General features: G+C 44.5%; 1 long non-coding RNA gene across 1 annotated transcript; it reads left to right on the plus strand.

Annotated features, from left to right (window-relative positions):
- Positions 1-28922: 28922 nt before the first annotated feature.
- LOC308523059 lies at positions 28923-42955 on the plus strand. The gene is made up of 3 exons (XR_013996286.1): positions 28923-30272; positions 30998-31270; positions 42792-42955. It is a non-coding gene; the product is annotated as an uncharacterized lncRNA (long non-coding RNA).
- Positions 42956-72089: the final 29134 nt, after the last annotated feature.

Raw genomic sequence — 72089 nt, forward strand, 5'->3', positions numbered from 1 at the left:
ATTTTTTTCTTGATCTTTGTTTTCAGCATTTTACGTGAGATATGTTTTTGTGTGTATTCTGAGGGTTCTTAGAGCTTCTTGAATTTGTAGTTGGATGTTTTTATAATTTTGGAAATTTTTGGCCAATATCTTTTTAAGTAGTGTTTCTGCCCTCACTGAAAACTAAAATTCTGGCTTTATCTATTTCTTCCTGATGCTCTATTACTGTTACCTGATATAGTTTGAGGGTACATTTAAGGTATGTGTGTATATGAGTGTTACGTCTTCTTGTTCTATTGTTTCACTTACCAGACAAATCTTTGGATATTTTTTATTTATATTTCCTATTGTCTGATAGTTAATACTTTTTTTTACTTCAAATTTACCTGTTTCAACATTTTTTGAAGCATTTTATGATTTATTTTGAAGTAGGTAGTCTATTCAGTATGAAAAATGTAGGGGGGAGGGAGAGAGGAAGTCTTTCCATCATTTTTCTGTGTCTCTTGTTTTAAGTGTCCTCTTGCAGACAATGCACTGTTTTGTTTCTGTTAAATTTCAACCTGAAAACTTCTGTTCTTTAATATGTAAGTCTAACCTATTTATATTTATTGATTACTATAATATTAGGAAGTATTTCTGCCATTCTACTTCATGTACTCCATTTTCTCTCTCTCTCTCTCCCTCTCTCTCTCTCTCTCTCTCTCTCTCTCTCTCTCTCTCTTCTTGGTTTTGTTTTCTCCTTTCCTGTTTTCATTTAGGCAGATTGTGTTTTCTTTTGATTGTTTAAAAGCTAAACATTCTATTTTTCTCCTTATGTGTCTTTAATCTAAAAGGGTTCATAATTATTAACCCCTACTGATTTTTTTAAAACTTAACAATATCTTTATATTGTTAGTGAGAATTGTAAATTCTCACTAACTAGTAAGTATTTCTGCATGTTCTTGTATCCACCTGGTCCCCTCATTCCTCCAGTCCTCTCTCCCATCATGTTACTATTGTCTAGAATTCTAGTTGTGGATTATAATGGACATTGTCTTTTTCTATGTTTTCTCTTTTTTATCAACTTGTCTCCATGCCCTGTTGATGCCAGTGACCTCGACTGTTGCTGCTGACTTGTTGGAGGACAGGCAAGGACTGCCTGAGGACATCTCAAGGAAGAAGTGAGAGTAGAACCTAATTCTTCCTTAAGCGCATTGCCTCACTGCTCCCTCCAGTTACCTGCCCTCCATATACATCAGTTTAAAATAATCTTCAGTTACCTCAGGGATTTTTTCTCACTTTTTAAAAGTTCCTGGAGTCCATACTTTCCTCTAGCTTCTCCTGTTTCTCTAGCAGTGACCCCGGGAAGAAAGCCTGCCTCAGATGCTTTATGAGTACAGAATCTGATGGTCCCCATTTCTTAACAGAGCAGCGCACGCCTCCTCTGGAGGAGGAAGGCCCGGATAGAGCAGAGCCTTCCTTGGCTATTTTATGGCTTTGAGGGCATCAGAGGGAATTCCCTGGGCAGTGCAGAATACTTGTCATGGAGGCTGCCATGCCCAGGGCAATGGGAAAGTAGCTGCTGAACTAATTTAGGGAGTGAGGAGAACAATAAAAACATAAGAATGGAAAGGTATTGACCTTTTTTTTTTCTGAATATCTTAGAATCCTCCTGGGAATTCCCTTCCAAAAACCCGAGAGAATTCTGGAAGTATGATGAGGGTGAATGCTGGTGGCTGTGGATGGACATCCCCCCTGGATTTCTGCAGCTGTGCAGCTGGGGGCTATCAAACATGTAAAATTTGAATATTGTTATGTCATTAGTACTAGTCCAACAAGGGGAACGCCTGCTTTACCCGCCTTTTAGGGCAGATTTGCTTAGGTATTCCTCTTCGTGTGTGCGGCTGCTTCCAGTTCTCAAGGCCACAACAGTTGCATGTCAATTGTTTTCTAAATGTCTTGTCTGAAAGACACATTCCTGGCTGCAGACACTGGGTAAAACATAGCATCTGAGCAAAGTGACTCAGAATGTACAACAGCGAGTGGGTGACAGTTCGTGTGAAAAGGTTGTAATTATGGGCAGGTTCCCGCAGCCCTGCCCTGGACCTGCTCTGAAGGCAAAGGGACACGGGAGGCTCAAGTGGCTCGGGCTGCCCTTGACCCTGCAGAGTAGACACACCTTCAGTTAACACAGAGCAGTGGAGAGTCCAAAGGCCTCCAAAGCTGTTGCGCCTGCAGATCACAGAGTTGGGAGGGACTGGAAAGAAGACACAGAGGTCGCATCTGAGGATTTTGGTGGCCTCCCTGGCAACCTGACAAAAGCCAGGAGAGTGACATGCTTCCACTTAACCATCCTGGACCTCCCTCCTGCAATAGGCCCGGGAACCAGGCAACTCTTGGAAACCATATACAAGGAGTATTAGCAGTGCTCGCTTTGCTGGCAAAGAGGCCAGGTACGAGGCTGCCTGTCCCATGTGTTTTGCAGCCATTACCCAAGAGGTGGCCTTCCATTAGCGTGGTGGTTGGGCCAGCTTTCAGATGTGGGACTCTGTAGTTGGAAGGCCAAAGGGAAAGTGCTCCCTCCCATCAGCCCATTAGCACGGGCCAGGGTTTGTTCATCACTGACCTCCTGGTCCCAGGGGGAGCGGTGTTTGGATGAGCAGCTATCCCCTGGGCGGATCGTGTCACTAATGAGCCCTGATGGCTATGAGACACCTGAGACCCGGGATCAGGAGGTCATCCCAGAAGGATGGCGCTCAGAACTCGGTCCGAGGCCAGTGGAGATCAAAGCAGAGCAGTGTGACAGAGAAAGAGAACTGCAGCCACAGTGCCTGGCTCTCTAACTGGCCAAGGGCTGCTGGCCTCGACCTCTGCAACCGGGAGTTCTCCCGCCCTGTCGCCTTAGGAAGCAGGCCCTGTGGTAGAGATGGTGGCAGTGAAAAATCATAGATCTGAAAGAACATGCTGATAACTGCTGGTCCCAACGCCGAGGTCCAGAGAGGAAAGTGCCGTGCCCAACATCGCCCAGCCGTGAGTGTTCCATTCGGCCAGCCACTCAAACATGGTGATGCTGGGGGCAGTGAGCACAGCTGTACCCACTAGAGCTGAGAAAGCTCTCTGTGGGTTCCATTGATTTTTCCCTTTTAGAACAGCACCCTTTAAGAGGGATCCACTACTTGTGTGAGAACAAAGCTTGGCAGTTAATCCCAGTGTTCATGGGGTAGCTTTGCTACCTACTGGCATCCCTGTGGCCTCACCTCTTTCTCAAACATCTCAGTCACTTCTGGACTCTTCTTTCAGCCCTCCTCAGCCTCTGAAACCTGCCCTGACCATCTGTTCTGACGCCTTCTTCCTGCTGCGAGGGGATGATCTGAGGCAGGGAAGGAGGGAGCGGGTGGGAAGTGGGCAGCGGGAACCTCAGGAGTGCCGCCAGGAGGCTGGGGCTCAGTACAGTCCTCAGCACTTGGTCTCCCTCAGCCACAGGGGCCTGCTGCCTCACAGAGGGGCCTCTGTTTGGATCACTTCTAATATCAAGCACTGAGTCATGCCTGATGGTGGGCAGGGTCATCATTGTTTAGAACGGAAAGATCTTGGTACCTAGGAAGGGTAACTGTAAACAACATGGCTTCACCTCTCGGCTATTTAATCCTAAGCAAAGACAAAACCTTGTTAAATCAAGTGCAGTATTTGGAGAGACTTTCTACTTCAGTGCACTGTCTAAAATTGTCGTTCCACCCTCGCCGGTGCAGCTCTGTTGTTTGGGCATCATCACATGCACCGCGAGATTGCCAGTTCGATTCCCGGTCAGGGCACATGCCCGGGTTTCATGCTCCAACCCTGGTAGGAGGTGTAAGTCTTTAAAAATAAAAAGTAAAATTGATGTTCCACTGCCTGCCTAGAGTCAGCCAAGTCAGGGGAAAAGCTTTTACCTGAGGCAGGTTTCAGACTTTCCCAGGAAGCTCCTGAGGTGCAGCCCTTACTCGGACTGGTCAGTGACTAAGGCACAGTCTCCTTCCTGTGCTTCATTTTCTCCCAACTGGGGGACCTGGGTGTCCCCCTGTCAGCCGTTGTCTGTAGGCTTTACTTGCCCAGCACTGGGGTCCAGGCAGGCAGGCGTGGGTCAGAGGACAGCAGCAAAGGTCAAGAGTTGGTGCCCGGGTGTGGTCAGAGGAGCCTTGAACCAGTAGGGCCTTGGGCAGGTCACTGACAGGCATTACCACACAGGCCTGCTAGTAATATATCCCATTTGGGGAAATAACTTATGTACACAATAATTTCAGACAGAATATTAAAATTTCAGAACGGATAGCCATGTTAAAAATTTCCTGTGTGGTTGGGAACATAGGGCCAGGTTTTGATTTTGTGCCCAAGCACTTTAATTCTCTAGGAAAGAAAGCCACCTTCAGGCTCTAGACTTTTCCATTAGCGACTGGCCACCATGGAAACAGGACACCTGTTTCCAAAATTAGGACAGAAACCATGGAGCCCTCCCAACACGCTTCCCCCCATGCACATCACCACCTCCACAGTCATTACCACAACACAACGTGTGAACACATGTACACACACACACATGGGCACCCACACAGGTACTGGGCTTGCTGAGCTACCCCTTTTCTCTTTCTCCAGTGCCCGGCTCCATGGCTGGTCAGATTCTTCCAGCCAGGGCTGTGCCCTCACCCAGGGAAAGTGGCCTCCCTGCAGTCCCAGCTCGCTCCTCTTCCCTGTCGCCCACCTTGGCGCACACCTAGTCTGAGTGGGCTGAGGCACTCAGAAGACGGTCATAGACTGAACTCAATGTGATCAGGCTTCTGAGCTGAAGGCTGTGTGCCTTCAGACAAGTTGCATGGTCTCTTAAACCTCAAATTTCTCATCAGTAAAAGTGTGTGAATACTCGTTCCTTCTTCATGGAATTGTTGCAAGAATTAAATGCCTTAGACGTCCTAAGTGTTCACCAAATATTAGTTCCTAAAACAGTGAGTTGGATTTCACAGGGTTGTTGTAAGGATTAAATAAAACCATATGTCTATAAAGTGACCAGTGCAATTCTCAGCGTCCAGTAGGCCCTTCGGAAGCAGTAGACGTTATAAATAATCACTACCCGGTGGGCATAGCTGTGAAATGAGTATCTGCCCACACGTTGTGCTAAATTCAATGCTGGAGGATTCTGATCCTAAAAGTGCCTGCCCTCTTAGAGCTTACCCAGTCCTCCAAGCCAGGGATTGTTCTGCCCGTCGCCCAGAGCACATGGACAGTAGTAGGGGGCCTCATGGTGGTGGGCAGGGGCCCCCCAGCACCCTCTTCACTGCCACCATCTGCCTGAAGATAGTAATTCCTTGCTCCTAGTAAATATGCTTTGCTTTATGAACACACATTATAGCACGCCGTACTGAATTAAATAAACATTTCACTGTCTTTGCAGACCATGAAATTACTCAAATTTTAATCTGTTATATAACAAAAGGAGACTTTTAATTTAATAGGTTCCACAGAAATAAGTAATTTATAAACATGTTTTCAAACTTTTTGAAGGCAAATGAAAGAGTAAAATGACGGGTTAGGAAAGAAAACTTGCCCAAGTCCCAGTTTGGGGACCCAGGGCAGGAGGACTCGCAGCCCTCCCCGCAGGTTGGGTCTGGAATTAGACTCCCCTGGGGGTGGCAGCTTCCTGGCCCGAGTGACACAAGGAGAATTCCTCCTGTGTCCGTAAAAGGCCAGCTGCACCAAAATAGGCACCTACAAATATGTATTTCTAATCCCTTTCCCAACTCCAAATTAGGACTTCCTGTAACCATATTATAAAATCCAGAAGGAAAAGAGGTTATTGTTTTCCTTCTGCATCTCACCATGTGGCAAAAACATGACCAGTATCGGCTGAATTGCTAGAGATACGTGATGTTAGGCATGAAGTGCCTACACGTGTGTCTACAGAGAAGCCATGGAGGGGATGCGGGAGGTATTTAGGCGTCTCTGACTCCTGGAAATTACCGTGCTGATGGCTTGACAGTGCTTGTTCAAGGTATTCATTGCCAAAGGGAATCAAATCTATTTTAAGGTGTGATTTACAAATATGGCCTATCATATCTTAATACTGCTTGATGATTTTGTACCTATCTGTGTAGTCATCAACCCAATCAATATTTAAGATATATCCACCATCTCAGATAATTCTTTTAGGTCTCCTTCCTGTCAATACCACCACTCCACCCTCCCAAGTAACCATTATTTTGCCATCTATCAGCAACATTATTGAGCTTTGAGATTATCCTATATAATAAAGAGCCAATATGCTAATTAGACCAAACAGCAGAACGACCATCCAGATGACTGTCCAGATGACCTTCTGGACAAAGCCGGGGCTGCAAGGGCTGAGCCCCTTGTATGGATTTTGTGCATCGGGCCTCTAGTACAGTATATATTATTGTGTGTCTGGCTTCTTCTGTTTAACACAACATTTTTCAGATTCATTCATATTGTTGCATGTATCAATAATTCCTTCTTTTTTATAGTAGAGTAGTATTCCATTGTACGGATATACCATAATTTGTTTATCCATTCACAACTAGATAAACATTTCGTCTTTAAGTTTTGGCTATTATGAATAAAACAGATGTGAACCTTCTTGTACAAGTGTTTTTTGGGGACATATACCCTCCTTTCTCTTGAATACATACCTAGGAGTGTTTGGGTCATATGGGTAAGTGTGCAATTAACTTTATTAGAAACTGCCAAAGAGTTTTCGAGAATGGTATTACCATTCTACATGCCACCAGCAATGCATGGTAATTCCAGTTGTTCCACATCCTTGTCAAGTCCAGCTTTTAAAAGTCAGTTAATATTCTGTTTCCTGTGTCTACTCCCTGTGCTTGCAGAAAATGCTTGCCATTTCTGGAAGGCCTCCTATATGCCTATTAAACATACTTACTTTAACTATTGCAAAAACTTTACCAAGTAGGTATTTTTATTTTCCATTCACAGATGAAAAGAGTGAAATAAATACATTCTCACAGCTAAGATGGTGCCACACCAGGATTCAGCTTGTGCTCTTAGCTCTGGGGACCGCCGAGGGGAGAGGCAGCAGGAGCCTCAAAGAGCACCTCTACCTTCCTGCTGAACTTGGGGCTCGGGGTGAGGGCTGAGGCCCAAGGCCTCATGTTTACAAAGCGGTATGGCCTCATGTCTCTTTGTAGTCAGATATCAACTCAGCCTGATGGTAAGTTAACTTGTCTTGAAGACCTGCAAGAAAAATGCCACCACTGTGTTGCTTATGTATTTTTAACGTGTGCGAACACAGATTTCAGTTTCTAATATCACACTGAAATTGGTTTTGCCACTGTGGGAGATAACTAAAAAAAAAAAAAAAGTGAGATTACTGTGTGAAATTACCTTGAAAACTCCCACACTGGACAATCTGAAGCAGTGGTCTCCCCTTTGCTTAAAAGAACCAGGGTAAGGGCTGTGAACAGGGTTGGGGGGCGGGGGGGCGGGGCGGGGGCGGTATGGAAGGCTAACACTTTCTGAAACCAGTAGTTCTAATCCAGATCAGTTGGTGGAGTTTGCTTCTCTAAATGGGGTATTAGTCAGGGTTCTCCAGAGAAACAGAACCAACAGGAGATATATATGGAGATTTATTATAAGGAATTGCCTCATGGGAATATGGGGGCTGATACTCTGCTCCCACATCTGCTGGCTGCAAACTGGAGCCCAGGAGAGCCATGTAGTTCAGTCTGAATCTGAAGGCCTGAGAACCAGGGGAGCTGACGGTGTATATTCCTGTCCAAGGACAGGAGAAGACCTATGCCCCAGCTCAACAGGCAGGCAGAGAAGGGATTAATTCTCCCTCTTCCACCTTTTGTTCTGTTCTGGGACAGGATGATGCCCACCCACCCTGGGGATAGCAATCTGCCCCATTGAGTCCTCGATTCAAATGCTAATCTCAACCAGAAACACCCTCCCAGACACACCTAGAAATAATGTTTAACTATATCTAGGCATCCCTTGGTCCAATTGAGGTGACACATACAATTAACCATCACAAATAGAATCTGCAGCAGGTATGGCCTGAGCAAGCAATGTCACAGTTCTAGGACAAATAGAAAGGTCATTTGGTTTTTGTCAATACAATATACATACAATTCATTTTTCATTGGGGGAGATCTGACTTTTGTTCATCAACTTCTAGGCACCAGGTGCTGACACATATTCTCTTATTTAATCTCCACCCTGCCCTGTAAGGGAGGGATTTTTGTCTTCATTTTTCAGATGAGGAAGTTGAGGCTCAGAGAGGTTAAGTAGCTTTTCCATGGTCACACAGCAGGGGCAGAGCTGCAATTTCATTCAGACATGACTTAATCCATTATATGATGCTGTCTCTCCCAAACAGAAGTTTTTGTTACACACTCAATAAATTAAGGTTATTTGCTTTTTAAAAATGCATGCATGTTTAACAAGCCAGAATGTCCCCTGATGTACAATATGAATCAATGTTGCACAAAAATTATACTTAATACTCCCTGGATGACATTTATTATTTTTATGAGGTACTTTCATCTACAAAAGAGCATGAATCTATGGACTCAAAAACCTGAACAACAGTCCAAGTTTAACTAGAAAATTAACAGCTTTTCACTAAGATTCTAAGTGGAAAGCAAAAGCTCCAATTGCCTGGGCTCCAACTAATAAGACCCTCAGACTGCTTTTATGCCTGCAACAGCAATCTATGAAAAGGAAACAGACATTTCTAAATCTCAGCTCCAGGAGTGGGTCAGGGTTTGTTCCCACCCAGTCCAGCCCCTATATCTACTACCTCTCTGTGAATAATCTTTTAATGGGCATTCAGGAATGAGAGCCAAAAGTTACTGTTGAACTTTCTCTCCTCAGAGAGAGATTCCACTGTGTTACTCTTCTGTACGTTAAAGACAGGAGAATGGAGTCGTTCGTTTTAGAAATGTTTCAATCACAGTGATCGAAGCAAAGGGACTTCTTAGCCCTCAGTTACCTAGAACATGGAATTAATGGAAATTCCCCGTTGCCCAAACATTTATCTTAATCAAGGTTTTGCTGTGCTCCCAGACTTGTTGGTTGTTTTTTAAAATTAAATGCATCCTTCTGGTGACACTGACAAGAACAGCAGATGAGGGTGAGAGGGAGGTGGTGGCCTGAGCAGGCCTGAGCCCATGCACCAAAGGCTCTGCCGGTCAGAGTAGAGTAGAAGTTGGAAGGACGCCAAACGCAGCCCAGTCAGCTTCCCAGAATTAGTCGCCGGCCTCCGCTGGTTATTTTTGAGCTGGAGAGACACACATCCTCACATTTACTTGTGAGAGCCATCATGAATGCACCAGTGCCCACAGAGGAGGCGGCGGAGCGGGGCTGCCCCTCCCCCTGCGATGGCCTACCCTCCGGGGAGCTCAGAAGTCTAATATTTGGCTCCTGAGAGATTGGCTTTGTGGTTTTGCTGTGGCCATTTGTTTTACCATCTGAAGTGCTAAATTTACTCAATCCCAGTTTGAAAAGTGAAGGAGGCATTTTGGTTTAAGTCCCCGGAGGAATGAAAGCAGAAAGAAGGAAATGGGAAACGCATTAATCTCACACACCAAAAACAAACAGAACCGAGAGAATCCAGGCTGGGCCACGTGCGTGGTTCTGAGAGCCACTGACCGCGCAGTGCCCTTGGAATAATTAAAATGTCTGACTCACTCATTAGACTTCTTGTGGAAGAGAATTCGCTCAGGGACTCAGGCATCTTGGGAAATTCCATCCTGTCTTTCAGGCTACAGTAAGTAATTTAGAAGGGTCCTGAACGGTAAGTTACTGAATCTTTATGGCAAATGCAACAAAACCTTGTCTTCAATATCCACATAACCAGATCTAATCACTCTTCAAGGTCAATTCAAATGCACTTTCTCCTCTCCCCCACCTCTTGTTAAAAGCAGTTTTTCCACCTCTGCACTCACAGTATAATTTAGCTAGCCCGAGGATTTGCATCCTTTGGCCTGGAGAAACACTTCCCCAGTGGCTCAATGATTTCAATTCTAGAAAACAAAATGAGTATTATTAAAAGATAGATGCATGGCCGAACGGGTTTGGCTCAGTGGATAGAGCGTCGGCCTGCGGACTGAAGGGTCCCAGGTTCGATTCCGGTCAAGGGCATGTACCTGGGTTGCGGGCACATCCCCAGTAGGGGGCATGCAGGAGGCAGCTGATTGATCTCTCATTGATGTTTCTAACTCTCTATCCCTCTCCCTTCTTCTCTTTAAAAAAATCAATAAAATATATATTAAAAAAAGATAGCCGCACGTTAGGTGTTTCTTTAGTAGTAGTCGTAAAAGCAGTAATAGCTACATATAACTTTATTCTAAAGTCAGAAAAGACCAGCTTCAGAAAAACCAGAAAGAAATATTTCTAGAAAACAAAACAGGGTATTCAGTGTATTCAGTACAAAGACCTGGACCCCCAACATTACCTGGTCTGGAAAATTCTTTTAAAAAATGGTTCAGCCAGACCCCTTGTCAAATTCTCCGCAAGCCTTTATCCTTTTGTATGTTTCTGCATATTCAGTTGAGTAATTAGGCTTAGCTAAGAAAATAACAGCTGCATGTTTTCTAATGACTTTCCTTTATGGCTGTCTGCATTAAGAGTTCTTTTCCAAACACAAAGAAAATAAAACAAAGCAAAGAGAAGCTTGTAAAATTAAATCATGCTGGACATTTCTAGGCCTGAATGTAAAAGATTGTTTCGTGTTTTGTTTTGTTTTAAAATATAGTTCACTAGGTTTCTAATCTTAATGAATGATTGTAGAAAGCTTCCGAATTTGTTGTTTAGTTTTTCTGGTCACATTGTGCGTGGGGCTTGATTCTCTTACTCAAGCACATAGTTGTTACTATTTATTAATTTTTACTGAACGTCGACAGTGCACTTAGGTGCCACTGGGAAACAGAATCAGCTATGACCGCTCCCCAGTGAATTCGACCTCTGAATCCGAGAGAATTCAACCCAAAGGAGGAGCCTGTCTCCAGAAAGCAGGGATGGCATCATGGCGTGGGCTTAGGATGGCACAGTGTGCCACACTGGCTTCGTGGGTCTCAGGGTATTTCCAGGTAAGCCATTTGCTTTTGGTTTCAGAGGAAGGTGTGAAGTCGTGAGTTGCAGGGAGGGTTGGTGGTGTGTGAATCACTGGAGGCACATGCCCTTGGGCTGCAGAAGGCATGTTCTCCAACCTTGCTGGGAAATAAGATTGAATCTATGAATTTAGTTGTACTGTACCTTGACCCCGGGTGTGAATGAGTGAATAAGAGAATGAATGCAAAGGGCAAAGGAAAGGGAATGAGGGCTGACCCTTTGGCAGCACTCAGAATGGGGGGAGGGGAGGGGAACAAGAAGAGGAGCCCTCAGTGGGAGGTTACAATTTGAAGAGCTATTTAGACAATAGCAAAATGTCTGGGAAGGAGAACTGCTCATTCTTAAAAAGATTCTTTTTATTGAATTATGATTTTCAGTGAAATTTACAGATCTCAAGTATACAAGCTCAATGAGTTTTGACAAATGCATGCATGCATGGTGACCCACATTCCTGTCAAGATGTAGAATGCTTCCACCACCCAGAAAGTTCCTCTCTGTCCCTCACTAGCCACTTGCTACTCCCTACACTCTTACCCACCTTGGGACACCACTGTTCTGATTTCTATCTCTATACCTTAGCTTTCCTTGTTCTTGAGCTTTCTTCACATAGATGCAGTCACACCCTACCTACCCTTTGATGTTTGTCTTCTTCCACTCAGCATGTTTTTTAGTGCCATTGGTGTCATTGTATGTATTGGTCTTTTATAGTCTGAGTAGTATTCCACTGTATTGCTTTACTGCACTTTTAAAATCCATTCTCCTTGTGATGGCCATTTTTTTCCTTCAGTTTTGGCTACTATTAATAAAGCAGCTGTGAACATACTTAACATACCATTTTATTTCTGTTGGGCAACAGCTAGGAGCAAAATTGCTGGGTATAATATAGTTATATTTTTAATGTTTATAAGACACTGCCAGAGAGTTTTCCAAACTGGTTGTACCATTTCACATCCTGCGGGCAATGGAGAGTTCTAGCTGTTTTGCATCTCATCTCTCCAGCTTTCATATTGTCAGTCTTTTACATTTTCATTCCTACTGGTGTTGAATGTTTTTTTCATGTGCTTATTGGCCATTTCTCTGTCCATGTACTTTTTGTGTGACATTGGTGGGTTTTATTGGTGGCTTTTCATCATAGTATTAAGTTGCAAGAGTTCTCTATGTATTCAGTGTACGAGTTTTTTAGTCAGAAATACCTAATAGCAATATTTCCTGGTAGCTTATGCTTTGTCAATTTATTATCTTCATGATTGTTGAGCAGAAGTTTCTAATTTTGATGAAGTCCAATTTATCACTTTTTTTCTTTGGTAGTTAATACTTTTTAGGTCCTGTCTAAGAAATCTTTGCTTTCTTCAAGGTCACAAAAATTCTCTAATATGTTTTATTGTAGGGATCTGTAGACTTATCTTTTATGTATAGGTCTAATTATTTTCAGGGTAATAGTTACAATTGTGAAGGGTTAAAGTCTACTTCTTTCCCATATTGATTTCTAGCTGTTTTGACACAACTTGTAAAAAGACTTTCTCCACTGGATTTCTTTGCAGCCTGGTAAGTCCAGCATTTGACTAAGAAGTCATTGGTAACCTAAAAGGGAAAAAAAATATGGGGGAGTCTGGAGAGATGCCAAGAAAAGGAGTTGGAAGAACCTTAATGAGACAGAGCACCAGAAGCCAGGATATAGAGTCTGAAGAATAGGAAGCAGATACAATGGAGAGATTACAGAGGTATAGATCACATATCTAAAGAACTTGACTATAAAAAGAAAGGTTAAAATAGGACAATGATTCAAATAATCACATCTAGGTCAAGATACCAGATGGACGGTTATTGTCAGGCAATGGGTTAGGTTAGGGCAGCGGTCGGCAAACTGCGGCTCGAGAGCCACATATGGCTCTTTGGCCCCTTGAGTGTGGTCACAAAGTTTTAATCGCACTGTGCGTGCGCGCCCACATGTGGTATTTTGTGGAAGAGCCACACTCAAGGGACCGCATTTTGCCGACCACTGGGTTAGGGAAACAATAAGGTTAAGGTGGGACTTTAAAGGGCTTTGGCTGGAAAATGGCTCAGATGACCTCACTTGTCCAAAGGCCTTGCCACTTGCATGGAACGTTTTCTGCCATTACACCAAACCCAGGAAGTACACATTTATTGTGCAAACATCTGTCCAAAATACAAGGCTTTCTTGGCAAAAATATGTATGTATAAGTGGCCGGGAGCAGAGCCCCTGGGAGAGGATGTGTCTGTGTCATGTGAAGACACGGCACACCTCCTTGCACCTAAAGGAATGCTTGGATGACTTAGTGCCCGCACACAGTTCACACGATGGGCAGAAGAGATGCCACCTGCTCTTCTATAGGCAAGTTTTCCTGAAACATTTGCATGGCCGAGGAGGACAGTGCAACTATTTTCTTCAAACCTTTAACTGTGTGCTGTAGACCCTAGCTGCTTCCCTGATCCCACAAGGGACACTTTAAGGTCCTATTACAATTTGTTCCCCCAAACAGCCACTAGCAAGAAGGAAAGGAATAGTTATATTTACTGATTATGAATTGTATGTTAGGCAGAACTGTCACATACAGTTGAACAGGCTATGCACTGTACAACTGCATAGCACGCCATTCCCACCCTAGCTCGGTGCTGTGCAATGTGGTGGCCTTGCTTTCAAGTGTTGCTCTGTCTTTTGCAAAAGCAAGTTCACTAAACCCATGCAACCACCCTACGAGATTGGCATGACAATGTCCGTTCTGCCGATGAGAAGCCTGAAGCTCAGAGGGGTAAAGCCACTTAGCCAAGGTCACTTGGATGGAAAATAGCAGAACGATAATTTATAGATCTGTTGGTTCCAAAACTTTATATATCAATGGCCTTAAACTGTTGGACTGACAAGGTTCATCTTTAGAAGGTGGGGACGTAGACTATTTGGGATGGACAAGTAGACTTCAGGAAGCATATGGAATGAAACAGGCCATTGGACTGGAAGACAAAAGGGATAGAGGAATAGGAGCTGCCAGGGTGGCTGGAGGGAGATGGAGCGAGATCCTGGGTTGGCAGAGGCTGGAGGAGCAGATGGCCCCGCAGCCCGAGCACACCCACCATGTGGGAGAGAACGGAGCCAGCTACAAAGTGCTGCCACTGGCCCTGCCATGACTGGCTTGGGAAACCCCAGATGGGCTGGGCTGCTGACCTAGGGAATCTGAGGTAGGGGCTAAAGGGGAGTGTCCCATTGCTCAGAAACTGGGGCAGAAATGCTCAGGGGTTCTAGGAAACCTACTGTGTCTTCTTGGGAAGGCAACCCTGGCTCAGAGGAAAGAAAAAAGGCTTACAGTTTAGAGGTCAAATCCTGATTTACTAGAGGTGAGACTCCAGGGAAATTATTGAATCTGTTTTCATCTGTAAAATAGAATTATAGTATCAACCTGAAAAATTATTCCAGCGATTCAATGAAGCAATAAACTGCAGTTACTTCGTGGCTTAGGGCACATATGATGAGGCCTGGTGATAACAGTCCACTTACCAACTCTTTGAAGCTCTTGGCTTACAGGTCACTGTGTTGGCTTGGGCCATGCTTTAGGTCTAGCACTGGGGAAGCCTTATTCCACAGCAGGCTCTTACTCTCCTTTACATTTTTGTCTGTTCACTTGACCTCTTTTTTCAGGATACCATGCACGTCAGAACAGCATCTTACAGTGGCCCCAGGGACAAGCAGAGCGGTGTCACCTGAATTCCTGGTCCGAGAGATTCCAACCATGAGCCCCTGGAAGGGAGAAGTTAGAGCTTATTCACCTTTGCATCTTTAAAACCTTGGAAGCGAGAAGCCCCTCCATAAATGTTGACTGGATGGATGGCCAGTTAGCAGACCTACTGGCTTGGCCCCTGCACTTGAGACCTAAGGCTGGCGAGTTCCTGAGGATGGGATTGAGGAGGCATTGCTGGCCAGAGTGCTCCAGTGGGTGGGAAACCTGCATTAGTGACAGGCTTCAGGACCAGACTGTCATTGCGAGGCCTCCCTGGTGGGTGCTCTATGTGCTCATTGAAACCATAACCTGGATGAGCAGATGCCTGGCAGGAGCAGGCTGCCTGTTTTCAGATGGCAGCCGTACCCATTGGGCGCCTGGAGCGCACATCCCCATTGCACATGAGTTGCTCTGTTGGGCACATGAACAAACCGTCCCTTTTCCTGGGCAGTGAAAGAACAGAGCTAGTGAAAGCGATGGAAAAACAAACAGTGCTGCCCTGTGGTAAATCCACTCTCCTCCCTCCTCCGGAAACAGAACGAGTCTGGCTCTGCTCTTTCATCTGGATTTAATCACTGGTCAGTGCCAAGGTGATTAGTTAAACACTTGAGGGAAGAGGTCAGGTCCACAAGGTGAAACAGTAAAACTTAGGGCATGTCTTCTAAGCAGAAAGGAAGTGAAGAATGTGTTCAGATTTCCAGTAAATGTAATGCTAAAATATTCAGCCATTTGGATATTGCCATGTCATCAATCCAATTAACCTTGCTTCCAGCTACCAATGGTGTTCAGTGATACTGATGTGTTACAAAGCAATATGAAATATCCCACTGCTGATTATGGCCCCAGATAACAGAGAAAATATAACAGGGTTGTGAAAAGAAGTGAAATAATTCAACTCTCAAGTTCGGAGAACAGCGATAACCTGTAATTTGGTGCAAACAAATATGATTTTATTTTTTCAGCAACATAAATTTGCCAAAATCATCAGTATGTGGGACTCATATACCAATTAGCAGTGATAATAGCAAATGAGTTTTAATGTTCTGCAGTTGAAATGACCCCATTAGTATAGAAATAAAATTGGTACACTAAAATGGTTTATTGAAAAAGGGTTATTTTTTTAAAAATAACATTCATTGAATTTTATCATGATTTTTCTCAATTGCTTTATATAAACAGTTGTTTCTCTTACAGCAACTCTGTTTTCCAAAAATTACATTTTCTGCTAAAGGAAGAAGTGTAAAGAAAGATTGTATCAAGTACAAGTATTATCAGTTCTACTTTTGCTGTATTTGAACATTTCCAGATGTTGATTTTATAAACATTTTATTATAAAAAAAAGACACATGGGAGGGAAATTGCCAAAATATCCTGATAACTTTTAGGTGTTTGGTTTTACTTCAACTTGATGTATCTATGTAGTCATCTATCCTATCTAATAAAAGAGAAACATGGTAATTAGCGTACGACTGCTACCCTTCCCATTGGCTAATCAGGGCGATATGCAAATTAACTGCCAGCCAAGATGGCGGCGGGCAGCCAGGCAGCTTGAAACTAACATGAGGCTTGCTTGCTTCAGTGACTGAGGAAACCAACGTTCCCCTCCTGCCTTGCTGGCCTCTGAGCCTGCAGTTTGAAACATTGTAACAAATATAGAAGCTAAACAAAACCCCAGAAACCTGCTTTCAGCGAGCAGAGATCTCAGAGCTGGAGTTATACATTGTTTTGATTATAGAGACGAAACAAAGTAGATACCTGCTTTCAGCAGCAGAGGCCTAAGAGCTGGAGCCTCAGAGCTAAAGCTGGCCCAGAATAAAAAAAGAAAAAAAGAAAAAAAGGAGCGGTTGGGAGCTTCCGTCACCCACCAGCCTGAAAACAGCCCTCAGCCCCTCACCCAGACTGGCCAGGCACCCGAGTGGGGACCCCCACCCTGAACCAGGACACCCTTCAGGGCAAACCAGCCGGCCCCCACCTGTGCACCAGGCCTCTATCCTATATAGTAAAAGGGTAATATGCCTCCCAGCCCCGGGATCAGCGGAGCCACGAGGCCTCCCGGCACCAGGATCAGCATGACAGGGTGCAGCGCCCAAACCCCCTGATGGCCCTGTGGCTCTGTGTGTGACAGGGGGCGGGGCCACAACCTCCCTATCCGCCCTGCTCTGTTTGTGACGGGGAAGGCGCCCCAACCCCCTGATCAGCCCTGCTCTGTGCCTGATGAGGGGAGCTCCCCAACCCCCTGTTCACCCTGCGGCTCTGTGTGTGACAGGGTGCGGTGCTCCCCCCCCCCCCCCCCCACGGGCCCTGCTCTGTGTGTGACGGGGTAGAGCCATAACCTCCCCATCAGCCCTGCCTTGAGTGTGATAGGGTGTGGCACCCCAACCCCCTGATCTGCCCTGCTCTGTGTGTGACAGGGGGCGGTGCCCCAACTCCCCTATCGGCCCTACTCTGTGAGTGACAGGGCGAGCTCCCCAACCCCCTGATGGGCCCTGCTCTGTGCGTGACAGGGTACGGAGCCCCAACCCCCCTGATGGGCCCTGCTCTGTGACAGAGGGTAGCGCCCCAACCCCCTGATTGGCCCTGCTCTGTGCATGACAGGGGGTGGCACCGCAACCTCCCCATCGACCCTGCCTTGAGTGTGACAGGGGGCGGTGTCCCAACCTCCCAATCAGCCCTCCCCTGAGCATGACTGAGGGTGGCATCACAACCTCCTGATCCGCCCTGCTCTGTGCATGACAGGGGCGGCACCCCAACTCTCCAATCGGCCCTGCTCTGAGCCCGACCAGGGGCTGCACCTAGGGATTGGGCCTGCCCTCTGCCACCTGGGAGCAGGCCTAAGCCAGCAGGTCATTATCTCCCAAGGGGTCCCAGACTGTGAGAGGGCACAGGCCGGGCTGAGGGACCCCCCTTCCCCCGAAGTGCACACATTTTTGTGCACTGGGCCTCTAGTTTATCTATATGACTATGTAGCAGGAACATGTCTCATCACTGACTGCATTGGTAACTCTCCTACAAAGATGACTATGGCTGAAATTATTGTTAATAGATCCACTCTCAGGCTCATTACAATTTTGGCAAGATAGAACAGAATCCAAAAGAAATTTAATTTGGTATTTCTGTTTCAATTAAATGCAATTTAAATGGAAGTTCATCAGCAATCCTCAAGCAAAAACAAGGTAAAAACTTTCGAAAATATTTCCCAAATCTTGGAATTTAAATCTCTGCTTTGAAGGAAAGAAGAAGCAGTTCCCATTTAAATGTTTTCCAAAACCACTGGAAAATTTTTAAAAAACACTATTATATTTGTGTGTTACTTATATTTCAGGCTTAGGAAGAAAATGACAAGAGTTCAACTTTTCTTCCATAACATATTATCCCATAACTTTTAAACCTAAAGATTACTACTTATGGACAATGAGATATAGCCCTGACATGGTTTATAATTTAAGTATCTGTGAGAGTCAAAATGATTTGAGATCCTGAGATAAATCGTTGCAGCTCTGGCTTAGTCATAAAAGGAATTTATTGAATCAGGTGGTGACCTGAGCCAGTGGGTCCAGCTTTGAACACCAAGTGCCAGGTGCCTTTAGGGAGGGGGAGGTGCCAGAGGAAGGAAACTCTTTCTCCAGAACGACCAGTGGTGAAGACCAGAGCAGGCCCAGGGGAGGATGGGAGAGGGGCCAGACCAAGGCTGTCCACCGTCACGGCGACGCTTCCTCGCTCGCCTACTCATAACACGAAAGGCTATCAGTGCCAGGGCCTGGTGTGACATGGCATCTGCTGGCTCCACACATGAGCTCTATTGCCCCTTCAGCGGGAGACCTAGAGGCCAAAGCCTAAGCTCTGAAAGCCTGGCACATTGCAATGTCAATCTGTGCTGAGGACTTTGCTAGGCCTTCTGGGAGGTGTAGTAAAAGAAGAGATTTCTGACAACAGGAGCTGGCAATCAACTTGGAACAAGGATGGGAACAAAGGAAATCAGCAACACAAGGTAGCGTGCGACAAATGCCTGAGTGACAATGACACGCATTACAACCAGAATTAAGAATGGGGAGGAGGAGAGGAAGAAGGAGGAGAAAGCAAAAGATGGCTGGAGGGGGCAAAGAGGGGAAAAATGGGGGACATCTGTAATACTTTCAACAATAAAATTGAATTAAAAAAAACAAAACAGAAGTTAACCGATAGACGGGGACCTAATGTGTGATAGAAAACTTATCAGGAGGAGCACTTCTTAAGTTACATAAATGTCAAACCATGTTCTACACTGAAAACTAATGTAATATTCAAGTTAACTGTAATTGGGGAAAAAAAGAAAAAAGAAAGAAATAATAAAAACTAAATCTTTTCTTTCTCCTTATGTCTATATTCAGCCTATAATTCAGTACCTGACACAAGGCAGCATTCTGTAAAAATTGGCTAAGTAACTGTAGAATGAGTCCGCGAATGCGGATAGGTGGTGGTTGTGAACTGTGCACAAGGGGTCGGATTTGAAGCGGAATGGGTAGAAATGAGGCGGGCACAACGGAAGGAGAATTTCTAAGAGAGGAAAAGCAAGAGGAGATATGAGGTGTGCTAACAGAGCCTCAGAATGATGCTGGAGAGGAGTGTCAGGGCTCAGAGAGGGAAAGGGGAGAGGAGGCTGGGAACTCTGGCTGGGGACAGACTGGGGACAGCATGACCTCTTTGTCATCTTGCTAAATTCCAACCCTCCTCCAAGACTCGCTGTGATCTGTCATTCTCCCCTCAGAGCTCCCGCTGAGCCCCAGGCTGGGTTTGGTGCCCCTCACTCCCTTAGCTTCCCCCTTTCCTGCACCATCCCATGGCCCTGCCATGGTTTATCCACAGGCTCTTCCCATTCCCGTGAGACTGCGCCTCTGTGGGAGGTTCTGATATATTACTCATCTTCAAAGTCTCGGCACCAACAAATGCCTGTTCAGTGAACTAATGAAAACCAGAGACGGGGTTCCAGTGAAACTTTTAAAAGAAAAAGAGTGTGATTGGAACTGTGCTCCCAGAAGTTTTACTGAGAGCAGGAAGCAGGTTGTCTGGTACCCTCGAGGAGAGCCTTGAATGTTTGTGGAATCACTCATAGCAGGAACTAGGGTTGAGGTGAGTGTGTGTGGGGCGGGAGGGGGGGGAGGTTGGTGCAGAGAGCATGGGGATGGTGGGGATGGTGGGGATGGTGCAGAGGGCATGGGGATGGTGGGGATGGTGGGGATGGTGCAGAGGGCATGGGGATGGTGGGGATGGTGGGGATGGTGCAGAGGGCATGGGGATGGTGGGGATGGTGGGGTTGGTGCAGAGAGCATGGGGATGGTGGGGATGGTGGGGATGGTGCAGAGGGCATGGGGATGGTGGGGATGGTGGGGATGGTGCAGAGGGCATGGGGATGGTGGGGATGGTGCAGAGGGCATGGGGATGGTGGGGATGGTGCAGAGGGCATGGGGATGGTGGGGATGGTGGGGATGGTGCAGAGGGCATGGGGATGGTGGGGATGGTGCAGAGGGCATGGGGATGGTGGGGATGGTGGGGATGGTGCAGAGGGCATGGGGATGGTGGGGATGGTGGGGATGGTGCAGAGAGCATGGGGATGGTGGGGATGGTGGGGATGGTGCAGAGAGCATGGGGATGGTGGGGATGGTGGGGATGGTGCAGAGGGCATGGGGATGGTGGGGATGGTGGGGATGGTGCAGAGGGCATGGGGATGGTGGGGATGGTGCAGAGGGCATGGGCTAGAGGAATGAACAGAACTCAGTGACTGAGAGCAAAGAAGAAAGGCCAGTGTAGGAGGCCCAGGCAGACAGCCCGATTGCAGCAGGAGGGAGAGGGAAAAGCAAAAATAAGCTCAGAGGAGGCTGAGTATTTAGGCGGAAGAAGCTAGGAGGAGGAGAAGGCTCAAAGGCTGGAGAGAGCAAGAGGGATTTGAACGGAGCCTGGTGCAAGGCACCGCATAGCAGATGCATAGGGAGGGACAGGCATTCTTGGTGCAGGGACAGGGGCCACATGTCCTGGAGGTCCTGCAGCCGGAGCCTCCAGCATGTTCCAGCCCTGCCTAGGGAAGCAGCCCAGGTGTCCCCCACTTCAGACTTCTACTCACTCAGAAAGGATGGCTGCCTTCCCAGTGCACGGAGAATGGACGGTTTATAATGGCCTCGGCATCTTAACCGGGAACAATAAATAACTGTAATTTCCAAAAGCTTGTTTCTCTTAAGGGAACATACACAGGCATTTGTAAGCCAATGCATCACCAGTTCCCTTTGAGTTTCTGCTGGAAAATGGAGCAGAGAAAACCTGGTGGGTTTATTTTTAGTTCTTGCAGGGATGAATGACCATCTCGTGTGGTTAAACGATTGAGTATCCCTTTAGACAGCAACCTGCAAAATCAATCTATGGTTAGCACAGCTTAGCCTGTTCAAAAGTGACCATTTTAAGGTATTTTTCAAGACAGGAGAGCGCTGAGCTGGCACCAGGAAAGGCAGCTTGCTGTGACATAGGTGACATCTGTCTGGACTCTGGGAGAGGCAAGCCTCCTCTATGCACCTCCCCTTATCCATCTGTGAAATGGGACTCTACCTCTCCCATGCTTCCCTCACAAAGAAATTACAATGATGCATAGATCCTAAAAGAGGGTTCTTTCTGTTCAGTCCTTTACAAAAGGGGGGGGGGCGGACATAGGACTGCATAGATTGACATAAGAAGACGTCCAGCATTCAGAAAGCCAAGAGACATATGAAAACATGCTCAAAGTCACTAATCATCCGAGATATGCAAATCAAAACAACAATGAGGTACCATCTCACACCTGTCAGACTGGCTATCATCAACAAATCAACAAACGACAAGTGCTGGAGAGGATGTGGAGAAAAAGGAACACTTGTGCACTGCTGGTGGGAATGCAGACTGGTGCAGCCACTATGGAAGACAGTATGGAATTTCCTTAAAAAACTGAAAATGGAACTCCCATTTGACCCTGTGATCCCACTCCTAGGAATATATCCCAAGAAACCAGAAACACCAATCAGAAAGGATATATGCACCCCTATGTTCATAGCAGCACAATTCACCATAGCTAAGATCTGGAAACAGCCTAAGTGCCCATCAGTAGATGAATGGATTAGAAAACTGTGGTACATCTACACGATGGAATATTATGCTGCTCTAAAAAGGAAGGAACTCTTACCATTTACAACGTCATGGATGGAACTGGAGAGCATTATGCTAAGTGAAATAAGCCAGTCAATGAAGGAGAAATACCACATGATCTCACTCATTCATGGATAACAGAGACCGTTATAAACTTTTGAACAATAATAGATACAGAGGCAGAGCTGCCTCAAACAGATTGTCAAACTGCAGCGGGAAGGCCGGGGAGGGTTGGGGGGCAGGAGGTAGGGGGGTAAGAGATCAACTAAAGGACTTGTATGCATGCATATAAGCATAACCAGTGGACATAAGACATTGGGGGATAGGGGAGGCTAGGGGACTGTCTAGGGTGGGGGGATAAAATGGACACATATGTAATACCCTTTGTAATACTTTAAGCAATAAATTTAAAAAAAAAAAAAAAGAAGACGTCCAGGATGACTGGGAGTACAAACCAAGTTGTAACTGTATATGTATATGTACATATGTGCTGTAGATATTGCACAAACTGTGTATAAAAGTATACACACGTTATGATCCACTTAATGAAATAATGGCAATTATTATGTAGATATTCATGTGTGTATAAAAATCAAGGAAGTCTACATAAAATAATAACTGGCAATTTCTGGGATGTGTGATTACCAGGAACATTTGCTTTTATTTCTTATATTTTTTTTACCATTTGCGTTTTTATGAGCTTGCATTTCCTTCGCAGTCAGAAAAAGTTTCCGTGCAGTTATAGGCAAATGAAGAAGGGGAAGCCCGTTTTACTCCATCGATCAATGAATGCTCTTCAGCACCTGCTTCACTGTCTCTGGAGAAACTCTGACACAGCGAGGGCTGTGAGACCTTAAATGGCCTTTACCCTGACAGCTTCCATTTAATGTTCTCACTGCTTATCCTGGGGCTCGAATGCCAACTGGCGATCAGAGACATGCTGCTCTCAGCTCATGCAAGATGCCCTGCACAGCCACAGGCTGTTAAAATCTTAAAGCCCATTAAGATTTTCTCTGACGGAAAATGCCTTCTCATTAGGAATAAGCAAGGACTTAGTAAAACACTCTTTGCCGCAATATGGCTGAGGGCAAGCTCTATGCTGTTTTTGTTTTTAATTTCAAGAGATTTTAAAAAATAAGATTTAGCACAATGTGTGTTTCTCCAAACACAAAATCAAGCACCAGGACAATGGCAGGTGCAGGGTTGGGTCCCAGAGACCCAGGCTCTGAAGGGCATTGGAGGGCTCGTCGTGCTGGCTGACACTCAGCCTCAGGCACTGTCAGGGCCTATGGCGACTTGGAGTACAACTAGGAGGAGCAGCATGAAATCAGTGAGCTTTTCTGCCGATTACCGCTGACCAAAGTGAATTCTGCTGTGTGGTAACTAGGCTGTAACTTTTAAGATTCTTAGGAGGACGATAAAAACGCACATTCATGGACACCCCGGGCATATGGAGGATGTGCATAAGCAAGTATTTAGTAAAACACACTTCGCCTAAACATGGCTGAGAGCAAGCTCTATGTTTTTTGTTCTAAATACTCACTCAAAATTCCATGCCCAGTTCATGAGAGTAAACTATCTGCATCTAGCTATTAACCTTGATGCATGGTGTTCAACCTTCCGGGCACTTCTCTTTCACTTCTGTTAGTTTCACTCATAAAGGAACGTTGCATCTCACAACATCCATGTCCTCTTAGACTCTAGAAAGTTTCACAGTTCCATGACATCTTTCTCTGGAAGTCTCCGGAACCTTTATAAAGCATTAGTAAGAGCTGGTCATCTTCACCGGAACCCCCGAGAGACAAATTCTATTTCATGCTAGGTTTAGTGGTAATTATTTACAGAAAATAATATTTCTACAAAGACATCTCGCTCCGCTGCCATATCTAGCCCCCCAATTTCAAATACGTAACATTATCAAAGCATAGGATCTCCTGGCCTAGAGCCACCTAAATGCCCAGTGTTCTAGTCCAGGCTAAGAGGGCAATACAGAGATGATGAGAACGAAAGAAGTCATTGACGAGGCTGGAAACTGAGAGCAGATTCACCACACATCACACAATTAGCTATTAGCAAGCCAGGAATCAAACCAGCCCTTTACCTCTTGTGCTGCGCTGGCATGGCCATGAGTGAACATGAGCTCAGGCCCCTGTTCCCCATACTTGGCCCCAAGTTGGACGCCATATGTGCTGTGCAGCACTGCCAGGTTTGGTGAGCCTGAGGGGGCGGTGAAGGATTAGAAAAAGCAGACAAGAGAAGAAAGCTGGGCGCTAGGTGGGACGCTGCCCCCTCTGATGGAGAGACAGTGCCACAGCCTGCAAGCTGAGTCTTTATTTTATAGCCAGATTCCACGAGGCAAAGTAAGGGCGTGGTTACAAAGTTCTCGTGGGTGGGTTTCGAATCTACTCAATTCCATGCACCTGATCAAGCTTTGTTTACTTGCTGCACCTCCCACAGCCTATATCACTCAGCCACGTGGGGCTACAGGTTCGGACCATAAGGTCAAGCTTATAATTATAGCCTTTGGCTATAACTGTGCTGGGAGGGCTTTGCCCTCCAAGCTGGGACTTGCACGTGGCTTTGCCACGAGAGGACCGTGCCCTCTCATTAGTCCGAGGCTTGAACCTGTCCAAACACTGTAGCCGCTCTCCACAACCTCTCACTCAGAGTTGCTTCCACTGCTTCAAGCTGGCTGCTTACCAGGGGTGCAACTTGCTCCGTCTCAGGAAATACTGCCATTTTAACAAGGCCCTCCTGACACACAAAGATTTTACCCTAAAGACCGATGCTTGCTATGGGAATTTCAGACATCATCACCAAGTTATGCAGGGCGATACCTGGGCTGGCAGACCTCTTGGCACTCTTCCAAATCACCGCCTGGGGGTTAGTCTGCTTGTGTTGCTTTCCCTTGGAAAACCCCTGCTTGCTTTTCAGCTCTGTTAGGCTTAAGTGAGATTCCATATATGTGGGCCTGAAGGGTCCTAGAATGCATACTCAGCTTCTGCTGATTAGTTGATAAGGGGGCCCACTGCTGTTTATTTGCCTTTATCCTGTAGCAGGTATACATTTTTCCATCATCAAAAACATTCATTTAAAGCAGCGAAGTGTTGGAGCTGGCTCTTGCCAGCTCAGGAGTGCCCAATGTGTGCGTCCTGCCCCAGTTCAGTGACTTCGCACTGGTATCTCGAAATTGGACATGGAGAAAATGTTTATCTCATGGAACTTGATAATTGGCAAATGTGAAAACTGGGATTTTTTTTTTCTTTCTTGTCCCAGAAAGCCTGGTTACTAGCGCACAATTGGTCCCGAGTATGTATTTTCTACCTTAGCAAGAAAGTATTTATTTTGTAAATTATTACCAATCTGTGCTCCATACATGGTAAGTACACAATGGATGTTTATAAAGGAATGAATGAATAAATGAGATTTTTTTTCAGATCTATACAGTGCTCCATGCTAGTTGTGGAGACTCATATTGGGCATTAAAATGATGCTAATTTTGGATTCTCCCTCCCTTTTTGGGAAGTTTGACTTTGTATTCATCTTGGTCTCTCAAATGCCAGTTTGGGAGGTAGGAGCTTTTCCACGTTTATCCTTCTAGTGCCCCTTTTTCGGGCAAGAGAAAAATCAAACATTCCCTCCACTCAAATGAGGAAGCATGATTTAATTGTCATGAAAAGCAATTTTGACTTTATGGTACAATATGAAGAAAATCATTTTTATATATTACAGGTTATTTTTATTTTTAAGAAAGAAAATCTCAACTGGAAGAGCTAAACTGTCTGACATGGTCTCATTGATATTCTGCCTTTCTGATTACTAGTTCAAGAAGTTTTGAGTTGCTTTTAAAATTGATGTTCAAATTTAATATGATTTTGCTTTGCATCTTGTTCCAGTAAAAGTCTCATATTGGTTTGCTTGTAGGGAGCCAAGAAAAGAAGCAATTTTTACTTTGGAAAATCCTGTGAATATTTATAATAGTGGCTCTCAGCTGCAGGGAATTTAAGAAGCTTAGAAGAATTTCACAAAGTTTTTAAAGCAGGGAGTCACTGTAATACCATGAATAGGATCACATTCGTGTCAAATTTGAAATTGTGTGAGTGCTTACTATTATTGTGTTAGACCTGGACCCACACAGCTTTTCGAATGTTGCTGAAGTAACGTGACATGGTGGTTTCTACTTATTTAAAGTACTAGAGGCCTGGTGCACAAAAATTCTGAGCTCTAGTGGGGGGTCCCTCAGCCTGGCCTTTGCCCTCTTGCAGTTCAGATCCCTTGCAGGGTGTCTGACTGACGGCTTAGCCTGCTCTCCAAGGGATTGGGCCTAAACTGGCAGTCAGACATCCCTCTGGCAGCCCAGGAGCCCTTGGGGGATGGCCCGTCCCTGCAAGGAGCAGGTCTAACTGGTTAGTTGGACATCCTTAGCGCTGCCGCGGAGATGGGAGAGGCTCCCGCCACCACCACTGCACTGGCCAGCCATGAGCTGGCTCTGGCTGAGCAGTGCTCCCCCTGTGGAAGTGCACTGACCACCAGGGGGCAGCTCCTGCATTGAGCATCTACCCCCTGGTGGTCAGTGTGCATCATAGTGACCAGTCATTTCTGGGTAGTTCCACCATTAGGGTCAATTTGCATATTTCCCTTTTATTAGATAGGATTTTTTTTCGAGAATATCTGCACTGGTTTGGTATGTCCGCTGAACTGCTATTAAAAGGCCCTGAGTTTTGGTGTTGGCTTTTCATAAACACCATTGTCAAAATCGGCAAAATATTATAAACCAGATAGCCTTTCTCATGTAACTTAACCTCAAAATTCCATTGTTCTTGGTTGACTCTTACAAAGAAAATATTGATTAAAGGTTTGATTTGACTAAAGAAACAAAAGTTTGCATACTCTATTATTTCATGTATATAAAATTCAAAAACAGGCAAAGCTCATGTCTAGCAGTGTCCATAGTGGTCACTCTCTCAGGGGATGGTGACAGCATTGACCTCCAGAGTGCTGGCGATGATCTGTCTTCTGTTACACAGTGTGTTCACTTTGTAAAAATATATCAAAATGTGTGCTTATGATTTGGGCACATTTCTGTATGTAACTGATACTTCAAGACAGAGTTTACTGTTTAAAAAATGGCTGCTCCCTGATCCTCTCTGTGATTTTAAAGAATTTTAGCATGAACCTCAGTAGATAACAGTGGTTTCCAAGGGGATATTAGTCAAATGAGATAGATGGCTGAGCTGTGAATGGAATCCCCACATAGAACAAGACTTGCTCTTACCAGATGAACTCCATCACCTGACTCTACGAAAGAAAAACATTTATATCATGTGGACTAGCATTTTTTCCAAAGGACAATTTCATGCTCCCCCGGGCAAGTAGCTGTTTGTGAATAAGAACCAAGCACCGCCTTTCAGCTCTTGGAAATTGGAAGATAGGGAAGACTTTAGGAGTCACAGATAGCTCTGTAACAGCTTCAGAGAATCCGTTGCTGGTGTCTTTTCACCCTATCCTCAAATCTGCTTGGGAAAGCTGAGCTAATTAGACGTGGCCAGCTAGCATTTAGTCAATAAATAGCTTGGCTCAGCAGACAGTTAATGCAATGCCAGATCAATAGGGCCTCCGAAAATTATTTCTTCACTTCCTTCAATGGCAAGTAGAAGGCCATGAAGGACAGACCGTCAGCCTTCAGTCCAGGAGGCACGAAGCTTTTCATTATCCTGACACGAGACGTTGAGAGGGAGCCAATGTAAGCAGTTCCAAGCTCCTTCTTGATGTGATGTCAGATTTTCATTTTGAAAGGGAATCGGATCTAAGAAGATTTTGCAAAAAACGCCGAGTCTTCTCAACCAAAGTACGCCCTTTACCTGGAGAGAGCCCTTAGAAATGGGAACCACGCTGTCACTTAAGGGGACTAGCAGAAACGGCAGCTGAGGGGATAGGTAGTTATCTTTCCTAATCTTACACAATAAAGGACAAATTCAAAGACTTATTGGGAAATAGGAGGAGACACTTTGGAGGAAAGATATTCAAATTTTTCTTTATGTGACCTTCTACTAATTCATATGGCATGCTCTTTGGTTTCAAGTTTATGGCTATATTACAGTGAAAATGAAGCTCCTTTCAGTATCGTGTGATCTAAGGCCTCACAGTGCCCATGTTCACCTGGACCTGGTTGCGAGGGCTCTGAAACTTGGGAAAGCAATGACGCAGATGCTAAGTGGGGAGCAATATACTTCCTAACACTAATAACCCTCCAACCAGTTAAGAAGTCCAGATGGAAGTATGATGGCTAGCTTGATTTTTGAGAAGTGAGGGCAAGATAGAGTAAAATTATAGACTTTCAGAGTTCTTGCATTTCTATGATTAACTTCAAATTGATAACTGAAGTAGATTTTTTTTTTCCAAATGTGGGTTGCGAACTCCTGTTCTGAATGTCAGATGGAGAAAGACATCCATACCTCAGGAGCAGTTCATGCTCTACTTCTTTCCTCGGGCCCTCCCACCTCCTGGCAGCATGTTTCCCTAGGGGTAAGCAATCTGGAAGCAGAGAGTGGCTTGTTTTCTTCTTTTAGGAAAACAAGAAGACTACAGAATTCCTCTACCTCTGAAGGTAAAAGTGAATTCAAAGGCAATGGATCAATTCGAGGAAAATAAAAGGACAGATCTATTATTTCATCCAAATTTCCCATGCATGCTTGCTCCCCCTCACCACCCCACCCCCACCAGAATTTTTTTGTTTTCACATTCTCTGTATAATCATAATGGAATATTGGCTCACTTGGACCGAATTCTCACCATTTCCCATTTGGTTGCTTTTCCCAAATTACTAAAGCCTCCGTGATGTTATATTCCACCATAGGGATGGTCTTTTGTGTTGACTGATGAGTTTTCAGGTATGTGCAGTCACCGAACAACTGACCACACCATTGTCAGGGTTGCGGGTGTTCATGGGAGCAAGGCCTCTGTGTGAGGGCTCATGCTCAAACTTAACTGTTGGTTTTCATTTTTCATGGTTTTGAGAGCTTTCTTCCTTGCCCTTCTTCTGTATTTCATAGATATCTCGGTGATAGCATGGGTCATGTTCCTGCACCCATCCTTTTTTCTCTGCCCCAGCTACTCTCTCTCACACTTCCTCTAGCTAGTTCTTCTTTAAGTCCAGTTCCCAGCTTACATACCACCTTCTTTTGAAGCCTGTCCTAATCTCTCCGTGTGAAATTGATATCAAACAATCCTGTTATCTCGTTAAGCTCTTCCTCAGTTTTTCCTTCACAATGCAAATTCTATTTGCCTTTTTATTTAATTCCATTTGTCTATTTCCCTCACTGGCACCTAAGAACCCTGAAGCTTCAGACTCGGCCTATTTGTTCACCACCCTATTCTGGGGCCTGGCATGGTGCCTGCCACGTGGCTGACACCTGGGAAAGATTGATAGACACTTACTTGTCCTCTAGTCTAAGCCTACATGAAGGCTGCACTTCCGGTACAAACCAGTACCGTCAGAACACTACACCAGAAACAGGCTGCCAACAAGCGTTTGACAGACTGTAGAGGCTCTTTTCAAAATAATTGTTTGTATGGGTAACGTCAACTTTAATAATTTCTTAAGGTGACTAAATAGGAACATAAACAGACGACACCAAAACTTCCTTCAAATTTTATCTCCAGGAGGGGCGAATTCTGCTAGGAATACTCTGTTGTTCTACTGTGATTAAAATTGGGTTTAAAATTCATGAAAAATAATTTCGGATAGATTAAGCAAAATTAATGAATTTCTACCTTTCTTTCCCCAGTAGCTCCGATTTCTACTTCCATCTGGTGCTTGGACCTGTTTTGATATCCTTCCTCTCTTAACACAAAAATTAGTGTTTGACTCCTTTATTCACTCCACAGAATGCATAACTTAAAACAATCATTATTCCATCTAAGGATGTTTATAATATAAGAATCAAAGTGACATAATGCATTACATAGTCCAACCACCTTGTTTTTGTCCTCATTTGCATTTTTACATACTAATATGATGACATCACTCCCTCAGGCAGCCTCTTCTCCTTCCAGGACCCTCGGCACTGACGAGCAGGGTCTTGGGACCTGCCTGCCCACTGCGCTGCCTGTAGTGAACCCTCTTCCACCTGGGCCATGCTCACACTTGCCTCTGCTGGTGCAGACATCTCCTTTCCTGTGGCACATGCGTGTGCGCTTGCTGCCTCCCGTCTCACTCCTATGTCTTCATTGCCAATGCACTTATATGTTTCTCCTGGGACAGTGAGCAGATTCTCATCTTGCAACCTGTATCACCAGCCCAGCCCAGGCAGGGCCTGGCCCAGGGTAAGTACAAAGTCAACAAAGCAAATGAAGGAAGCTAAAGAGCTGGAGTGCTAAGGGTAGAATTTCAGAGATCAGCCAGCAGAACAATATTATGTAAGGACTGAGGTGTTGTTTCCCCCAAAAACTGAACCTCCCAAGCAGCTGTGCAATCTGCCACTGCTTTTTTATCACCAAAAAGAACTGTCCCTTGCCCTGGCTGGAGTGGCTCAGTTGGTTGGGCATCATCCGTGCACCAAAAGGTTGCAACTTTGAGTCCCAGTCAGAGGATATGCCCAGGTTGTGGGCTGGATCCCTGGTAGGTGCTGTGCAGGAGACAGCCAATTGATGTTTTGCTCTTGCATTGATCTCTCTCTCTCTCCCTCTCTCTCAAAAATCAATAATATCTATAGTTTTAAAACTGTGCCTTGTTTAGTAAATGACACACACACTTGCAGGGCATTGGCTAAGATTGGTTCATCAGTCAATCAATAAGTGTATTTTTTATTATCATGTGCTGTATACACCACTAAGTAATATTGTACAGGGTTGGGCAGTCTTGCCTCCCCCATGAGACTGCCCTGACATCATTGCTTCATGCACACTCTGTGCTCTAGGCTGAATGAAAGAGCCTGTCTAGCCTGGGCTGACTCTCTGCCCCCTACCCTGCCTTAACGTCTTCAAGCAACGCTGACAACAGTACACCTCTGCTGTATTGACAGTCTCCCCCTCTGTTGTTCTACCTCCAGATACTTTCCTATTGGACTTCAGTGAGCAAGCAGACGAGCTAGAAGGATTAGGAGGGAGTCGATGGAAGCTTTGCCATAGTTGTAGTCCAGGGACCTGTAACAGCACAGTGGTCTGGAAAGGCATCAGAGCCGGGTGGTTAAAATGGCAGCTCTGCAGCCTTCTGCGATCCTGGGCACAGCAAGCAATCTTTCCTCTGCTGGGAGAACGGGCCTGACGACTCACAGAGCTCACAGAGGAGACAGTGCAGTGCGAGTGAACGGGCCTGGTTCGAGGTAAGTGCTCTGCCATTGTTTATTTCCATCCTCAAAGGAGACATGAGTTCCTGGATTAGGACTTGTCCAGGTGCCAGGGGGCATTTAGCAGTGGACCAAACTTATTTTCTCTAAGGCTCCCCCTTTATTTTTTTCCTTCACTGAGAGAACAATAGCCTTCCATAACTTAAGGCTCTACTCACAAAACCTCAAAATCCTCCTGGAAAACCTGTACGGTGCCTGCACCCACCTGCTAAGAGTGTGTGGTTTCTCCAAACTACATTTCTAAGAACTAGCAAGAGTCTATTCCTAAGTTTTTGGAACTGTTGAGTTTCCAACTGTATGCTCTTCAGGGCAAGAATGCAGCCCCTTTATCTTGTTATTGTTGTTATTCAGCTGAACTTCCATTGTAAGGAAGCTTAGACATCCATGACACTTTATGAATAATGAACAATGACTGTAACCTTGCCAGAGCGGGCAACCTAATCAGTCCAGCTAAGATAGAGTGTGTGTGTGTGTGTGTGTGTGTGTGTGTGTGTGAGAGAGAGAGAGAGAGAGAGAGAGAGAGAGAGAGAGAGAGAGAATGAGAGAGAGAGAGAGAGAGCCCTTGCCAGTTTGGCTCAGTGGATAGAGTGTCGCCCTGTGGACTGAAGGGTTCTGGGTTCAATTTCGACCAAGGGCACGTTCCTCAGTTGCAGGTTCTTCCCAGGCTTCTCTCACATCGATACTTCTCTTTGTCTTTCCCTCTCTCTAAAAATCAATGGCAAAATATCCTCAAGTGAAGATCAAAAAAAAAAGAAAAGAAAATGGGAGGAGGGGTACGGCGGCGGGGGGGGGGGGGGGTGACAAGCAAGTGACTATATGTGTGAGAGTGTGTGAGCATGTGTATGTGAGCGTGTGAGTGTGGGTGTGCATGGAGCCCTAAACAATAGCTCTAGGGACTGAGCTATCCTATATAACAAAGGGGTAATATGCAAATCGACCAAATGGCAGAAAGACTGGTGTCTATGATGTGCACTGACCACCAGGGGGCAGATGATCAACACAGGAGCTGTCCCCTCGTGGTCAGTGTGCTCCCACAGGGGGAGCACCGCTCAGCCACAAGCCGAGCCCAGAGGTGGTGGCGGGAGCCTCTCCTGCCTCCACAGCAGTGCTAAGGATGTTGGGAAGCGGGGGGGGGGGGGGGGGGGCGGGGGGGGGAGCAGGAGAGGGAGGAGCAGGCCTAAGCCATCAGTCAAACATCCCCCAAGGGCTCCTGGACTTCTAAAGGGCACAGGCCAGGCTGAGGGAACTCCCCCTCAGTACACGAATGTTGTGCACCGGACCTCTAGTATATTTATAATTGTGAAGAATTCATCTCATCTCCTTTGGGTTCTCATAGAACAGGTCACCAAGTTCTTAAAAACTTATTTTGTCCTTGTGAAACTTGCAGTTACTATCATCACTATCTTTTGTTTTGTTTTTAATCCTATCTTTCTAGGCATGAGAGTTGTATATATTTAATTTATATATATCAGAGAGGAAGGGAGAGGGAGAGAGAGATGAGAAACATCAATGATGAGAATCATTGATCAGCTGCCTCCTTCATGCCCCCCACTGGGGATGAGTCTGCAAACAAGGCATGTGCCCTGACCAGGAATTGAACATTTACCTCCTGTTTCACAGGTCAACAATTAACCACTGAGCCATGCTGCCTGGGCCTAAGCACGAGAGTTTTTCCCTAATGCTGCTCATGTTCATTCCCCTACCCAAATTCTCATCAGAGGATTCAGCAAAATATTTAATCACTAGTCCAAGAGTCTTCACTTCTGGGGAAGCCTCACTAGCCCCACTTCCACCATGGCCTCTGGCCTTAAAAAGGGAGATGAGGGGGAATGTTGTCGCTGGGTTGGGGAAAAGTTACTCTGTGCCAGGTGGTGTGGCCAACACCAGAACTCCATTATCTCATTTAATCCTCACAACAACACTAGGGGAATGTACAGCTGTTTTGCCCCTTTAAGGAACAGGAAAGTAAGGCTCAGAGACTTACAGAGCTGGCCCAGTGCTATAAGACAAGCTGCAGCTGGGCAGACTCCAGCCACTGTTGACTCAGACCCAGATATTTATAGTCTGGAGGGAGCGGGAAGGGGAAGATCAGGACTCAAGTTGTAAAGAAACTGAGACAGCACCCGGCCTTGCTTCCCTGAGGAGGAAGCGAAAGCCCAGACTGATGACTCTGCAAAGTCATGCATTTCTGAGGGCAGAGCTAGGATGACGATGCAAGTGTCCAACCCCCCAGTCCAGTGCGTGCAACAGTTAAAACCCTGTGTGCTCACTCTTGGGATCTGTAGATTGGCCATGATTAAGAGCTGTGATGTGAGTCTACTGCTTTTGATTTTTCTGTTGATCTTTGTCATAGTGACCCGGAGGTCCACACTTTTGGTCAGGGAAGAAGAAACACATGAAACGGGATGTCTTGCTTTGAGGTACCAACCTGAGCAGAAAGCTCTGTATCACCTTGCAAAGTCCATTTTTCGGAACATTTGTTTTCTTGTCTTAAACTCATAGAAGTGTTTTCTTTCCAAAGGAAACTCTAGGTTTAGTGAAGTATAGATGAGATTAAATTTGCGACAAAAACAATAGTGACAATGGTAGCGATAACAATGAAATGGTTTATTTAGCTTGTCAAGGATGGAGAATGATAAGGAGGGTCACAGTTTCTAAACAGCTAATCACAAGAGAGTTGTATGTTGGGCACAGCCTAGTTCTTCCTTCAAGCTCTTGTAGCTTCAGGAGAGAAAAAATATGTAAAAATCTCCATCTGTATGGCTAAAAGGGCTTTCATCATATTGGTTTTCACTTGACTAAAACAATAACAGCTTCTAGGTTGGGGCTGAAGGAAGGAAAAAAATACTCCAAAGTACGTCTCTCTTTCTTGCCAGTGGCCCAGCATTTAGAGCAGGTAAACTCACTGGGCACTGGATAGAAGGGGATGTCCTTATTCTGTATGTTTTATATTATAAATATATTTCATTACATTGCCATATTTTAAGAACCAAGGGGAAATGTATAAATGAAGACCAGCTGTCTTCTCCCTTCCTCCCCTGCAAGTTGAGTTTTCAGCCAATTATCTTTGCTCCATGGGTTTTCCAACTTCCAAAAAATTTTAAACTGTACTGTGCTATCAACTTTGTTCTTATACGTTTGCCACCTCTCCCATTAAAAAATGTTCACTGTAATTATAATAGACTTTCAGGAAGAAGTGGACTTAATGTACATTTCAATATGCCATGTTCACCTGGATTTATCCTCACTTGACTCAAAGAGATGAAGAACTTACATAAGCCCATATAACTCAGTATGTGGCATGGCTGGAATTTCAACCCAGATAGAGGAAATCAGGGCTGATATTGTCTATGGTACCTGGTCAGAGGAGGATAGGTGTGGGAAAAGACCATGAGGGTGTTGCTATGAAACATAAAATAGAGGTGAGGGAACAGCAACATTTAGTGTCCTTGAACAATAATTTTTCTTGATTTCTCCCTTCTTCCTTTCACCTGTTTTTCTTTCCATCTTTCCTTTCTCTGCCATATCTTTCCCTCCATGAACATGTATGGAGACTACCATGGATTAAGATTGAGGCTAAATTCTGAAGTCACAGTGGTTCCTAAGACAGTGTTATTCTGCCTGTCTTTAGGGAGCTCACAATTTAATGGAATTAAGCAATACAGTGCAGTGAGCTCAGAGCACAAAGGAGAGACATGGGCGCTTGGCCTAATTCTGAGTGACAAAAAATTGGCTCTTCCAACCACTAGAGTCTCTTGTTCTTTGACCCATTTGTCCTTCATGTCAATACCATCTTTGTCATCACAATCATCATTATTAACATAATGACTATTTCTAGAAATCCTACTATTTGCCTGATACCATAGTAGATGTTGTATACGACTTATTTAATTCAATTCTCACAACAATCCAGCAAGATAATTATTACCAGCTGGAGAAAACCGATACTTAGATTAGCTCACCCAAAGTCAACAGTAAGCGAGGCTTCCTGATCTGCCCTCCTCCTAGGACTTTTTAGAAGTCTCTTCTATGGGCCTCCCTAGTACCCAATAAAGGTCATTATCACTGTGCTTAGCCAGTGATATACATTTAAACACTTTTAAATGTATATACATTTCTAGATTGTGTGCTCCCAGGAACTATTTCTTATTTATCTCTGTTTGCCTAATACCTAACTCAGTACCTAGCTCAGGATTTAGACTTATTTAATAAATAATTGTTTACATAGGCAAAGGCAAGCTTCAAATCCCAATTTTTCTAATTACAAAGCTCATGCTTTCCATTGTGTGACATTGTCCTTCAATTCACACTTTCTCTCTTCGGTGTCCCCATCCCCCTTATAAACAGAGGTTCACCTTTGTCTCACTCTAACCTCTTCCCCCAAAATGTCGAGTCCCTGCTGATAATCATCTTCCTCTTTCTGAGGAGACTTGTGATTGAACCAAAAAGCATAGACACATGTTCTTCACAACCAAATAAATGCCTTTTGGGAAAATCCCTCATAGTCTTCAAATGTAGTCACAGCACAAATGTCAGCATCAAAACAAACTTTTTGTTATAAATATTTACTACATTATGGACAGAGACTTAGGGTTCCATCTGTTCCATGGGATTTTCATTTTAGTAGAATCTTGTGAAACCAGATCCGCAAATCATTGTTCCTATTGGCCATGCATGGAGATATCTTGCTTAAACAGAACCCTGTGTTCAAATGGCATCCATTCTGAACCCTTAGTTTGTCTACTCAGAGCCACAGAAGGCCACAGAGATAAGCAATGGTGGGAACCTGACTCGTCAACAGTGAATCAAGAGGCCTTTCCTGGGACACTCCTGACAGTTCACAGGAGCTTGAAACCCAAGTGGGAACAGCAGATGGAACTGGTGCTGGTATGAAGGCACTGCTACCCCCTCCAGTTCTTTGCCAAGTTCTTTTTCTCTGGCAGGTTTGTAAATGCGCACGTAGGGAGGCCGAGCAGAAGAGGAACAGACCTGGAGACTGGGGACACAGAGAGGGCTGCGTTATATCCAGGCTGTGCGTTGGGAAACCATGACCTTAGCTAGTTTGAAGCATCTGAATTCTAAATCTCTATTTCCTCATCTGTAAAATAAGACTAGCAGTATTATAAAGACTAAATGAGAGAGCACATGCAAACATTAGCACACTTCCATCAGATCATGGTTGGGCAATGCCTCTTTATTCTCCTTGAAAGGAGATAAAAAATTGCATGCAGTGAGGACACCCACACCCCCTACGTCCAGATATCCTGATTCAGTGAGCGGCCTGGGCACCTTAAACATACCCCAGTGAAATCTATGTGGAGAGCCATGGCCTTAAGTGAGGCCAGGAATCAGTTTTCTCAGTTGAGATGAGAATTTTTTGCTTCTAATCTGGAATTGTTCAGGATGTGGCACGCAATATCCCTCTCTACTTCTAAAGCATTTTATGATAATTATGTTTACTCGTCCTGTATCCTTGAGGACAAGTTTGGCTTTAGGAGCTGCACTTTCTCCTGCAGGACACAGAGGCAAAAAGATTAGCTCAGAATGTCAATGGCAGCAACTGGATTGGAATCCAGAACATTTGTCATCTGCAGTAGCTGAACGCTACAGCCCTTACTCAAGCAGAATGTCTACTGACAATCAGAATAATTGACTGCACTAAAAACTCTGTCAAATCAGGCTCATAAATTGTTGTAATAGAATAATATAAGTTGGCCACACTAAAAAGCAAATATTAATCTTATGATTTGTATTTAAGAATAAGCTGAAAATCTCACTCAGTTATTTATGGGCATTATTAAGGACTAGTTCTTCAACTTAGATTTCTAGTGGGAATAGAGCCAAACTCTATGTATAAGCAAAAGAAAATTGTATCAAATATAGGTTTTGAGGTACAAAAATAGGGAGATACTAACAAGAGATCTTGGGAAGTTGCAAGAATTTTATTCAAATGGGAAAGTTAAAGTCTGCTTTAGTAACTGACCAGGAAGCTCTTGCCCCAAGCTGCCAATTTTATGCTGAACTCAATGAGGGTTTGGCATTTCATGTTTTGTTTTCAGAACTGCTTTATGTAAAAAACCCACATTAGACAAACAACAACAGACCAGTTATCTGCACACTACCATCGGCTGGGAATTTTGTTTAAATGTAATTTTCTGCCCATTCTTCTGTCAAATAGATGAAAAGCATGAAGACAATGTCAAACATTGTACAAAAATAATTTGCTAAAGGTTATGAAGTAGCGACAAGAATCCAAATAATAACATTTTCCTATAACACGATTATCTTTCAAAGTTACTTTTGTACCATTCTTCCTCAGTTCTGTATAAAGGGATAAAGAATATAGTGTCCACCACTCTGGTGCTCCAACTGTCATTTTTGCCTTGAAATATCATAAACTGTGCCATAATATAGAGGCATTTAATTAGCGTCATTTAACACATTGTAGCTCACCAATGATTTTTGCATTCAGCATGTTTCAAACAGCTGAGCTTTAAAAATGTGAAGATTTGTTCACCACTAGATTATCCATGGGCCACTGCAGCTGCGCAGCCCTCTGAATATGGTTCGCATATGTAGCTTAATGACTCCTCAGAAGCAAGATAGAGTCACAGAAATAGCAGCAAAGAAAAATCCCCAGCCATGAAAGTGGGACCCCGAATGGGCGAAAGACCTCAGAACAAGCCTGAAGGAAAGCAGGCAGTGGGCCAAACGCAGAGTGGGCCCGAGGCCTTGGGGAATGTAGTGGGCCCTCATGTCTTAGCTTGAGTTCTTGGGGACTCTGTGTGCTGGGGAACTCAAGGAGTACTTTTACAGAGTGATCCCCCACCAGCCTCAAGCACAGGTATGAACTGCATAGTGAGGCCCCTGGGAAGGCTCAAGCTACCCAATTCCAGCTTCTTTCCCACCTGTTCGCATGGCAATGCCCTCACCTCCCATCTGACATGGAATTCCCAGTGTCAAGTTTACTCCTGTAGCATCAATAGGACAGGGAAGACCATTGTCACCAGAAGGAAAATGTTGCCTGAGAGGGACAAAAGCAGCCCCTGAATTTCCCTCTGTTTTTTTTTTTAAACTATATTTCCACTCTTATCACAAAAACAAAACAAGTCTTCTTGATAATTTGGATGGCAGGTAAGAAAAAAACAATTTAGAAATATTGAAAAACAGAAAAAAGAAGGTATGAGACATCCCATTAATTTCACAACCCAGATATAAGCATTGTCAGCCCCAAGACCAATGTCCTCTCAGTCCTTATCCTTTGTAAGAACAACCTTCTACACATACTTTATCTATATCTATTATTATTTCTTTAGGATATGACCCTATATGGAATTTCACTGCCTCAGATGCTATGCATGTTTTAAATCTTTTAAATAAATCTTACAAAATTATCATCCAGAAAACTTTTATGTTTGCATCGGAAGAAAATGAGAGTGACCATTTCCTAACACATTTGCTTAAAGGGAATATTATGTTTAACTTGCTAACTCAAAAGATGGAAGTCATTTCATCGTTGTTTAAATTCACATTACTTTAACATCCCCCTTGAATTTTCACCTCCACTTTTTATTCCTCAAGAGTTGGTCCTCAGAAGACTCACTGAACATCCCCCTTTATCTCAGGCTCACCTTTTCAGAAAGAATGTTACTGCATAATTAAGCTGAATAAGAAGAAATAAGTATAGAAAATTAAAATAGCATAAAAGTACATCTATGTATGAAGACTAAGTTGAGGATCTTAAAAACACTAAAGATAAGCAAAGAATTTTTCAAAAATCTGCATCCATCTTGCCTTGATTGTTTCCTTGAAAGAAAATACAATTGCTCAAAGCGAATTCATGTTGCTGGTCCACATATTCCAAGCTCTTAGAAGTCTGCCCTATCAATTCTGATGTTTCTCTATTTTATGGGTCAAAATGTTGAGAAATTGTTCTGAATACAAATTCTTAAATGTGGGTCTTGATAGTTGCACACATTAGTAGAACTTTTAAATTATACTTTGTTCCATATTTATCAAATTGACTCTGTTTAAGAAGAATAAGTTTACAAGAAATTTTGAAGAAATCCAGTCCTGTGTATAGTGAAATCCCAGAAATTCCATTTCTCAAAGGAAAAGGTCAGAGTCAATATCAGAAAGCTGTACTTGTAAGGCACATTTTTCATGGTCAAAATAAACCTGATCTTGCATAGGGTTTGGGAAGAATGGAGTCCAGGGATTGGTGGACTTTCACTAGTGGTAGTGTTCAGGGATTGATTGACCTCTGTGTGGAAGCAAGGCTACTGGAAAGAGAATCTAGCTGACGGGTTGGCTTTCAGACACATAGGGCTGTCACTGACTGGTTGAGTTTCAAATGTGTGGGCTGTCACTAATTGGCTGACTTTCAAAAGCAAGTCTAAGGAAGGAGTTGTCATAGATCAAGTGGGTTCTGGTGACTGCGTGTTCATGGCTTCCAACAGCCGCCAAAGACAATCAGTCTTTTTCTTTCTTGAATTTGAAGGACAGGAACATTTTATTCTCACTAGGTTGTCTTACCTTTAAGATTTAATCCCTTTTCACTAATAATATGCAGTTTAATAAAAATGGACAAACTAGAGCAGTGATGGCGAACCTCTGACACGGTGACACGCGAATTCATTTTTTTGGTTGATTTTTCTTTGTTAAATGACATTTAAATATATAAAATAAATATCAAAAATATAAGTCTTTGTATTACTATGGCTGCAAATATAAAAAAAATTTCTATATGTGACACGGCACCAGAGTTAAGTTAGGGTTTTTCAAAATGCTGACACGCCGAGCTCAAACGGTTCGCCATCACTGAACTAGAGACTCTACTGAATGACCAGAGTCTTTAAGTACTGGTATTTGAGTTTCAACTACTTGTAGAGCATTAACCTTCAGATTAATGTCTAAGAATAGTATCAAAAAGTAATAAAATTAAATAGTTCTTTGGACTTACACTGAGTGGCCAGATTATTATGACCACTTGACGTTTGTAGGCAAATTAGCTACAATTTTGCGCTGAAATTGCTAGAGTGCTAGACCATTATAAATAGGGAAGCAGGTTGTTTACCATGACAGTGGAAGTGATTTTTTTCTGAAGATATGGGTAAACAACGCGATTTAACAGTCTTTGAACGTGGGATATATTTGAACGTGAGTGGCCAGGTTATTATGACCACCTGACGTTTGTAGGCAAATTAGCCATACACTTCATCGTATGGGATATGGAAGGCGAAGGCCTGTTTGAACACCTTTGCTATCTGCAGTTACCAAGATAAAACGTCTCCAATTAGCACAGGAACACAAGGATCAGACAGTCAAGCATTGGAAAAAAGTCATGTGGTCCGATGAATCATGTTTCCAGTTGCATCATGCAGATGGCAGAGTGAGAATTTGGAGGGAAACAGCATGCACCCCACATGCATGAGCACAACCCTTCAAGCTGGTGGAGGCAGTGTTATGGTTTGGTGCATGTTTTTCTGGCATGATTTGGGCACTTTAATTCATGTGGAATAACGTCTGAATAGCACAACATACTTAAGTATCATTGCTGATCAAGTTCATCCTATCATGTTGATGGCATATCCCAATGGAGATGGCTTCTTCCAATAAGACAATGCGCCATGCCACGGTGCTCATATTGTGCAGGAGTGGTTTCAAGAACATGAGGGAGACTTTACCTTGCTTAGGTGGCCCCCACAATCACCAGATCTCAGTCCAATTGAGCATTTGTGGGACAAAGTTAAAAGAGCCATCAGGCAGCTGGTTCTACAACCATCAAATCTCACAGAACTGGACAATACTCTTCATTAGGCATGGTGTCAGATTCCTCGCATCACCTTTCAACATCTCATGGAGTCAATGCCAAGAAGAATCGCCGCAGTATTGAAGGCAAAAGGTGGCCCAATGAAGTACTGATGGGGTGGTCATAATAATCTGGCCACTCAATATATATACTAGGGGCCCGGTGCACGAAATTCGTGCACTGGGTGTGTGTGTGGGGGGGAGAGTGTCCCTCAGCCCAGCCTGCCCCCTCTCACATACTGGGAGCCCTCAGGCGTTGACCCCCATCACCCTCCAAGCGCCTGATCGGCCCCTTGCCCAGGCCTGGCACCTCTGCCAGAGGTGTCAGGCTTGGACAGGGGACTCCCATCTCCCCCCCATCACTGGCTCTGGCCCCCGCCCAGGCCTGAGGCCTCTGGCCCAGGAATCATGCCTGGGCAGGGGACCCCCATCTCCCTCTGATCGCTTGCTCCACCCCCCGCCCAAGCCTGACGCCTCTGACCCAGGCTTCAGGCCTGGGCAAGGGGACCATCATATCCCCCCAATCCCCGGCTCCGCCCCCCACCCAGGCCTGATGCCTCAGCCAGAGGAGTTGACCCTCATCACCCTCTGATCACCAATCACCGGATCGGCCCCTTGACCAGGCCTGAGGCCTCCGGCAGAGGTGTCAGGCATGGGCAGGGGACCCCCAGTTCCCCGCGGTTGCAGGCTCTGCACCTGCCCAGGCTTAATGCCTCTGGCCTAGGCGTCCAGCCCAGGCAGCGGGGACCTGCAGTGGCAGCGGGGGGCGCCACGATCCTGGGCTTCACTTTAGGCCCAGGCAAGGGACCCCTAGCTCCTGGGACTGCCAGCTTCGACCATGCCCAGCTCCCATCGCTGGCTCCACCCCTACTTCCTGCTATCACTGGCCAGGGCGGCAAAGGCGCCTGATTCTCCGATCATGGCTGGGGGGCAGGGCAAAGGCGGCCCCAGGGCCGCCTTTGCCCTGCCCCCCAGCTCTTAGCTCCCCCCTGGGTTTCCGATCACTGTCAGTGGCAGGGGGCTTCTTCCTGCTTTCCCTTTCACCTCCCTGCATTGTGCCTACATATGCAAATTAGCCGCCATCTTGTTGGCAGTTAATTTGCATATAGCCCTGATTAGCCAATGAAAACGGTATCGCCGTACACCAATTACCATTTTTCTCTTTTATTAGTGTAGATATATCACGTTCTAAAACTGTTAAATCGCGTTGTTTACCCATATCTTCAGAAAAAAATCACTTCTACTGTCGTGGTAAACAACCCGCTTCCCTATTTATAATGGTCTGGCCCTCTAGCAATTTTAGCATGAAATTATAGCTAATTTGCCTACAAACATCAGGTGGTCGTAATAATCTGGCTACTCAGTGTATATGTTGACCTTTATTTTCTTACAGGGGAGAGAAACTGAAGCCCAGAGAGGCATCATCACATTGCTAAAAGATGCATCTTTCCCTGGTTTCCTACCCATTTCTTGGCAATGTATATTGGTTAGGCACCAGTATCATCTGATGAGAATCTGGCCAATAAGCATGAAAAAAACTATAGTAATAATTTATTTATTCAAAGTAGTTTTATACATATTACTTAATGCAATATAAGCTAAATAGAAAATGCACTATCAACATAATATTACATATACCTTGATCTTCATGCACAGAATTTTTCCTGTTTTGTTCTTATTTTCTAAGAGAATGGAGAAGTATAGAAGAGAAGAAGAAAGGAATTTGGACAGAAATTTGGAGGAAGAAGATGAGGCCAAGGAAAGAAGAACTGGAATGAGAGAGAAAAAGGAGAATGTGCAGATGCAAGCAGCCCAAATAGTCCATAAAAATAAAATATTGATATGATACATAAAACCATTTGTTTATTTTTCAGGGGGATACAGATCAATTGGTGGTAAAGGCAATGGGGTTTGGCATAGAGATAGCCTAAATAAAAGTTGATAGTTTTACCACTTCATCTGAGGAGGCTCCTGTTATGCTCCTGCAGTGAGCAACAAAGAAAACAATAGACAAACTTAGTGGTAGTTCCCCATTAAAAATACAGCTCACATCTTCTCATTACTCTCATTCTGCATTCTTATCATCATCTCTCTCCTAGTCCATGTTAATAGCCTCTGCAATGGTCTCCATTTTTTTCCCTCCTGCCATCTTCCACATAGCAACAGTTATCTTTTTCAAAAGACACATCTGATTAACTCACTCTGCTCAAAGGCTTCCCATTACTCTTGGTATAAAATCCAAAATCTTTAAAATGCCTAATAAGTAAGTTGGATATATAATTTATCACCCAAATGGAAGCGCTTTGGGAAAACTGGATTTTATCGATGCCAACAGGCAAACACTAGGACTGTCTGGAGCAAACGGGCATTTGGTCACCCTCCCTCTGGGCCTTTCTTTATCTTATCTTTCTACTTTTGCTTTTTCTTCTCCCCCTCACTCACCATGCTCCAACAACATTGGCCTTCTTTCTGCTCCTCAGACACACAGTTCTTTCTCACTGAAAAGTGTCAGCATATTTTGTTCTCTCTGCCTAGGACACTCATGTTCCTACTGGCCAACATCTACTTGTCCTTCAGGTCACAGTTCTTAATCCACAGAACAAACTTCCTTGACTGCCCAATTTAAATTTAAATAGGTGCCCTGTTACAAAGCATGAGCCCTGAGCTGAGCCCTTTATTTTTTCGTCACATTAATTTCACAATTAATAATTTTGTATTCATTTTTGTTGTTGTTTGTTTAATATCCATCTTCCTCTTTAGATTGTGTGTTCCCAAAGGCACTTACTATAACTCTGTATTCAAACTTTTAGCAATGTGCAAGTTACCTAGCAAGCACTGAAGACATAAGAAATATTTGTTAAATGATTTATTAAATAAATATATGGATGGGTGATTGAGAAGGTGGTTATCAACATGTATAGGGTGAGGCCAACACAAATACTTTAAATTAGACTTCTGCTAACATATTAAAAGACTTTCCCAAATAATATGTATCAGTCAGCTTATGCTCAGTTATACTACAGTAACAAACATCCTCAGACTCTCACCAGCTGATGACAATAAAGGTTTATTACATGCATTACATGTCCATTCCAAGTCAGCAGAATATCTTCTTCATCTGGGACCCAGGCTGTTGTAACAGTCCTTATTCCAACAATACTTGTCTCAGAGGGAAATGAGAGTGTGGCAGAGCCATGAGAAGGCATTTAAAGCTTCTGCTCAGAAGGAGCACTCTTTACTTCTGCTTCCAGTCAAAGCAAGTAAGATGATATCAATGGAGCAGAGATCTTGAATTCTTTCATAGGGAGACATCCATAGAAAAGGGATGTTTGGGAGAGAAATCACTGTTTTGAAATATATTATCTATCACATAATGTATAGGTGCTTAATACTTTTGGTAGATAAACTAAAGACAATATTTTTACTTGCATGTTTTGTTAAGGTCTGATAGAGTAACAGAAGATGTGATGCCTTTAATTTTGCTCTTGGGGAAACCAGGACCCTGCAGGCTGAGGCAGCACCCACACTGAGAGAGTGAGCACGCTGACTTGTCTGCCATCATGTTGCCCCTCCATGGGGTTTTATTTCCTTTTACCCAAGCCCAGCCCTTTGATTCACATTCTGATGCTTTATGACATACTCTGATGTCTTTTTCACTTGCAGGAGTTCTCACAATATAAAGTTAGGCTTTTCTATGGAGGAGAGAAATAGATGCGAATGGAAAGAAAACCCAGCCTCTGTTTCTAGGAGAGGAGGTCTGTAGTTAATAACTTCCACAGACCATGACTATCTAATTTCTTAGAAGAAAATTAACATGTTCAACTAGATGGGTTTCAGTCACTCTCCTGACTCCTAATTCTGCTGAAACAAAACTCTAATAAGTTAGGCCTCCTGGGTAAACCTCATCCTCTCCTCATGTGTGAGTGAAATGGATGAAAATCCTGAAGAATTAAGAAGCAGGCGAGAACACAGATCTTAGCCAATAATTCAATTAACATCTGCTTTGTCAGAAGGGTATCTAACATTTTTAGACATAATCTGATCTTCTCTCTAGAAATGGAATGATATTTAAGGGAGAAAAAGTGTGTGACTAAAAATGGAATGGAATGTGGCTGAGACAAAGCTTGGGACAGAAGCAGGGGCCTCTTTTAAAATGTGTATGGGCAGCAAATGTGCAAAATAAAGATTTTTTTTCCCCTCTGGCACAAGTAAGGCTTTGATCCTTTAACCTTCATACATATTTAACAACAGTTGACTTCAATTGCTTCCAAATACCTCCAATCTCATTTAACTTACCTCTATTTTTCCAAGAACATAAAGTCAGAGTTAAAACTAGAAGAACATAAGTGAGAGCAAAATAGGCTGAAAAGGCAGTAATCGTGTAACAGCAATTCAACAAGCAGTGCAGGTCCTCCGCTATGGTCACCCAGGGAAATCTTGGAGGAGAGGAATGCCTATCCATCTTCTGGCTGTGCCGATGCAATGCCTTGTATGGCTTGTGGAACAGTGGACTCGTTCTGAAGCTTTAGAGAAAGATGGTCAAACATGTCTTTATTTTATTAAATTTTCTGTTCAGAGCTTTATCTGCGTGATGCCTACTATCAGAGAATTAAGTTGCGTTTTCAAGGAAAACTAACAGTGGGGTGGTTATTTCTGGGACCAGCAACACCCACCAGTGAACTTTGGTGTCAGACATTGCAGAATGTCAACCGTGTAGTTCAGTTATTACCATTAGCAAGTAGCTAAGGTAAACAAGAGATCAAAGCCGATGTTCATCTCATTTTAAATGTCTTCATTAAGACCATTCTCTTGCTGAATCCCTTGGTACAAACTAGCTAAGTGATGAAAAATAAGAAAAAGCTAGCTAGGACCAAGAGTCAAAACAATTGAACAAAGCAGCTACAGACGATGCCATGCTGACTCATGCTGGCTTTAAGTGGCCAGCTTGACTGTAATGTCTTCATCAGCTTTTTAGGACTCAAGTAAGTTTCATTTTTGTAAGCAACCCAGTGTCTCTAACTGCATTCGATTTCTCCCTGCTACTTGCTTGATTCTGTCGGTAAAAATTCCTTCACATATCATTGGTGAAGTTTAGAGGTGAAACTAGGTGTTTTTTTTTATATATATTTTATTGATTTTTTACAGAGAGGAAGGGAGAGAGATGGAGAGCTAGAAACATCGATGAGAGAGAAACATCGATCAGCTGCCTCCTGCACATTTCCTACTGGGGATGTGCCCGCAACCCAGGTACATGCCCTTGACTGGAATTGAACCTGGGACCTTTCAGTCCGCAGGCCGACGCTCTATCCACTGAGCCAAACCGGTTTCGGCGAAACTAGGTTTTTAAAGTCAATATATTTAATTGGACTTTACTACTTCATTTGCCTAAACATAGTAACAGAGTTACTTATAACTACTATGGGATATAATTCTTTCTCCCAATTGCTTTTTTTCCCCCTGAAACTCCTGAATCCAGCTATCATATCTTTAGTCTTTACATAGGCTATTCTTGTTTCCACTTTTTAGAAAATGGTATCAGCTTTTTGGCCAGATAACCGTAACCCTCTATACCCCTTTTGTACACTCCCCAACCCCATTCACTACTATTGTGTCTAGGAAAGACACAATTACATTATCCCATTTTTTCTGTGTCTCTTTGTAGTTTATATACTATTTGTATTTTAAAATCTGAGTACATGATATGTCTCTCTGTCACCAAGGAGGTATTATCCTATAGTGGTTTATAGCAAGAGCTGGCTTTTTTTTTTTTTTTTTTTTTCTGTAACGGGCCAGATTGTAAATATTTTAGGCAGTGCAGGCCATATGGGTAACTTCTCAACTCTGACATTGTAATATGAAAACAGTCATAGATATGTAATCAAATGTGCATATCTGTGTTCCAATAAAACTTTATTTACAAAAGCAGGAAGCTGACGAGATTTGGTCTATGGTGACCCTTTGTGCAGAGCATCAACTTTGGAGCCATACTTCCTCACTTACTGGCTCTGTGCCCTTGGCAAGTCACCAACCCCCTGTGCCTTAGTCCTCTCATCTTCATGGGAACAATAACAATAGTTGTTCAGTCTTGTGAGAGACCTGGGCAGATGACCCTGTTAAGCTGTGCCCAGATTCCTGACCCACAGAAACTGCAGGCTAATAACATGTATGTTATTTTTAAGCTGTTAAATTTGTGGTAATATTGTTATGCAGAAATATTTAACACAATATTAAAGCAATATTGGATTATAACAGCAATTATTGAAGATAATTATAATGCTTTCTTATCACTGATTGGTTTGTGAATCATCAAAAATATTTATGAATTGATTTTTTAATGGCATCGTGCTAGTCAATTTGTTTCTCTGCCAACAATATGGTAATTAATAATCTACAAAAGCACTTGCATAATCCAGCCTTTTTGGAAATTCAGTTCTCAAGTAGAATTCTAAATCTAGAGACAGTACTAGAGAATGAACAAATTCAAAAAGCGTTTGAAAGAAAAAACACAACTAAGAAAAACTGAAGATTGAAATATCCCAACTGCTCTGTGACTGGTTGGTTTATGATAAGAAGCAAGAGTTAGTCTTGGTTTGAAAAGTGGACAAATGGTAGCTGGGCTTGTTGGGATTCCATACTATTCCTCCAATTTCATTTAAACATGACCTCATACGGAGCTGTGGTCAATGATTGGTTTGGCAGGGAACATCTAGAATAATAATAACCTTCAGAATTAGTATCCTTGGTCTGACAGCTTTCTATATTGTGCAGTGCTTACCCACTGAGGGAAATAGAGCCTAGGTAACTAAGCCACGATAAGCCATATTTTATTTTTCCTGCAAATGAAAATGGGCATGTGTAATCATGATTTGAATGGACCAACTCACGTTCTCCTACACCAGGGAGTGTAAATGTGCCTTGCTAGTCCCGAGACAGACCTATCACAATCAGATTACCCATACTTGCCACTGCTTTACCCCACTTCTATAACCTAAGAAATGACAGGGTCATGTTTAAATGAAACCAGAGAAATGGTATAGATTTAGGATTTAAACACATTTTAATATGTGTTTATCAGTATATTGAGAATGGGCCACAAGAGGAGAAGATGAGATAACATGAGAATGATGGGGATGCTTGAAACCCTGACCCCATATCTCATATCATTCGAGTGTAAAGATTTGGGCCCATCTCAGACAATTGACTGATTTTATGAGAATGCCTGGCATTTTCAAATCCAGGACAATAAAACCCTACCAGATAGTCGGACAGTCCAATGGAGGTGAAGAGTGGAGTTTTCTCCTCCCTTCCCTTAGAATCTTGAAGGATATACTCGGATCCAGATACATTCCTAAGAAAGGGGAAATGGAGGTTATGACAAAAAAATAGCCTAAAACCACTCAAGGCTCTGTGGAAGTTTTAATACTGAACCTTCCTCCTGCTACAGACAGCAGGCACATTGCTGTGCTGTCAGGAGAGTGACTTCCCTCATAGTCAAAGGTGACAGAATAGAGTTTTCAGACCAGCTTTCTCATGAAGTCAGTTTTATGGGTTTAGGGTTCTGTTTAACTGATTATAAACTTCAAATCTTCAGAAAATACCTAACTTGTGTTTTGGACTCACATTAATTTCATTAGTATCTAGTTCAGCCGTGGGCAAACTACGGCCCGCGGGCCGGATCCGGCCTGTTTGAAATGAATAAAACTAAAAAAAAAAAAAAAAGACCGTACCCTTTTATGTAATGATGTTTACTTTGAATTTATATTAGTTCACACAAACACTCCATCCATGCTTTTGTTCCGGCCCTCCGGTCCAGTGTAAGAACCCATTGTGGCCCTCGAGTCAAAAAGTTTGCCCACCCCTGGTCTAGTTGGTAGGTTGTTTCTTCTTCCATAAGAATTATCCTATATAATAAAAGCCTAATATGCTAAGTGTTCAGTTGACTGGTCGGCCATTCAACCAATCAAAGCATAATATGCTAATGATATGCTAAGGCCACTCAACTGCTCTCTATGACATGCACTGACCACTAGGGGCTGACAGTCGACCGGTGCACCAGTCACTATGACATGCACTGACCACCAGGGGACAGATGCTCCAACTGGTAGGTTAGCTTGCTGATGGGGTCCAGCCGATCAGGACTGAGCGAGAAGGGCTGGACACACCCTGGAGCCCTCCCATGGCCCCTTCCCTACTGGCCAACCTCCCGCATCCCTCCCCACCCTGATTGTGCACCTTGCATCTGTGGGGTTCCTTGGCCTGGCTTGCACCTTCTTGCAATCTGGGACCCTTTGGAGGATGTTGGAGAGCTGGTTTCGGCCTGATCCCACAAGCCAGGATGAGGGACCCTACTGGTGCATGAATTCATGTATTGGGCCTCTAGTTTACAGTAATAATCCATGAAGTCATCACATCTAGACTATTAAAACTCACTCTACCTTCCTCAACAGCATGAGCATTGCAGTAGATGAATACTGTGCCATTCTGAATAAACTTGGCAGCTTGTCCTCCTCAAATTCACTGCTTGCTGCATTGGTTTCCTGATTCTTTCCAGATTCAGAAAAGAGTGCCAAGGCTCATAACACTGGGCTGATGTTGAGTGGAATCCAGTGACTTCTGCAACCATCTTACCTCTGTCGTCTCTATATGAACTAGCCTGGAAAGGTACACTTATCTGGGAACCCTGCTGTACCCAGAATCCCACTATCAGATACAGCTGGGCTCCCAGACTCCTTGTTGCAAAAAGAAATTATGCTGGTCATTTGGCTCAAGGCATCTCTGCTGATGGTGATCTAATTATGTTCCTAGCAGCCCTCTTGGTTTTGAAAGGATGTGCTGCTCTCCTTGCAGTGTGGAGCTTAGCCTACAGCACTCTCAGATTAGCGGTGAACCTGTAGGAGATTTATTGCATGTGTATATATGAGAACACAGTTATAAATTCTTGTTTTTATGTGTGCAATTGGCTGTAGCTTTTTGAAAAAACAGTAATTACATTAAACCAGTTCCTGAAACCATAGCACTATAAAGTGCTTTAATCTAGCACATTGGCTTTACTGCTCTCATAATCAATCCCAAAGGTCAGAGTTGTGGTGTGTCATTGCCCCAAGAAGCCCCTCCCTTTTCTGCACAAGCCAGTCACTACTCTAGGGTACAAGACATTGCTTTCAATGCCTAGTTAGCCCTGATCAATTGAAAACTACCTTAAGCTACCCAACGGGCTACTTGTCTTCTCAAGTCTCACCTACCTGCTCCCCCAGGATCCACTTCTCTTCTGTCTCTCACCTGGAAGCCTGAGTGAGAAAGAACTGTCTTCCCACCAATAACCCAATTAACAGCAGCTCTAGAGAAAGAATGAGCAGAGTGCAGGCTGGTTAGGGAAGCATGAACAACATGCCAGCAACTCAACACCACTTCGCTTATATCCGCTAGGGATTCCAAGAAGCCACCCGCCAACATGCCAGTTGTCCTGCTATAATTAGAAGAGGGTTCTATTTCCAGTTTGAATTGGAAATAAAAGACTGATATTTTCTCTTGCAACCCCGAATTATGTTTAAACAAAACACATTTTCGTTCTTTCCCATAGCAAAACAATAGTCTCCTTTAACCCTTCCCTTTCTGCAGAGTTCTAAAAGAAGTTGTCGTGCTGCCCTTGATGCTGAAACGTTTTCACATGGGCATTTTCTGTTCTGTTCACAAGTGGATTGAGTGGGCTTCCAAAGGCCTGAGTTCCAGTCAGGATTATTAGAGGTTGTTCATGGGGTGTTGCAGGGAGAAACCTGTGCTGAACACTTCCTGACCCCTATGTGCAGGGAAAGTCATGTGGACAGCTGGAAAATAGAGGCTCTATTTCCTTGATCCTTCCAAGATCTTTCTCCTCTCAGCAAGATGTCTTGGGTGAAGCTAGACTCACTTGGGACCCCATGTTAGTATTTCTTACTAGTAGCATAATGGTTTTAGAAGACCCCTTCCTGTCCTGCAGAGCACCCTTCACCCTTTCACACCGAAGCAGGTGCACATCCTGCAGTGACCTTCTCTGACCTTTTCAGTCTGGGACAGGTTCCTGCCTGTTCTCCCATAAGACTGCTTTTTTCCTGTGGCTGCATCAACCTCATTGTATGATCATGCTCTGCTCCTGGCTCTGTCACCTCCAACTGACTGGAAGCTCCTAGAAGCAAGGATCATCCATGTCTTATTCCTTTTTGTATCCTAGCGCCTGGCACAGTGCCTGGCACACAGTAGATACTCAATAGATTTTTGAATTAATTAATAAATACATGACAACAAAGAATATAAAAAGCAAACTGATCTTCTGGTGAAAGTAAAAGTTACAGAACAACACACACTCCCCCACCCCAAGTCACTCCTGACATGCACAGACCCTGGAGTCCCATTTTCTAGGAATGGAAATGGCACATTCCTCTCATGGTTGCTCCAGGACCAAGCCTGAGCAGTCCTTCCACACTGCGGTCATGGCCAGAAGCAAAATGTTGTAGAACTGACCCCAGTGCTAACAGTCCAGTAGCCTAGGATTTCCAGTTTCCAGTGATCTATCCCTCAACTCTTCACGCATTACATGGAGATAACAATAATATTTGCCACCCTTTACCACTGATGAGTTCTGGGAATGAATGAGGTTGCAGAAAAATAAAGGAATTTTATTTCCTTGAATACTATCTGAGGAAGAGAGACACTTAGTTATTCTTCTCAATTTTATTATTACTCTGGGCAACTGTTATCCCTATTTCTTTATTTTTTTAATCCTTATTTGAGGATATTTTCCCATTGGTTTTTATTTTTTTATCTTTAAAAAATAATTTGAAAGTATTACATATGTCTCCTTCCCCCCCCCCCCCCATTAACTCCCTCCAGCCCGCCCCCGCTCCTCCCCCCGTCCAGCCCAGGCCCCCACACTCCACTGTCTGTGTTCATGGGCCATACATATATGCATACAAGTTCCTTGGTTAATTACCTCCCACCCACCCACCCTACACCACCTTCCCTGGAGTCCCATTGATTTTAAAAGAAAGTAGAAGGGAGGGGGAGAGACAGAGAGAGAGAAACATCAAATGTGAGACAGACACATCAATTGGTTGCCTCACACACCGACCCCAACCAGGGCTGGGGATTGAGCCTGCAACTGAGGTAAGTGCCCTTGACTGGAATCGAACATGGGACCCTTCAGTCCACAGCCCAATGCTCTATCCACTGAGCAAACCAGCCAGGGCAGTTATCCCTCTTTCTATATTCCATTCCACTGAGCTAAGGCACACCCTTAGTGTTTCCACACCCAGGCGGGGCAAGTCTCCCAGGCAGGAGAGTGCCTCAGACAAGAAGCTGCACAGAGACTTTCCCATTTGTAGAAGGCTGCCTCCAGCTGGGAACTGCCCCTCCATACAGGCCCAGGACACTGACTGAGAGGGACCTCACAGGTAAACTTACAAGGACTTCAACATGGGAATTTCCCAGGCATATGCTTTAACTGTGAAAGTCTCTGAGTTTCATATTGGAGCTTTCCACAAATGTCTGGTATCTACACTAATAAACGACAAAGATGCTAATTGACTGTACATTTGCTATGCCCAAGCCATGCCCACCAGCCAATCAGAGCGACTATATGCAAATTAACCCAACCAAGATGGCGGCCGGCAGCCATGAAGCTGGAGCAAGCAGGAGGCTTGGTTGCCCTGGCAATGGAGGAAGCTAAGCTTCCCGCCTGCACTGGCCAGCTGTGGCCTCCTCAAAAGGTAACAAAGTTTCAATTATAGAAGACAAATAAATCCCAGATACCTGCTTCCAGCCAGTCTCCACTGGGAGCTTGGGTGGCTGGGGGCTGTGGCCAGCCTGCAAATAGCCATCAACCCCTTACCCAGGCTGGCCACAACCTCATGGGGTAAGGGTCCCTACTGGGGGGGCTTGGCCAGCCTGCAAACAGCCATCAGCCCCTCACCCAGGCTGGCCAGGCACCCCAGCAGAACCCCTCCCTCCCTGAAGGGGGTGTGGCCAGCCTGAAAACGGCCCTCAGCCCATCACTCAGGCTGGCAAGGCACCCCAGCAGAACCCCCACCCTGATCCCGGACACCCTTCAGGGCAAACCAACCTGCCCCCACCCATGCACCAGGCCTCTATCCTATATAATAAAAGGGTAATATGCAAATTGAACCTAACAGCAGAGTGACTGGGAATCACTGGTCACTATGACACACACTAACCACCAGGAGGCAGATGTTCAATGCAGGAGCTGCCCCCTGGTGGTCAGTGTGCTCCCACAGGGGGAGCTCTGCTCAGCCACAAGCCAGGCTGATGGCTGCCAGTACAGAGGTGGTGGTGGGAGCCTCTCCCACCTCCTCAGCAGCACTAAGGATCTCCGACTGCAACTAGGCCTGCTCCCCGCTGGCAAGTGGACATCCTCCGAGGGCTACCGGGCTGCCAGAGGGATGTCTGACTGCCAGCTTAGGCCCGATCCCCCAGGGAGCAGGCCTAAGCCAGCAGGTGGTCATCCCCCAAGGGGTCCCAGACTGTGAGAGGGCACAGGCCAGGCTGAGGAACCCTCCCGAGTGCACAAGTTTTTGTGCACCAGGCCTCTAGTCCTATATAATAAAAGGTCAATATGCAAATTGACCGAATGGAGGAATGACCAGTTGCTATGATGTGCACTGACAATCACAGGGCAGATGCTCAACCCAGAAGTTGCCCCCTGGTGGTCATTGTGCTCCCACAGGGGGAACAGCTGGCTAGCGCAGCTGCGGTGGTGGAGCCTCTCCCACCTTCTTGGCCGTGCTAAGGAACACCAGCTTCTGGCTGAGTGGCACTCCAAAAGGGGAGCAGGCCTAAGCCAGCAAGCAGACATCCCCCAAGGGGTCACAGACTGTGAGAGGGTGCAGGCCGGGCTGAGGGCCCTTCCTCCTCCAATCCTCCAGTGCACCAAGCCTCTAGTATGACATAAGAGGTTGTCCCATATACACAAAATAGGTCACTGAAAAGCTGAGTTAGAAGTCCTGTATGGGTGGGGCTGGATGGTGGTGGGTCTCTCTGTAAGATGATCCACCTGGGCCATTGTATGACCATGTGCATGTCAATGTGCTGGAGGTGCTGGCAAAGGAGTCATCTATACACTCAGATGGCCTCCATCTACTGGAGGACGATGATGATGGTAAGTTCACTGGCTGGTTCCAGTCATGATCAATTCAAAGTGACATTCATATATCATTCATTCACCCAAATATAGTGAGCCCCAATACTCACTACACAAATTGTTGAACAATGAGAAGAAAAATAAGTAAAATTCCCCATAATGAGTCAGCGTTCACTCTGAGCCAAGCATTGTACTCAATGTTTTATGTGATGACCTCATTTCATACTAACCATCTGGGGGCAGGGACATAGAGGAGGAAATGAGACTTGCTGCAGGTTGCATGGACGGGGGAGACGCCTGAGGTAGGCAGCCCTCTGCTGCCCGCTGCACACATGGGAGACTGTCCGCTCCCATCTGGCGCTCTTCCCCAGCCCTTCTTGACTCACAGTTATCCCCTTGCTTTCTCCTCCCCTCCAGAAGATTCCACTGAGGGAAGAAAATTATACTCTTGGGGCCAGAGAATGATAAACAAGAGCGCAGGAGAAGCTGGGTCATTAAAGTATTAAGTTTCACATGGATTTGATCCCCATGCTAATACAGCTATTCAGGACTCTAGCTAAGCTCCTCACACCGCCCTCCTCTCTGCTTGAATGCCTCACCCTCCCCAGTGGATATGTCATTCAGTGGCCACCGGTTTCCATTTGAAAGATAGAACATTAGAGGTTTAAAAACCCCTGATACTCTGAGATCTGTCAGCACGTCGTAACTTTTAAGAGCAGCAGCGGGGGATTCACAGAATTAGTGTTTTTCACTTTCATGAGTGGAGATGTTTGTCCTGAGAATTGATTTGTCACTGCCTGGTTTTAACTTGCTGACTAGAAAATACTGATAATGTCCTTTTTAAAATTGGAGCCAAGTCAGAAAGCAGTAAGTGGCAGGACCATTTTGTGGAAAAAGCGCTCGTCCCCAGGGACCTTCTGTCTTGGACATCCTGCTCGGAGTAATTTACAGAGGCTGTCTTCCCTTTGTAACCGACCCCCTGTTTGCTTTCATTAAGCTTGATTTACAGGGGGTGGCGAATGAGGGTGATGCCTTTGCATTCCAGCTCAGGGCAGGTTCAGAATGAAGAATGGCTTTGGGATAAAATATCAGGACTTTGGAAAAGAGGGTTTCAGGTTAGATCTCACATGTAATTGTGCAGCTATGCAGTCTCTTCACTACATAAGGAGGGACTATGTTACTCTGCAGTTTAGTGTACTGGTAAAAAAATGAAAAAGGGAAGAGGAAGGAAGGGAGAAAGGAAAGGAAGTAGGGAAGGAAGGAGGGAAGGAAATAAAATAGAATAATATTTATTTGAAAATGGCACCCAAGCCACTCTTACCATAGTTCTTAAATAATTAATGAACTCCATGAGGACCTAACTGAACAAAATAAAACTAATAATGATGACAATGGCATTTTCTTTAGAAGTCAAATGACATCAGTATGCTAGAAACCATTAATTCACAAGATTTAGAACAGAAAGGCCTTGATCTTGGATATTGGTAAACTCCTATCTATGCAGCTTTTGGTATAAGAAAAAATTAGGCTACTGCAAAATTGTCTAACCTAGATTCAGGAATTCATGACATTCAACACAGAAAACAGATTTGCTGGTACCCACACCTGGAGGGAAAACCATGGAACTAATATCAGGAGAGATAATTGGGTATTGTGGTCAAATATCAGTATTTGCAACTGTTTTTCTTAAAAGACAAGTTTCTGTTTACTCTCAGAAGATGAATTTAAAATAGCTAACATGTTTATTATGTTTTATATTTTTTAAGATATAATCAATGCGTCAATGTGGCTCAGACTATTCCAAAGCTACTCAGTTCTATCGTCTACTTCCCCACCTACTTCTGTTTTCATTTGCTACCCAAATTAGGCTGTTTTTTAATTTCAAGTATTTTTTTCTTTGGTGATTACTTGCCATCTTTTCCATATTCTTTATCAGATTCAGTGCCTAACCTTTTCTGGGAGTCCTAAAATTGCAGTGTGTTTAAACACTCGAACATTTTCTCATTTGACTAAAAAAAAAATAATAATAATAATAATCACTAGTAGACTATCTGTTCCTCTTTATGTTTTGCCTACTCCTATATGCAGAGAGAAGCAGTTCGTGCCTTCCTTCTGATTTTCTCCAGCAGAATCCAGGCACACCAGAAAGACAGAATTGCTGCCTGCAATTGGGAAGACAAAGCTACGCATTGGGCAGTCCCTGGGAGCACCTGGCCAGCTTCTCATCCGCCTGCAGTTCTTACAACAATTCCATAGTTGGATAATATGTTTAATGGATGAGGTTTAGAGATAGGTTGCGTTACTTGCTCAACCACATACCTGGGGAAAAAATCAGATCTCAAATTTGAACACAGGCCGCCCAGTCACCAAAGTGAGGGCTTTGCACTCCATACTGCTTCTCCTTCAAGAGGTAGGATAGTGTTGAAAGTGTGGGGTTACATGTTAGAGCTAGGCATGGATCTTTCTGGAGATTACAGTCTAAAAGGGATAAATGGTAACAGTAGAAATAATATATCTATCATCTTTTTGCAAGACAGAGAGGTGAGACCAAAATAGTGTCTTTCATATCTAGGACACTGTAGGAGCTCAATTTTGTAAAAACATTCAGTAATTACAAAAAAGGGGGGAAGAAACGCAATCCAAAGCTGAACAGGACACTGTGGAACACTGGCAAGTCTTACAGTCTTCTAGGGAGAAAGACGTGCCCCTAACTAATTCTATTCAAATTAGAGCTGTGCTTCTCAACCTTTGCTTCATCTTCACAAGATGAGGTGCAGAGGGAGGAGGAGAGTGGTTTAAGCTTATAAAGAAACACCAATACCCAGTGCTCATGCTCGGCCAATGAAAGCAAAATCTCTTGGTGGGGCTTGGTGGGTATTTTCAAAAGGCTCCCGGGTGGTGCGAATGTTTAACCAAGACTGAAGAGCAATGTGCAAATCCATGCATCTGTTATGAGGGACAAAGAATGGAGGTATCTGCATAGCAGTGGACATCAAGGGTCTTTCTGAAGGGATGGGATCTTGAAGACGGTCTAAAATTAACATTAGTGACAAGGCCAGGAGATGGACATTGACCAGGAAAGCCAAGGAGGAGCAGGGAGTTGGCTAGGATCAGGGTCAGAAGCATAGCCTTAAGTCTAAAGGCCAGGCTTGGGACCTCCAGGAGGCTGCCACTGGCCCCAGGATGGAGGGTGTGGCAGGAACCGAGTGTGCATTCAGTTTGACACTGGGGCTTGGAATATGATGGTAACTCCTTGCAGATAGCTGGATTGGCTCCTGCACACCCAGCCTGAACTCAGCACCTTTCTGCATGAAGGTGAACATAAAGCCATGCTCCACTGTTTGTAGGTCCAGCTCCATCCCTCTGGGACTCAAGGGCCTCCTTTGTGAAAGGAGGGTTGTCTCAGAATAGCAGTTTCAAACTACGCTTTTGGAATAATAGGCAGTGGTTCTCAAATTCTATGAATAGGAGACTCAGCTGAGAAGTTTAGCAAGATGAAGTTTCCCTAGTCCATCCTGAGACTGACTCAGTGCGTTGTGGCTCGGGTACAGAAGGCAGAACTCCGAGCCTCCTGCAAGAACCACAGGACCTTTGAGAAGTGTTGCTTAGGGAGCCTTACGGACTGCTGTGTGGGTGTGCAAAGAGGTAACAGGCTGGGTTTGGGGCTCCGACACCCTTACAAAAGAACAGAAACTCATTCTTTGTCACGTTTATATACTGGATTCTCTGCAAGACTTGCTTTGAGGAAAGGGTTTCATTAAGAATAGCAAAGGAACCCTAACTGGTTTGGCTCAGTGGATAGAGCTTCAGCCTGTGGACTAAAGGGTCTCAAGTTCAATTCCAGCCAACAGTATGTACCTCGATTGCAGGCTCAATCCCTGGCCCTGGTTGGGACTCATGTGGGAGCAATCAATGTGTTTCTCACATCAATGTTTCTCTCATGCTCTGTCTCTCCTCCTCCTTTCTACTCTCTTCAAAAAGTCAATGGAACAGCAAGCCGAAATAGCTCAGTTGGGAGAGCGTTAGACTGAAGATCAAAAAGTCAATGGAAAAATATTCCTGGGTGAGGATTAACAATAAAAAAAGAATAGTAAGCAAAGGAAGTCGAGAACTATGATAGTAGATGATCTCAAGGTCCCCACCAAATTCCAACCTCCTAGGTACCTGTATGGAGGAGATTCCCAAAGGACAAGAAGACAGAGAGCAGAGGACCAAAGACTAAATTGGGGGCAGTGTTTTTATTTAAGGGGCAAACCTATCCATCCTAAGTGAGTCTCAGGATGGGCTTGGGAACCTGAGGAGGTTAACGTAAAATATATATATATATATATATATATATATATATATATATATATATATATTATAAAGACTTTAGTTTTTAAATACCTTTGAGACCCATCTGCCATACAGATAACCCAGTGAAATGGCAAATATCTGCCAAGGTAGCATTTTGTCTTATATGAAGGGTTGGCTCTTAATGCAGTTCTAGGATCTGGGTGGATACTCCCTGGTGGGCAATGAAAAATCGTCACCCAGGATGGGGGAATAGCTTCAGGGCAGCCATTACTATGGAAAACATTCTTTTCCTACTTGCTTCCAGCAAGAACTATACAGTCTCTGGCTACAGAAACTATTTCCAGGATGCATTTTGAGGGAGGCATTCATGGACAAAACATCAGTGGAATATGCTGCATTGGGAGAGAATTGCACGCTGAACATTTTCAGCAGCGCTGGATTCTAACACAGATTTGTGAAATAGCAGAGGGAAAAAATTGAGAGAACAATAGAAATAGTATTAAAATATGGACTTGGAATAATTTCAGGAAAGTCAGATGGTAACGCTCTTCATCGTGTATTACTGTGAAGGGGCCAGCCTGACAGGCCCCCTGAGTCTTATGCTCTCACAGTTCCAGATGGCTGCTGGGCTCTCCATAATGTAATTGCCCAGGCCCTTGATAGACTGTCAACTCCCTTTGAGGGCAGCTGTGTTGCACCCGGTGTTGTATCCCAGCACTTAGCCGAGTTGATCAGACAATGGGCATATAATAAATATAATAAATATTGTCTGACTTTCATTGACATGGACCAGAGTGGAATGCATGAAAAAAATCTCTACAAGAAAGAGATTTCAATAGACCCACCACTGAGATGCTCCCTAATCGCCAGTGGCTCAGTTGTTCATACCAGAACCACACTGGCACGCATTATTTGCATATTATTTTTATTTTTACTTACATCTTGCTTAAGAAACGAGTGATTTCATAAACTCAATTTTCTCCATTCTGTACTGTGCTGGGAGTCAAGTCCTCTTAATCCAAACCTTTATTATCTATTTTAAGTCTGAGGCTCAGGGATCCCCTCAGGGCTTGCTGAACCAGATTACCCAGCGCGACTTTGTGGTCTGTCTCCTGGTGCTCAGATGGGTAGACGAGGCTACCACCTCCATACAAAGCAGCTAATGAAGAACTACCGCTTCCATCTCCATGCCTCTGCAGCTAGACACTGGCATGGGGATTCAGAGGCCACCCCCTTCCAGAGTGACTCCTGCACATTTTCTACCACAAGTCTGGGGCAGATGCATCTGATTGGCAGAGCTGGTCACATGCCTTTATGCCATCTGCAAGGAAGTCTGAGGAAGTGAACCAGATTTCATAATGACAGGCAGCCTCCACCTGCTAAGGTAGGGGATTTCTAACAGATTCTCACCTGCCAAAGTCAGAGCTGTTACTATTCTATCTCTCTCTCCTACCCCCTCTCATTTTTACTTCTGTCTGCCCATCTCCAAGTCACTCACTCTCCTGTTAGCAGCCCAACCAGACTTCTTCTGTACTTTGTCCTATCATCATGTCATGACCTCACCACCCATGATGGTCCATCAAACAACCTACCTCATAACACCTTCAGAATCTCGGACCCAGAGACTAGGCCCGTGGTCGGCAAACCGCGGCTCGCAAGCCACATGTGGCTCTTTGGCCCCTTGAGTGTGGCTCTTCCACAAAATACCGGCTCTTCCACAGAATACCGACTTCTGCACATGGGCCACAAAGTTTCAGTCGCAATGTATGTGCACGCCCGCACGTGGTATTTTGTGGAAGAGCCACACTCAAGGGGCCAAAGAGCTGCATGTGGCTCGCGAGCCGCAGTTTGCTGACCACGGGTCTAGGAGCATTCTATTTACCTTGGTACCCCTCTTTTTCTCTTGATCTGTCCAACAATAAATTCATTCCATAAATTGTCTACTAATACACCCAGGCTGCCAGTCCTACTGGAGAAAGTTTCTCAATCTGTTGTTGGTGACACTATAAATCCTTGTTCTCCTGTCTTGGTCAGGCCTTGAATGCAGAGCAACTATTTCTGTTTGTCAACTACCATTTTAATCTGTTTTCACTTTCCACAAACTCCCTGGCCATTCCTACCCCTTTCAACACACTCATCCTCAGCAAACTGCTGCCTCTTACTTTAGCAAGAAAATGAAGACAATAGATAATTTCCTCTTTATATTGAAACCTACACTTCATTCTTTCCTTTCATTTTCAGGTAAAGGGGTGCTTCCTTTTCAGTTCAAGCTTCTCAAACTTTGTTTTCTATTGTCCCTCCAAAAGTTGACTTCCTCTGCCTCATATTTTAAATTTCTCTCTCCTGTTAATTCTTCCTTCACAAATAATTTTGAGTCAGCTTCTCCAGAGGGTGAGAGCATCAGGATCAGGGCCTTTGATTCATTCATCTTTGATGCCATCGCACTGAACACATAGCAAGCAATACATATTTTTGGGGTTGAATCCCTTACATTTCCACATATATTATTCATATCCCTGAAATTTATATCCTAATTAAAAACTCACCTTTGGCTAAGGACCTATTAACACAGAAAGATTTTTAGCAAATTCATTAATTATTATTTCCAACTTTATTTGTTCATCTGAACTGAGGTTACCTTAGTTTTATACAATCATTTCTACTTGTCAGTGAATGGTAATGAGTTTGAATTTCACAGGCATGTGCAAATTAAACTTTAAATAATTACTAATATTAGTAATCATGCATGTCTTTTACTCCTAGAACAGACCTGTGCTAATTAATACTATTTTTCAGACTAATAGCTGCTAGGAGGTAAAAAGTTATCAGGGTAACTCCTGGTAAGAATCATTTTGCAGCTATGCTACCAATGTGCATTTGACCTTGGGAGCACTAATGGCAGGAAGCACGGACACAAGCCAGAGCTTAGAAGAACTTGGACAGTATAGGAATTTGTCAAAGGGAAAAAAGTTACTTCAAAGGTGAGTTTTGAATTACTGTTTAAAGTAGGTGTGACACTCAGAGCCACAGGCCTGATACCCAAGGACCAGACCATGTCAGAAGGTTATGAGCTTCTCTTCAGGGAGGTCTACCAGTGCTCCAAGAGATGGCCACACATACACACACACACACACACACACACACACACACACACACACACACTTATTTGAGTCCCATGAGTGTGTATTCCTTCACAAACTCTGATTATTGATCAGCATTCAACATGTATGATTCCATACTTGTTATATACCTGTTTGGCCAACCTATTCCTGTGAATAAAAAAAGAAGCTTCCCATACCTGCTTCTGGCACTTACAGGTTCCAGTGCCCATCCACAGTGCCAGGCCACATTCTCTCTGCCTCTACCTGAGACTCAGATCTAGGGGCACCTTGGGGGCAGAAGGGGGATGAGCTCCTGGGTTCAGAACAGAGGAGTTTCCTTCATCTCACTCTAGGCTGAGCCAGTTCTGCAGTCTGGCTCCTCATTTCTAAAACAATGCCTCATCACTTTTCCTCAGTTCAAGTTATTGGGTTCTTTCTTATCTTCTGTGCCTTCAGAATAGAATCAAAATTTGCTGGACACTGGGGTTCTGCTTTGTTTTCACCAGTCTTTCGAGGGCGTCCGTGTCTCCTGGCCTTTCCTTTGGGCTAGGCAAGACCCACTTGTTGCAGACCTGCCAGAGGTAGCTGCCAAATGCCTGCTGTCAAATTCCCTCTCACCTGCCAAAGTGCCACCTGCAGCCCCCAGGCCTTCCTGTTTCAGGCAGCCCATCTGCTCATCAGCCCCTTTCCTGCTCGCAATCTCTGTCCATCCCTGCTGCCCCTCTCACCTGTGAGGGGCCTCCCATAGAGATCCTCTGGTTTCTGGGATACTTGAGGCTCTGTATGAGTCTCTTGTTTGTGTTTTTAAAATTTATTTTATTATTAACTAGGGGCCCGGTGCACAAAATTCGTGCATGGGGCGGGGGTGTTCCTCAGCCTGACCTGCACCCTCTCCAATCTGGGAGCCCTCAGGGGATGTCCTTCTGACAGCTTAGGCCCACTCCCCGTGGTTTTCTGCTCTCTGCAGGCCCTGCCTGCTCCACACTGCAGTGACTGCCAAGCAGGCTGTGCTGGGTGCTGCCTCCTACCTGCTGTTAGTTTCCACAGAGGCGATGAGGTTAATTTGCATACTCACTCTGATTGGCTGGTGAGCATAGCAGAGTGACAGTTAATTTACATGTTTCTCTTTTATTATATAGGAAGGATAGTATTACAGGTGTCTCCCATTTTCTCCCCTTTTGCCTCCCTCCACCCAACCCCTGAACCACCCCAGGTTTTCCCCATGTCCCTATGTCCATGGATTATGCATCTATGCGTATATGTTCTTTGGTTAATCTTTTCCTGTCTTCTCCCTCCCAATATCGCTCCCACTCACCCCCGACCCCCAGATCTGTTATTCTGTTCCATGCATCCATATTTCTGGACCTATTTTGTTCATTAGTTTATTTTGTTCTTTAGAAACCACTTATAAATGAGATTGTGTGACATTTATCTTTCTCTAATTGGCTTATTTTGATTAGCATATTAGTCTCCAGGCCTAGCCATGAAGTCTCCAAAGGTAAAATATCCTTCTTTTTTATAGCTGCCTAGTTTCCATTGTGTAAATGTACCACATCTTTTTTATCCATTCACCTACTGATGGGACTTGGGCTGTTTCCAGATTTAAGCTATTGTAAATAATGCTACTATAATCATAGGGGTGCACATATTCATTCTGATTGGTGTTTCAGGATTCTTAGGATATACTCCCAGAAGTGGGATTGCTGGGTCAAACTGCAGTTCCATTTTTAATTTTTTGAGGAACCTTCATACTGTTTTCCACAGTGACTATACCAGTCGGCATTCTCACCAACAATGTACTAGGGTTCCCTTTTCTCCACATCCTCACCAGCACTTATTTGTTGATTTAATGATGGTAGCCATTTTGAAAGGTGTGAGGTGATAACTAATTGTAGCTTTAATTTGCATCTTTCTGATGATTAGTGATGTTGGGCATTTTTTCATGTTTCTATTGGCCATCTGTATATCCGCTTTGGAGAAATGTCTATTCAAGGTCCTTTACCCATTTTTTAAATGGATTGTTTATCTTTGTGGTGTTGATGTGTATGAGTTCTTTGCATATTTTAAAAATTAAACCCTTATCAGATTTATCATTGGTGAATATGTTTTCTCATACAGTAGATTCCCTTTTCATTTTGTTGATGGTTTCTTTTGCTGTGCAAAAGCTTTTTAGTTTGATGTAGTCCCAGTTGTGAATTTTTTCCTTTGTTTCCCTTACCTTAGCGATGTATCCATGAAAATACTATTATGTGAGATGTCTGAGATTTTACTGCTTATGTTTCCTTTTAGGATTTTTATGGTTTCACGACTTACATTTAAGTCTTTTTTCATTTTTAGTTTATCCTTGTGTATGGTGTAAGTTGGTGGTCTAGTTTCATATTTTTGCATATGCCTGTCTAATTTTCCCAGCACCATTTATTAAAAAGATTCTCTTTATTCCACTGTATGCTCTTGCATTCTTTGCCAAATATTAATTTGGCCAAATAGGCATGGATCAATTTCTGGGGTCTCTGTTCTGTTGCATTTGTCTATATGCCTGTTCTTGTACCACTACCAGGCTGTTTTGATTTCAATGGCTTTGTAGTATAGTTTAATATCCAGTATTATGATCCCTCCAACTTTGTTCTTCTTTCTCAGAGTCTGTCTTGTTTTGAACTAAGTTCTCATATTTAGTGAGTCTGGGAAGAGAGGTGGTCATTAGCATGTCAAACATGCAGTGTATGCCATCGTTTTCAATAACCATGCTGAGATGTTGTACCTGGCCAGGCTCCAAGGGCCCCCTGAAAAGATGCACATGGGATGAGGACAGGTGAAATCAAAATGATCGATCTGCTCTGAGGCTCCGTTCTCCCCTCTAGTACCTATGAACTTTCAGAAAAAGAAAACCTGCCTTCCTAGATGCTGAGAATATGCAGAGAAAAGACGAGCTGTGTGGCTGTCTGTTATTCCCCCCTTCAATCAACACAGTTATTTCTCCTCCAGCTAATGAGGTCAAAGTTGTAATTGAGTGAAAGCTTGTTCTGCTTACCACACAACAGCCAATTAGTCAAGTGACAAGGAATTGGGGCAAGGAAAGGAACTTTATTCAGAAATCCAGCAAGCCTAAAAGATGGCAGACTAGCATCCTAAAAAAACCACCTTGAGAAAGAAGGAATTCAGGCTTCTTTTATATCAGGGTAAGGGGGTTCGAGGCCAGAGGTGATTGATGACCGCAGACATCTGGATGTCAGCAAGGTCCAAGGGGGATGGTGAAACTGCAAACAATGGTTGCTGTGGTCTCAGCAAGAGGTTCCTGCAAATATCTTGATAAACAATAATTAATTTTGTGCATTTCTTCCTTACCTCCTTGGCAAGGTAGTTTCAAGCAGGGAGATTGTTTCAGTACTTTCTAGGTTATAGGTTAGATTCTTTCAATGATTAGCATATCTACGCCCAGGACTAAGCAGAAGTTGCTGTCTGACATTCCAGGTCCGAGCAAGATGTAATCAGAAAGACTGACTGTTTTATTCTACTACAGTGTTATGGCTCCAAAAAGAAATACTAGTTGAAAGCAAGAAATCAAAAAGAGCTTTTTTTTCTTTTTTCTTTTTTCTTTTTTTTTTTTTTTTAATCGAAGGACTTTTACCTTCTGGTTTGAAATGGAGAAAGCCTATTTTACAAAATATGCAATGTCATGAGCTGTTCTTTACGTGAATGCTGGGGTAGAAAGGGAAGGGCCAGAGTTTGAGTGAGAGAGAAAAACAGATTATCTTTCATCAGTACTCGGGAAACAAAGACCCTTTTTCAGTAGAAAATAACTAGAGGTCTCTGCTGAGGTTATGCCATTGGCAAGAAGTGTTTCTAAAGTCCTTCTCTTGGGCCATCAGGAAGAACACAATCTGTAGGCATCTTTTCAACAGGCTCCTGAAATCTCACATCTGTAGCCTCAGAATCATGGACCATATCTCTAAATCCTAATACATGTGCGGGAAATGCCATTTTGTAATGATGGTTGTCACCTCATGGGCTTTTTTATACTCTTGAAACTTCTGATCACATATTTTTATACTGTGATTCAGTCTCTGCTCCTACATTCCTTCACTTTGGAAAGCTGAATTTCTAGCCTCTGAGCCAGTTCTTCTCAACCTAGGATTTCAGAAGCTATCTCAGGAGGTTCATTTAAGGCAAAGATCCGGTTCCTGCTGTGATGCTAATAAGCAGGCCAATTTCCTTACCTTTTAATAAAGTCATCAGCAGAAACAAGTGGGCCTCAAAGGAGAGTGCAGAGAGGCATTTATTCTCAGTGGGACAAGGGCTCTCTCTTCATAATTGACAGTAAATAGAACTAATGTCTAATTAAGAGGTTGACACAGCTTTAAATATACCCCCTTGCTTGGGAATCTAATGCCTTGAATCCTAGTTTAGCAGGGCTCTGATTGGGCACATTTCCTGATCCAACCCATCAACGGCAGGATGTGCTGGACCTAGAAAGGCTGAGACCTCAAAGTTCAGGATGGAAGAAAGTGAGATGGACAAGAGGAGAGCCTTGAGCATGTCTGGCAGTGATTTCTAGAGAGTGGTGTAAGCTGACAAGCTGGGGCAGGGATGGAGAGGCTGGGCAGCCAGGTCACAGGCTGGACTTTAGTTCCCAAAAGGATAGGTAGGAGCAAGAACCTTCCACATATTTCAGAGACTGTGACAAAGATCATTACTAGATAAGCAGAAGATAGTCACAAAGAAGGAGCGGGGAGGGGGAGCAAAAGCCTGGCTTCAGGAACTACAGAGCAAGATCAAGGGCAGAAGGCATAGCACATGCTAACTATCCACCACACCGGACACACACTCTGATCAGTGATCAAGGTGAGTGAACCACCCACATAACAGCTCTAAGCTGTGCTTCCTCTCTAGCCCACAGCACAGCCCTAGTTCAGACCGTCTCCACCCCTGGCTTGCATCACTGGAATGAAGCCTGCTCGCTCACTCTCCCTCTAGAGAGGCCTCCTCTCTAATGCAGTCTCTCCCTGGCAGCCTAGAGGAGATTTTAAAAATGCAAGTCATTTTGCTGCTGTAAATCCTTCAATAGCTCCACGTTGCCCCGAGGTGTAAACCCAACTCCATCATGCTCCCCCGGTCCTGTTGCACCTCTCTTCACCACCTTAGTATCTTTCTTCAGGAAGAGTTAACTCTTAGAACCTTGGGAGCTTTTGCTTTCTTTCTTGCTCACAAGACGACATATGCCTAGAGTGGACCTTTTCAATTGCAGCCCTTGGTATGGCTAATCTCTACTTCAGCTTTAGATCTAAATTTAGCCTGCCCTTCCTCCAGGAAGCCTTCTCTGATCTCCCAATCAGAAATAGTGAGGTAAGTTAGCTTGAAATGCAGGCAGACAGGGCAGGGTCCGGTGGAAAACAAAGGCAGGGGGAACACAGGCAGGGGCAGGCACGGCAGTTTGAGCAGCCTAACCACAGGAACCAACCAAGCAGGAATAACAAAATGTTTCTGGACTCATAGTGGGAGGCACGGAAACCAAGGGAGGGCCTGCAGCAATAAGGTGGACTGACACACAGAAACAGAGAAGTTCAGCGTCGGAACAGAGAAAGAACACAGAAACAGGAAAAGTTCAGGTCTGTTGCTGGGCAAGAACAATGAGGGACTCAATCAGGTAGCTGCACAGGTAGACACAGGGCAGGCTTGTAGCAAATATATAGCCCTGACTAGAAAGCTTCAATGGGCAGCCCATTATTGGGCCCCCCTCCCTGTGGGGAGGAGCCTGAATCTGCTTGTAATAAATTTTCTACACTTTTGCTTAAATCTCCTGGTCCGTGGAGCTCATTCTTCAGTGTCACGAGACACGACCCCGGGAAAACACCTCAGCTCACCGTACGGTTATCAATAGGTGCCCCTGCTTTTTGTCTTTGGATCATCCTATACAACTCCTGCCCCAGTTCTGATCACTTTCTATTGCAATTCTGTTAAGTTTCTTCCGTATGGTCTTGCTACTCAAAGTGTGGTCCATGGTGGGGAGCCGGCACGGCCATGACATGCTCAGCCCCAGGGCGCCTTATGTGCCATGCCAGCTCAGCCTGGTTCAGTGACCCTGAGTGGGGGCGATGAAAGGCTTAGAAACGACAGACATGAGAACGAAAGCTGGGTCTCGGTGGGACGCTGCCCCTCTGATGAGGAGACAATGCCCACAAGCCGTGTCTTTATTTTATAGCAGATGCCAGGAGGCAAAGTAGGGGCGTGATCAAGATGCTTACAACATTCTCGTTGGTTTCAACCCTACTCAACTACATGCACCTGAACTCTATCACTCAGGCACATGGGGCCACGGGTTCGGACCACAGGTTCAAGCTTACAGCTAGAGCTGTTGGCTAATTGTTCTGGGAGGGCCCTGCCCTCCAAGCTGGGACTTGCACGTGGCAACGAGAGGACTGTGCCCTCCCTTCAGTCCAAGGCTTGAACCTGTCCAAACACTGTAGCAGCGCCATAGTCCATGGACCACCAGCATTGACAGCGTCTGTTAGAAATGCAGAGTCTCAGGCCCCAGCCAGGACCTACTGAATCAGAATTGGCCTTCTAGCAGGGTCCCTGGTTGGTTAAAACACGCATGAAGATTAGAAACAACAGTAAAAACGCATGAAAATCTGGGAGCACAGCTCTTCACCACGAGAGCAGCCAGTTTTCATGCTTGTTCCCTCTGCTCTTGAAAGTGACTACTAAAGAGCCACACAATACATTTTTCTTGAAGAGATCAATACACTAATTAAGAAGAGGGTGTTGGTTCTGAAACCACCCTGAGCTTCTTACTTGCCCATGGCTGGGGGCCAAGATTAGCCTTGAACAGGTAACTAATGGGGTTTAAATTGGGGTTGGAGCCCACGTTGGATGTGGATCCCACACGGGATGTGGAGCTGGAGCCTGGCCCTCCATGGATCCACTGCATGGGTGGCCATCCTATGGCTTAGTGGGGAGGGGGTCCTGGGTTTTGTCTGTGCCTTGTAGGCTGAGTAACACTGGACAAATCTCTTACCTTCTCTGGGTCTCATTTATTCATCTAAAAACCGGGCAGATAAAAATGTGTCTTGCCTTCCTCATGGAAGTCTTAAGAGAATCAATTGAGACAATATTGGAGGAGAGACTGTGTAAACAGGAATCAATTATACACCAGTGAGGAGTCCTTGTTTGATCTGCCCTTTGACCCTCTCCTCCAGCCCTGTCCCAGCTCTACACCACAATCCCCCAGCGGTGGGGAGAGCAGGGCTCAGTGGATGGGGCTGGTGCTGGCTGGCAGAGGCCTGCCTTCGAAGTCACTGCCAAGGCCAACAGCTTCTCAAGAGACCTGTGCCAGGTGCAGGGATGCTGGTGGCCCCACTGTGGCCTGGCCTCTCTTGGTATTGATTTTATTCCAACCATTCAATTGGGATAATGAACAGCAAGAAATCCATCAGTCCCACATCAGCCCTGTAATCCTGACCCCATTTAACAAGTCTGATGATACTTAGCATATCAGCATGTTTGCTTTCTTTCCAGCAAATAGTCAAACATGATTAAACTCTCTCATTTCCATATTAATAGCACACCCGAGTGTGAAGAATGTAGGAAAATTCATTTCTGGAGATCTCACTTTTGATTTAAAATTTTTCAGTGTTGCAATGAACAGCGACACACTGATGTTCAAGAATGTCCCCTCCTGTCGGGGGGCTCAGAGGAGAGGTTTGTGGTCAACAACTTAAGTCACCGAATGCTTTCTTCCCCATCAGATTCTAAAGACGGTAACTTCACCCTGCTTCTAGCTGTTCTCTTCCTTCTGGGAATAGAGGAGGAGGCCTCCTCTGATCTGGGTAAGATCCCTCCTTCTACCAAGAAAGGTGACAATGACATTACTCCACCCTCTTCCAGAATCTGAAGCCCTTCCTCTTCTGGTTGAATAATTCTACCTCCTTCCTTTTTCTTCAGATTTGGGGCTGAGACCAGATTGCAGACAATGAATGGAGAGAAATACGGGTGCAGTTGAGTTTCAGGCCTCCCCTAAACACATCTTACAGGCTTCACACTTGACGGTCACACCGTCTTCCTCACGGACATACGGCTGCTCTAAAGCCCCCTCCTCACCCTCTTGTGAGACTGCCAAGAGGTGGGTCCAGCCGCTGGCGCTGGGGACAGCAGGAAGGGGTCTGGGTCTTAGCTCCTTCATGGACAAGCCTTCTCATTTTGAGTGAGTAGCTCACTTAATACTGTTTCTTCAACTGTCAAACTAGGAATAATAATATTAGCATTGATCTGCCTCATAAGGTTGTGATGAAGAATTTTAAATATAGAGCATTGAGCTCAGTGCCTAGAATACTCGTAGCTGAATAAAAGTTGGCTATTGTTATTTTGTTGTTATTCTTTTAAAAAATGTATCACTAGTCACTGTTCCTCCCAGCATCCATCAACAGCAGTGGGCAGAGAAGAGTGCCCGGCTAGGACCCATCCGTCTTGGCCCCTTCAGCAACCAAGTGGGAAGAAAGAGGACCCATATGAAAGGAGGCGGGCTTCTCCCTCTGCTTATGCACTATGTGCCCGGGACAAGGGGATGCACGTTTTAGCCCAACTTGGTCTCCTACCATTTGGGTGAGTGCTCAGTTTCTTAAAGCTCTAAAATGGGGGTTTCTCGGAGCTTGCTTCAAGTTCCTTCTGTTCTTGAATTGGGTGCAGTGAAAGATGGTGCATTGGCAGAGGGCTTCCCAGGGCACTGTACACTGGGGAGGACATTGAGATCCAAACCAAAGTTAAGTGACTTGCTTAAGACCAGAACTCTGGTCTTTGGGGTCCAGATAAATTGCTTTACCACATGGTCCCACTGTCTCTCAAAAGACAAGGAAGTCTGCTGGCTGAGATAAGCCATGCTTCCGCACGGGCAGGGTCCAGGTTGACTTCTGTCTGGCCGTCTCTCAGGACACTTTTCTGCCCAGATTGCAGAGCCTCGTTCCCTATGAGATTTGTAGCTATTGCTTCCCCCCGCCTGGTGTCTGACCCTGCGCTTGGAGTTATCACACTTCATCCTCTGTCTGAATTCTGCCATCGGCACTCTAGCATGTGTGCTCCAGACAATACATGACCCTTGCTCTGCGCATCATCCTAAATCAGTGGTCGGCAAACTCATTAGTCAACTGAGCCAAATATCAACAGTACAACGATCGAAATTTCTTTTGAGAGCCAAATTTTTTAAACTTAAACTATATCGGTAGGTACATTGTTATTAACTTAATTAGGGTACTCCTAAGGCTGAGGAAGAGCCACACTCAAGGGGCCAAAGAGCCGCATGTGGCTCACAAGCCGCAGTTTGTCGACCACGGTCCTAAATAATGGGGGCTTTTTCTTACAAAACACATAGCAGTGAAAGGCCCTTTTTGGATTTGAACTGGGAGTGAAGAGGATGAAGGGAGGAAGGAGAAAGAGGACCCCATCTCTTCTCTCTGTTGCTGCGCTGATTCTGGCCACATTGATTTCCAGATGGATGACCCTGGGGCGCCTGCCTGCCTGAGTCCATGGGCCAAGGCTCATGGGACCCCCCACCCCCAGTGGTCACCAGGGAGCTGCTTTCTACAGCGTCCCAGTTTCATCCCCAGCGCAAGCTCGCAGATCCCTCTGTCTCCGAATATTTTCCTGGGAGACACCATATGTGTGAACTAAGTTTATAAAGCAGTATGTTTAAGAATAAATTTCAAGATGCTATTTTTCAGCAGACTATGAATCACTTCAACTCATTTGCAAAATAAACTGTTTGCCAGAGGAAATTCGTTTTTGATGACCACAGAGAGAATGAAAGTCGAAATAATGGGGCTTTTCCCTCCTGATAGTCATGAGCTATTCTGCCCGGGGGCACAAGAATGGGCAGCCGTATAGCTTATTAAATGCAAACTCGTGAGTAAGAAAAATATACATCACATGTAGTACAGTGGATCAGACTCTAGTCTTCAGAGCTGCATGGCATTTTGTCAAACAAGTTGGACTTTATTTCGGTCTTTTACCAGGAGTGGGAAGATGAATATTATAATTAAAAAAAGAGATTTTACAGAGTTGCTCTATGCCTTTTAAAAAAGGTTTTATTTATTTTATTTTATTTTTCCATCACCTTTTATCCCCTCTATGCCCTCCACCACCTCCACCCATCCCCTCCACCCCACAATCACCACACTGCTGTCCATATCCAGGAGTTCTCCTTCTCCCTCCCTCTTTTTTTCTCAATCCCTCCACCACCCCACACCCCAGCTGTCTGCTGCTTTCTGTCTATGAGTCTGTCTTTATGAGTATCTGTGCCTTGATTTACCAAAAGCCACCTATCTCACCACCTGCTAATAAGAGGCATGTCTGCATGATCCTTCCTGGGGGGAATGTTAGCTGAGAGCCTGCTACTGATTCGGAATGTGGTCTGGGAGGGGCGGGGGGGGGGGGCGGAGATGGGTGGAGAGAGTGCACGTGCAATGGACAGCCA

Source organism: Myotis nattereri (genome assembly GCF_964212035.1).
Source record: "Myotis nattereri genome assembly, chromosome: 8".
Classification (NCBI taxonomy): Eukaryota; Metazoa; Chordata; class Mammalia; order Chiroptera; family Vespertilionidae; genus Myotis; species Myotis nattereri.